The 71718-nt window shown below is 41.1% G+C and overlaps 4 protein-coding genes across 9 annotated transcripts; 2 read left to right on the top strand and 2 right to left on the bottom strand.

Annotated features, from left to right (window-relative positions):
• The first annotated feature begins 12704 nt into the window (after positions 1–12704).
• bbs4 (Bardet-Biedl syndrome 4) lies at positions 12705–30250 on the top strand. 2 transcript variants are annotated; one of them, XM_010884288.3, is made up of 16 exons: positions 12705–12893; positions 13588–13639; positions 15032–15111; positions 15238–15301; positions 16007–16118; positions 20117–20189; positions 20378–20431; positions 22353–22480; positions 24058–24112; positions 24210–24278; positions 24375–24527; positions 24689–24860; positions 25652–25721; positions 25892–26027; positions 28808–28877; positions 29352–30250. In XM_010884288.3, the coding sequence occupies exons 1-16, from the start codon at positions 12870–12872 to the stop codon at positions 29510–29512; spliced, it is 1473 nt and encodes a 490-aa protein (XP_010882590.1). In that variant the 5' UTR covers positions 12705–12869; the 3' UTR covers positions 29513–30250. The 2 variants fall into 2 exon arrangements, with proteins under 2 accessions (XP_010882590.1, XP_019895956.1); XM_020040397.2 differs by having other exon boundaries at positions 28808–28997.
• A 96-nt stretch (positions 30251–30346) lies between these two features.
• On the bottom strand, positions 30347–45843 carry adpgk (ADP-dependent glucokinase). Of its 2 annotated transcripts, none has more exons than XM_010884287.3 (8): positions 45736–45843; positions 44290–44515; positions 43957–44182; positions 37143–37205; positions 36718–36838; positions 36373–36569; positions 36186–36284; positions 30347–35942 (listed from the first exon to the last, which is right to left on the bottom strand). In XM_010884287.3, the coding sequence occupies exons 2-8, from the start codon at positions 44499–44501 to the stop codon at positions 35376–35378; spliced, it is 1485 nt and encodes a 494-aa protein (XP_010882589.1). In that variant the 5' UTR covers positions 44502–44515; positions 45736–45843; the 3' UTR covers positions 30347–35375. The 2 variants fall into 2 exon arrangements, with proteins under 2 accessions (XP_010882589.1, XP_019895958.1); XM_020040399.2 differs by having other exon boundaries at positions 30347–35939.
• A 3338-nt stretch (positions 45844–49181) lies between these two features.
• Positions 49182–61208, top strand: kcnj11l (potassium inwardly rectifying channel subfamily J member 11, like). 4 transcript variants are annotated; one of them, XM_010884285.3, is made up of 6 exons: positions 49182–49240; positions 51828–52019; positions 52266–52505; positions 52861–53130; positions 59681–59888; positions 60128–61208. In XM_010884285.3, the coding sequence occupies exons 2-6, from the start codon at positions 51858–51860 to the stop codon at positions 60577–60579; spliced, it is 1332 nt and encodes a 443-aa protein (XP_010882587.1). In that variant the 5' UTR covers positions 49182–49240; positions 51828–51857; the 3' UTR covers positions 60580–61208. The 4 variants fall into 4 exon arrangements, with proteins under 4 accessions (XP_010882587.1, XP_010882586.1, XP_010882588.1 ...); XM_010884284.3 differs by having other exon boundaries at positions 49198–49302; XM_010884286.3 differs by lacking the exon at positions 49182–49240 and adding an exon at positions 49413–49523.
• A 1651-nt stretch (positions 61209–62859) lies between these two features.
• On the bottom strand, positions 62860–65768 carry LOC105018668 (CD59 glycoprotein). The gene is given in 5 exon segments (XM_034288155.1): positions 62860–63693; positions 63888–63975; positions 63977–63993; positions 65440–65513; positions 65728–65768. Coding segments are annotated over 4 exon segments (360 nt in total). The 5' UTR covers positions 65495–65513; positions 65728–65768; the 3' UTR covers positions 62860–63493.
• Between the last annotated feature and the right edge of the window lie 5950 nt (positions 65769–71718).

The raw sequence follows: 71718 nt of genomic DNA, 5'->3' as shown, positions 1-71718 counted from the left end.
GTACTAAGACTGAAAGATGTTAACAAAACAATATCTCCGCTCACATCACCCACTAATTTGGGAAAACTGGAGAGTAGGCTGGCTTTTAAAGTGATTTGGTAGTTAAGATTCTCAAGGTAACATGATGAAACATGTCTCTGCCTTTAATAAAAATTACAGACCTCTACATGCTTTGTAAGTAGGAAAACCTGCAAAATCGGCAGTGTATCACTTATTTTGGGGTCAGGATTCTTTCTTAAAATCTAACATCAGCAACATTGTCAGACTGTGGCAGAACAGTTAAAACTCCCCAGTTCGAATCCTGCCTCGGTCTGAAATACTATTTATTAAATGGGGTCCTGACTGATCACTACCGATCCAATGGCACTGATGGTATGAGTATGGGTTATAAACCATGTCATGGCAAAGTATCAAATATGGGCTTCATAACAACATTGGTACCTAATCATCCCCAGCCTCCAATTGGCTGATTCATCCCCTCCCCTCCTATTGTGTCTATTCCCTCAGGTCATTGTTCTAAATGAGAATGTGTTCTCAGTCAACATACCTGGTAAAATAACAGCCTGAATAAAGCCCTGAACTACCCAATTTACAATTGAAGGGCTAGACCTTTTTAACACATCTTTTGTGATTGTTTTTCTTTCTTTGGCAATGTTAATCTAATTAGATCAGGTGTGTAAGATGCTGAGTATTTCAAATATATGGAATAACTGGGGGTTGCAGTGGGGTTTTGACAAACACTGCAAAAATCCACCCACCATGTAATCTGTAGTCCAGAATCCAAATCAGTAAATCTACAGTATTTTGTCTCTGGAACAGTACCCACACAGCAAAAGGACTCCGCGGTGGAACCGCTGCGGAGGTATTGCGGCTTTCGGAACGGACTCGCGAAGCGGACCCGTATCGGCGTCAGTTTGAGCTCAGTGACGGATCCGCAACGAAGGCGGATCGCGGACCCGCCGCGGCTCCGCGCTGCATCTGCTCCGCATCCGCGATTAAAACCTTATAGTTGCTGTTAAGACTGAACATTTTATTTCGTGCTGACTTTCTTTAAGTCATAGACACATGAGGGTGCAGAGGGAAACACACTAGATAGATTGAGGGAACGGAGGACCAGACCATTTTCAGGGCATGTCATCCTGAGTTAGTTTACTGCTTTCAGTACCTCTACAGTTCCAGCCAATCTCACACAATCTGAAAAACAACCCATCAGTTTGTCACCAAGCTTCGCTGATTTCCATAATAGCTAATACTGGCCTGTTTTATCCTCTCTATGAAACAGTAACTGTTTTCCAGTCTGGATGGATGCTGTCCTGTGGTTGGATACAGCTTTGACATATACAGACTCAGTCATTATTATGGAACTTATGTGTGTTTGACATGCATTTAATGTGTTTCCATATTTAATACAATTATTTGAATTATTTTTGTCAGTCATTATTCAATATTCATACTTAAATTGTCTCTGGATAATAAATAGTAATGTAAGATATTTCAGCAATTAGACAGGAAGGGGTGTAGTATATGATCAATATACGACAACTAAGGTCTGTTCTTAAGCACAATGTGACGCAGAACGCCTGAATATAGTTCTTTACATTGTATATTGGCCATACACCTGAAACGTGCTTTACTACTATTAAAAATCTGTTACTAACTTGTACCAGATCTTACAGCTAATCAACATGTAGTGTTTGGACTAGGGCTGTCACAATATCAGATTTTCACTACACGGTTATCGTGGGCAAAATAATTTACGGTAACAATATTATCGCGGTATCTAAAGAAAGTTTTAAAGAATAAAATGCTGTTAGTCAAAATCATCTTCAGCTATGATTGATATGCTTTTTTCTCTTTTTTGGCAATTCCACTCAAAATAAGAATGTATACAGTCTGTAACCGTAACTGTACAAATAAATTGGAAAATCCGAACTTTCTTTTCTCTCACGGATCCCACAAGTCACTCGCTCGCCACGCTTCCTAGATTTCATTGATATTAAGACATCGACCCCATCGCGAATAGTGTGAATGGGTAACTCAATTGAAACTGAATTAAGGGACGAACATTTCGCCTAGCCACAGTGGACATCCACCGTAACTAAACCTTACCGCTTTTTGAAAAACAATAAGATAAATATCTACCTCCTTCATATGTTACCGGAGGTAATTAGCTAGAAGTAATGTCAGCTACTGTAGGTTACCAAACTTTCAAGAGCGAGAGATCACCGTTGCAACGGTAGCCTCTACGGTAACCAGACCTATCTAGCAACTACTTCATAGCAAAGTGCCTGCATGTGGTCCTAAGGCCAGTCTAATTCGAATTACGCAGTTGCTTACCGTACTGCCACTGCAATGTTCTAAAGAGGTTGAGCTTTTCTTGGGGGGTGACAAAAGGCCATTTTCAAAACTATGATTTGGCCCCCCAATATATCACTGTAAACATACATACATACATCTTCTTCCGCTTATCCGGGGCCGGGTCGCAGGGGCAGCAGTCTAAGCAGGGATGCCCAGACTTCCCTCTCCCCAGACACTTCCTCTAGCTCTTCCGGGGGGACACCGAGGCGTTCCCAGGCCAGCCGGGAGACATAGTCCCTCCAGCGTGTCCTAGGTCTTCCCCGGGGTCTCCTCCCGGTGGGACGGGACCGGAACACCTTCCCAGGAAGGCGTTCCGGAGGCATCCGAAAAAGATGCCCAAGCCACCTCAGCTGACCCCTCTCGATGTGGAGGAGCAGCGGCTCTACTCTGAGCTCCTCCCGGGTGACCGAGTTTCTCACCCTATCTCTAAGGGATCGCCCGGCCACCCTGCGGAGAAAGCTCATTTCGGCCGCCTGTATCCGGGATCTTGTCCTTTCGGTCATGACCCAAAGCTCATGACCATAGGTGAGAGTAGGAACGTAGATTGACTGGTAAATCGAGAGCTTCGCCTTGCGGCTCAGCTCTTTCTTCACCACGACAGACCAGATCGACTGCATTACTGCAGAAGCTGCACCGATCCGTCTGTCAATCTCCCGTTCCATCCTTCCCTCACTCGTGAACAAGACCCCTAGATACTTAAACTCCTCCACTTGAGGCAGGCACTCTCCACCAACCTGAAGTGGGCAAGCCACCCTTTTCCGACTGAGGACCATGGCCTCGGATTTGGAGGTACTGATTTTCATCCCCACCGCTTCACACTCGGCTGCAAACCGTCCCAGCGCATGCTGAAGGTCCTGGTTAGAAGGGGCCAACACGACAACATCATCTGCAAAGAGCAGAGACGAAATTGTGTGGTCCCCAAACCTGACACCCTCCGGCCCCTGGCTGCGCCTAGAAATTCTGTCCATAAAAATTACGAACAGAACCGGTGACAAAGGGCAGCCCTGCCGGAGTCCAACATGCACTGGGAACAAGTCTGACTTACTGCCGGCAATGCGGACCAAGCTCCTGCTTCGGTTGTACAGGGACCTGACAGCCCTTAGCAAAGGACCCAGGACCCCATATTCCCCAAGCACCCTCCACAAGATGCCGCGAGGGACACAGTCGAATGCCTTCTCCAAATCCACAAAACACATGTGGATTGGTTGGGCAAACTCCCATGAACCCTCCAACACCCCGTAGAGGGTATAGAGCTGGTCCAGTGTTCCACGGCCCGGACGAAAACCACACTGTTCCTCCTGAATCCGAGGTTCTACTATCGGCCGTATTCTCCTCTCCAGAACCCTGGCATAGACTTTCCCGGGGAGGCTGAGAAGTGTGATCCCCCTATAGTTGGAACACACCCTCCGGTCCCCCTTCTTAAAAAGAGGGACCACCACCCCGGTCTGCCATCCCAGAGGCACTGTCCCCGACCGCCACGCAATGTTGCACAGGCGTGTCAACCAAGACAGCCCCACAACATCCAGAGACTTGAGGTACTCAGGGCGGATCTCATCCACCCCCGGTGCCTTGCCACCGAGGAGTTTCTTGACCACCTCAGTGACTTCAGCCCGGGTGATGGACGAGTCCACCTCTGAGCCCTCATCCTCTGCTTCCTCAATGGAAGAAGTGACAGCGGGATTGAGGAGATCCTCGAAGTACTCCTTCCACCGCCCGATGACATCCTCAGTTGAGGTCAACAGCTGCCCACCTCTACTGTAAACAGCGTTGGTAGGGCACTGTTTCCCTCTCCTGAGGCGCCGGATGGTATGCCAGAATCTCTTCGAGGCCAGCCGATAGTCCTTCTCCATGGCCTCACCGAACTCCTCCCAGGCCCGAGTTTTTGCCTCCACAACCACCCGGGCTGCAGCCTGCTTGGCCTGTCGGTACCCGTCAGCTGCGTCAGGAGTCCCACAAGCCAACCAGGCCTGATAGGACTCCTTCTTCAGCTTGACGGCATCCCTTACTTCCGGTGTCCACCACCGGGTTCGGGGATTGCCGCCTCGACAGGCACCGGAGACCTTACGGCCACAGCTCCGAGCGGCCGCTTCGACAATGGCGGTGGAGAACATGGTCCACTCGGACTCAATATCTCCAGCCTCCCTCGGGATCCAGTCGAAGCTCTGCCGGAGGTGGGAGTTAAAGATCTCTCTGACAGGAGACTCGGCCAGACGTTCCCAACAGACCCTTACAGTACGCTTGGGCCTGCCGAGTCTGTCCAGCTTCCTCCCCCGCCATCGGATCCAACTAACCACCAGGTGGTGATCATTTGACAGCTCCGCCCCTCTCTTCACCCGAGTGTCCAAGACATACGACCGCAGGTCAGATGAGACGACAACAAAGTCGATCATCGACCTGCGGCCTAGGGTGTCCTGGTGCCACGTGCACTGATGGACACCCTTATGCTTGAACATGGTGTTCGTAATGGACAAACTGTGACTAGCACAGAAGTCCAATAACTGAACACCACTCGGGTTCAGATCAGGGGGGCCGTTCCTCCCAATCACGCCCCTCCAGGTGTCACTGTCGTTGCCCACGTGGGCGTTGAAGTCCCCCAGTAGAACAATAGAGTCCCCAGTCGGAGCACTTTCCAGCACCCCTCCCAGAGACTCCAAGAAGGTCGGGTACTCTGCACTGCCGTTCGTCCCGTAGGCACAAACAACAGTGAGAGACCTATCCCCGACCCGTAGGCGCAGGGAAACGACCCTCTCGTTCACCGGGGTAAACTCCAACACATGGCGGCAGAGCTGGGGAGCTATAAGCAAACCCACACCAGCCCGCCGCCTCTCACCATGGGCAACTCCAGAGTGGTGAAGAGTCCATCCTCTCTCAAGGAGTGTGGTTCCAGAGCCCAAGCCGTGCGTAGAGGTGATCCCGACTACCTCTAATCGGAACCTCTCAACCTCACGCACTAACTCAGGCTCCTTCCCCGCCAGCGAGGTGACATTCCACGTCCCTAGAGCTAGTTTCCGTGTCCAGAGATCAGGTTGTCTAGGCCCCTGCCTTCGACTGCCGCCCGATCCTCTTCGCACCGGCCCCTTATGGTCCCTCCTGTGGGTGGTGAGCCCACGGGAGGGCGGCCCCACGTCGCCCGATCGGGCTGAGCCCGGCCGGGCCCCATGGGGGAAGGCCCGGCCACCAGGCGCTCGCATACGAGCCCCAACCCCGGGCCTGGCTCCAGGGTGGGGCCCCGGCTGCGCCATACCGGGCGACGTCACGGTACTCATAATTTCATTCATCATTAAGGGGGTTTTGAATTTTTTTTAAACAGTTTTAAACATAACTATTTAATTTCAATAATAGTAATAAGACACAATGAAAGCACTTGTGCTGATTATAGACACTTAATAGCAGGTTAAAGTTTTAAAAAGACACCCCCGCCCTTTTTAACCAATATTCCACTTGGTGGAAAGTCAAGTCACTGTTATTTATATAGTGCATTTAAAAACAGGAGTTGACCCAAAGTGCTTTACAGTTGAGGCAGACAGATTAACATCTGCCTCTAAACAGGTATACAAGCAGGCGCTAGAACAAACATTTTGGATGGGGGTTTTATTTCTGTGGGCTGGCATATTTGTCCTACTTATCAACATAGAATAGTAGCAACAGATAAAACTAGGCTACCCCATCCTTCCTGTAGTGGTCTCTTAATTTTTTCCAGAGCTGTATTTTGTGTGATGATCTGCCAACTAAGGTCCGAACGAGCAGACTTTGGTGCAAACTTTCAAGTGTCTACTAAAGACTAATCTCTTCAGCATGGTCTATGATTAGGTGTAGTCTGGCCCAGTGGTGTGAAGGTGACCGGAAAGGCTTGATACTGTCCACCCATGCTGTCTGGCCAGGTGGGCTCTCATCGCCACTGTGATGCCCTCCCTCCAATGCCATTTGGAGGTGGGGTCACTGGCTTGTTGTTGTCTCTCTGTTGTGCCCATTGTGCAATTGGATTGAACTCAATACTCAGCCCTCATTTCAGGATGGTTGCGGTTGGTTGATATCCCTTTGGTTGATGCTTGGCAATGTGGGGGTGGATTGATTTCCTGACTGTTGGACCCTGTCCGGGGCCTCATCCAGGTAGATCCACAGTGTCACTGGACCCCTGTCTCAGCCCCAAGGTCTTATGCTGCTCTATTATTGTGCCATAGGAATAGGATCTGTTCTCCTTCTCCAATGTAAATCCTTATAAATCTAAGAAATGCACTCTCTTAATTTTCCTTGTCTCCTGCCCTGTTTAAACTCATGAGGACGTGAGGTCTTGGACCACGCTGAGAGACTTGTTGCTGTCCCTGTCCAAAGTCCTCCTGGTTGTGTTGCAGATCATGACGATACCTGACAATTTCAGCTGCCACTCCCCCCACAGGTTGTCCCTGTCCTTGTTCATCTAGTCATGCTTCTGATCTGGACTAGATTTAATAGCCTTTGGATATGTTCACCCCGGCACAGCCAGAAGAGGACTGATCACCCCTCTGAGACTGGTTCCTCTCTAGGTTTCTTCCTGATATTTGGCCTTCTTAGGGAGTTTTTCCTAGCCATTGAAGTTCAACTCTATTTTTGTTTACTCACTTTGGAGCACAGTCAGTTTACATCACATAACTATAAGCAGGACAGTGTAAGTGCATCCTGGGAGAGAAGGCCGGGGCTTACGTTTGTTACCTGGAATGTGAAAGGGATTAATAATCCATGACGGTGACGAGTCTGCCTACAGACAGGAGATTGAACAGCCAGTCCTCTGGTGTGGCCAGAACAACCTGAAGCTTAACCGGCTCAAAACTGTGGAGATGACTTTGGACTTCAGGAGGAGCACCCCGACTCTGCCCCCCATCATCATTCTCAACAGCCCTGTGTCTGTAGTGGAATCCTTCAGTTTTCTGGGATCCACTATCTCCCAGGATCTAAAGTGGAAGCCCAACACAGACGCCATCATTAAAAAGGCCCAGCAGAGGATATACTTCCTGCGCCAGCTTAAGAAGCTTAACCTGTCCATGAAGCTATCGATCCACTTTTACACAGCCATCATCCAGTCTGGAAAATGCACATCCATCACTGTTTGGTTTGGATCTGCCACGAAACTGGAAAGGAACAGATTACAACTGACAGTCAGAACTTCAGAACTGTATATATATCATATCCACCTACCCCATGTACATTACACCTTTCACAAAAATGACTTATTTATTCATTCCAGCATCGTTTGCACTCCATTACACTAGATATATATAGATCACATCCACCGTCAATATGTTAATAATAATACCTGTACAAATTTATTTCCAGCACCCTTATACCCTGCTTATTGAACTGTTGTCTCATCAGTCTTGCTATGTTATTGTTTTGGTTTATTATGTGTATTTATGTTTACTGTACATTGCAGTCGGTGACTCTTGTTGAGTGTTTTTTTATGAGTAAGCACATCATGAGCCTGTATAATCCAGAGTCAAATTCCTTGTATGTGTAGACATACCTGGCGAATAAAGCTGATTCTGAAGATGAGTTATGGAAATATAACGTCATGGTAATAGTAGAAATGTAAAATAGTTCAAATCCTATTTCATTTGTAATTGTTTAGCATATTTAAAAAGCTTAGGACACACACATCACCATTAGTTGTGAGTCAAAACCGGAACTAAACACTGATCTGTCACAGAGCCAATCCAGAGGTAAAATTAAATATAGTAGATTTGGGTCTAAGCTGGGCCTGTGCTGGCCCAAGTCTGTTTTAGATCCAGATTCCAGACCCATATCGGCATTGGCCTGTTATGCATCTGGACCTCGGGCCGGGTCTGTTACACACATCCGGAACAGCTGTTGCAATACATGCGGCACAGATCTGGCGCGGATACTTTTTGTTATCTGTGTAGCTATGGGCTTAGGAAGCTCCTAGTCCTAGGCAAAGGTGCTGTGTGATCACGCTGTGGAGAGAAGCGAGAGGGGCAATGTTTTTGGACGAAAATCATCCGCGTGTCAAAGAAGATGTTTCACCAGAGTAAAAAGCAGCTTGAGAGAGGGCATTGCCTATTGTGAAGAAAGCGAGAGAAGAAGGCAAGAGGGCTTCTTTCCTCCCTGGGCCTTTTGCATATATTGAGGGTAAATGAGTGGATGTCATGGTCATTAGCTAAGCAAGTAGGGATATATTGTAATATGATATTGTACGTTTGCCCATTGACAAAGAAATGATCAATGAACAGTGAGAGACAGAATAACAACAACAAAATCCAGGAATACATTAATTAGCATTTTAATTTGTGAAATAAATATTTCATCTCCTCTCAATCAGAAACATTTCTGGCTCACAGGTGTCTTTTATACAGGTAATGAGCTGAGAATAGGCTGGAATGCAAGATCTCACCTCGTGGAGTTACAATGATCATGAGAACGGTGAGGAATCAGCCCAGAACTACACAGGAGGATCTTTTCAATGATCTCAAGGAAGCAGGGACTATAGTCACCAAGAAAACAATTGGTAATACATTACGCCGTGAAGGACTGAAATCCTGCAGCGCCCGCAAGGTCCCCCTGCTCAAGAAAGCACATGTACAGGCCCGTCTGAAGTTTGCCAATGAACAACTGAATGATTCAGAGGAGAACTGGGTGAAAGTGTTGTGGTCAGATGAGACCAAAATCGAGCTCTTTGGCATCAACTCAACTCGCCTTACATCGGTTTTTTATTATTAAACGCAGGGTTTGCCAGGGATGTAGAATCTCTGTCTTTCTCTTTTTGACTTTAGTGGAATTATTATCTTTAAGTATCTTAAAAAACCTGGACGTCAATGGTCTATCAATATTTAGAAGAGAGATTAAGATATCTCAATTGGCTGATGACACAACACTGCTCCTGAAGGACAAATACCACATTTCAAAAGCTCTTGACACCATAGGTTTCATTAATGCCTCTGGAAAGTTGAACCTTTATAATGTGACATCCTCTGTTTATATGATAATGTGGAATCTACAATTTGCAATATTCCTGTTAAGGAGACTGTCAAGTATCTGTCTATTCATATCTCTAAAAATCACATTGTCAGACAATAGATACATTTCTTGCTCAGATTGATTGCAACAAAGTTAATTCTCAATAACTGGTTACAACTAAACCTATCTACACTACGCAGAGTACTTCTTGAGGTCCAAGGTCAACGCAGCCGTCTACCATGAAGTTTTAGAGCACTTCATGCTTCCTGCTGCTGACCAACTTTATGGAGATGCAGATTTCATTTTACAACAGGACTTGGCACCTGCACACAGTGCCAAAACTACCAGTACCTGGTTTAAGGACCATGGTATCCCTGTTCTTAATTGGCCAGCAAACTCGCCTGACCTTAAACCTATAGAAAATCTTTTTTTGTATTGGTCTTAAGTAATATTCAAATGTTCTGAGATACTGAATTTGGGGTTTTCATTAGTTGTCAGTTATAATCATCACAATTAAAAGAAAAAACACTTGAAATATATCAGTCTGTGTGGAATTAATATATACATTATACAAGTTTCACTTTTTGAATGGAATTACTGAAATAAATGACCTTTTTGATGATATTCTAATTATATGACCAGCACCTGTAAATACTATATATAAAAGTGTAAATTCTCAAAAAAATACCCCAACATTGTTGCTTTCATATATGAATTTGTAAATGTTTTAAATTCCCTCAAATTAAATAATAACAAGAAAAAAATGTCTACTATAATGCAATTTTTGCAGGATAATGTATTGTGATCTGTCATCTATCTGTATGTTTTCTTTTATTTCATTATTTTATTGAAGTCAATATCAGTGATATCGACTGGCACCTTCTATTCAAAGCTTGAGGACCTAGCCAATGAGAGTTGAGCAAAGCTAAATCATTTCTACCAAGATACTTCCAAAGAAAAATTCTGATTGGATATTTTTTTCTCTTGGATATTAACCCTTCTTTATCCAACTCAAAATTATATTGGAGGATCATTACAATTCAGACAAAAAAAGAAAGAATTGCAAATCATAATATATAGAAATATATACAGATTTATATCTATGGTTAGGCCCTCTCTGAGGGCGTAGAGGGCCCTGATGGTTCCCCACTGCCAGACTAGTTTCATCCCAGGAAGAATCTCCTTTTCTAATCTCAGAAACCGTTTTAAATACACTATACTCCTCTAACACACCTGCTGAGGATTTGGCCATGAAATCTCTTGATACAGAGAAGGACTTTGACCGAGTTGAATGGCCCTATTTACTTGCCATTCTGGAGAAATTCAAGATGGGTGACAAATTTGTTAATTGGATTAAACTTCTCTACAAAACAAATTGTGCAATGATATGGTCTAATCACATATTATCCCCCAGATTCAGCCTCCAAAAAGGGACCAGGCAGGGCTGTTCACTGTCACTGTTCCTCTTTGCCCTGGCCATCAAACCCCTTGCACAAGCCATCTGATCTCATGGTGCGATACATGGGTAAAACACAAAAAGCACCTCTAACCTCATACTCCATTATGTAACAAATTTACATATTTGCCCTATTTGGAAGTAACTTCCCTCCTCTGATGGATAAACTAAAAACCAACATTTAGTACTGGAGGACTCTTCCTATGGCTCTTTTGGGAAGGATTGATACCATTAAGATTTTTGTATTACTCACCCATTTATTTGAGATCTTAGCTGATTAGGGTGTCACAACGACTTTGCCCCGATCAGTGCCAGGCTGGTCACCCCAGTGTCACCCCAGAAAACATCTCCCAAGAAGGGTTGAAGAATACAGAATAACATCCAGTCAGGTCCATTGTCATGAGGGGCAAAAGGGGCATTGCCTCCCAGTTTTGTTTCCCCAGAAACACTGCAAATGGTATATTAATTATATATCCCCCATCATTTATAAAAAGAATGCCCCCTCACTCATTTCATCCTGCAGCCAGGCCTGTTATTGGTTTGTTTATTTTTTACATATTGAAGAACTGATGAATGCCAATGGTTGATTCAATAAATGTCTAGGAGCTAAACACAGTGTATGTGACACTCAAAGATAGAGTATCAAGAATATGTACATTCAATAACTTTTTTACATTCTGAAAGGTGTAATGCCCTACCACTTCATTGTGTTGCATGACAATTTTCAAGAACAAAAGATTCGATAAATATTCTGGATGGACCACTTCCTCTTCAGATTGTGAAGTCTCTGCGGGACAAAATAGAATACTGTGAAGTGGCAAAAATGCTCAGGTTAAGATCAGGTTAAGGAATGAATAGTGCCCATCCTCTTAATTCCAGAGGTTAGCTGAAGTAAAACCTGAGGACCACACTGACTTGTTGTCAATAAAGCACAAATTAGTTGTTATTGTTGGCTCGTTAAAAATATTAATTTGTGTTGATGTCATTGACTTAATGTACTAGTGTCTTCCTCATCTACTTTTCCACATTTACATTTTACACTGATTAAGTCCATTATGTCAAAATAAAATCTACATATTTTTCAAAATGAATTATAAATGTAAAAAAGAAAACAATTCCCAAAAAAGTGACCTTAATGGGAGTTTGGCAAAAATAAACCGATTGTTGAAAAGAACTCTGCTAGAGTTTGCCAAAAGGTATATGGGAGACTGAGGATGTGGAAAAGAGATTCTAGGAGGTTATTGGCCTCAACGCTAAGCGCTATGATTGAAGCAAGCCCGGAATGTATTATGATCCTAGCGACGCCTCTGGTCTCTGCTCCTGTCATCTTCCTATTCTACCAGAATCTACCACAATGTACTTCCCTCTAGCCTGAACTGTTGGTAGTCTCAATTCCTTTCACTTTACCTTACAAATTGGGCCTCAACTGTCCTTGCACACCTTCACATACATTACTCCAGGCACAGAATGTGAGGATTGGTGATGGTGGTGCTTTTTCATCCCTACTAGTGACTTGAATCTGAGTGTCAGGAAGCTGTGTCAGTAATGGGAAAGGACAAAGGTCTCACCAGACTGCCAACATGTTGTCTGGCTGTTGACTCTGGTAACTGTGACTGCTTTCAGTTTTCTTGCTTTGGTAAAAGTGATCAGCACCAAGTGTATGTCAGAAAGACAATCCTTTTCAACTTTTTTGGAAAGGAAAGAAAAAGGTGCAGTGATCTCTATATTTTTACGGGAGCTGTTTATTGTTTATTCCACAAATCTCAAAATCCAGTGACGTTTTAAACAGAGACAGTACAGAGAGGAGACGTCTGACTCGGGAATTCTTCGGTCTTCTGCTCATTGGCCCGGTTCAGCCCAGCGTAAAAGGTGACGCAGAGCAAGACATCCAACTGGATAATAATACTTACTCCGACATCCTCTAGTCGAGCCGGAAGTAGAACTGTTGTAACTTGAAATGATTAGCCAGTGAGATGTCCTGCTCTGGGTCAACCTCGTTTGCCGGGCGGGAGCAATTAGCCGACTGCTGACTGCTTAGGGAATAAAAAAAGTAGGTGTCTATTTTCGCACTGCGCGGATTAAATGATAATAGGCGTGTATTGCAGTAAACATGGCTGACGACACTGCCTTACTGGTAAGAAACATTTTTGGAAATGCTTCACATTAATATTGCTTATTTGGATTTAGTAGCGGTTTATGCTGTATCTTTTTAGCGATGTTCCAGCATTACCTTGTTACAGCGTGGCCAAATCCTGTAGCCAGCAGGTGCGTGTGTGTCGAGAAAGAAGCGCTCCACCTCGAGATGCCTTCACTGCCTCCCCATGTTGCTTGGCTGCATAAAATAATAACTTTTCACCTAAACATGGTTGGCTTATTAATGAAGTTCCTTGTACTTATTTCATTTTTATACACTTTATTGTATTCTGGTTCAAATGTGCAAGGGTCAGCAGATTGAATTAATATGCATGCAGCTTTTTTGTATTAATTTGTTATTTATACACATAGCATCACTGATCTTGTTATCATTGAGGCACTATTTTGCTTCTTGGTTACAATTAGACAGCCACATAGAAATATGGCAGTATCAATACTGTAATTGCGTCCTCAATGTGAATTAACCCAAAGTGCCAGGACTACTCTATAATATTGGTCACAGAGCTTTATTATTTGTATATTCTTTAGCTTGAAAGGATAGTTCAGTAAATAAAATATGTTTTAGTATTTGGTTAATTAGTCCACTGTTGATATAATCACTGGAAATGGGGAACATTTTCACCTAGTTAGGTTTAGACCTTTTCCAATGCATAGTTTGTGCTTGTCTTTTCCAGGATGTTCAGCTGCCTCCTGCTACCGAAATCAGGAAAACTCGTCCCAAAAAAGGTTTGCAGTTCAAACCAGTATTGAAGATTACCACCTTTATTGACATCACTGACAAACATGTAAACTTACACCAAAACGAAAAATGTAAATTGTTGGAAATTAAAGTTCATCAATATCATCACTATTTTACATTTGCCATTGGTGCTTTATTTTCTGAAGTAGGTTTGAATTTAAGCTGTAGCTGCCGCTATGCGTTCACACATTATTCAGACTTTCCAGTTAGGATGGTTATTAATGCACTTAATACAAATATTATTAGTTACTACTTGTAAATCTAAATTTACTTGAAGAATTAGTATATTTATTGTTTGAGCATCCATGAGAAACATATGTTTTGGAGGTCTTTTTTTTATCCACAGGGTGTCATCATTGAGCAAGTTTCTAAATTGCTGTTGAGGATTAGACCAAAATAGATCAGCTTTAGCTAAACCAGATTTGCTAGCTGGCTGACAGGCAAGGTTTTGTGAGTTGGTCAATTAACTTTGCTTTCTCCTCTGCTGATTCGATCTTTCTACATGTTATAGTGACTATATGAACCACGCTACAATTCCCACAATCTGTGTTAACCCCTATTGGTTCTATTGCTAGGAAGTTGACCCTTCACCCCAGTTACCTGGGTTCACTTACATACTGACGGTTGACAAATAAAAGGGAAAACAACATAAAGTGTCTCGGTAAGGTGTTGGGCCACGAGCTGCCAGAGCAGCTTCAATGCACCTTGACATAGATTCTATGAATCTCTGGATTTCTTCTGGAAGGATACAACACCATTCTTCCAAAAGTTATTTCCTTATTTGGTGTTTTGATGATGTTGTGGAGAGCTCTGTGTAACACGTTGGTCCAAAATCTCCCATAGTGGTTCAGTTGGGTTGACATCTGGTGACTGCAAAGGCCATAGCATATGATCAAAGCGCATCATTTTCTTACTCTTCAAACCATTCAATGACCCCTTGTGCCCTTTGGATGTGGGCATTGTTGTTCTGGAAGAGACTGAATAATGAGCCGTCTTGTTTTTCTTGCCATCTTGATCCAAAATGTAGGTCAACTGGGCCTGCTTAGCAATTTTCTAAATACCATAGAGCATGATAAGATGTTAATTGCTTCATTTTATCAGGCAGTACACTTGTATGGAATCATATGCAATTGTTATGTTGTTCCACTCATTTATTCAGGTTATTCCTTTAATTTGTCAACCGTCTGAAAGTAATACAAATTATTTTCCAAAGTGAATGGATATATAGTTAATTGGAATAAGATCAGTAATAACTAAGCAGTACCTGTACATTTCTATAAGCTAGTCATATTCCGAAAAGTCAGCAGCATTTTCATTAATTTAAATTAATTTAATTGTTTTAAATCTTGGTGATTGTAATTTGCTTTTAACTAATGCAGCTCCTGAGCTACCTATTCAGGAGAGACGAAACTGGCTCATCCACCTTCACTACATCCGCAAAGACTATGAAACTTGTAAGGTAGGATTTTGTTTTGCTTCTGCTGAGAAAAAAATTGAGAAAAAGTAGAATCATATTATCATGGTAAAACTGTGTACAGCTAGATGAATTTGTCTATCATTTCATGTTAGTCTCTTTTTCACTCAGGCCATCATCAAAGAGCAACTGCAAGAGACCAGGGGGATGTGTGAATATGCTGTCTATGTACAAGGTATATTGATTGTCCTGGAGAACCAAACCAGTTCAGTTATTACAGCAGGGGTAGGCAACTTGTTCCAGCCGCTGTCCAATTTTTGGCTTTTGCGGATGGTTGGGGAACCCAATCGGTTAAGGTTAGAAAAGCAAAATACTGTGAACTCTCTAGCATTTGGGTCCAAGTCGGTGGCGTTTATACCTGTGCACCATCCCCACCATCAACTTCATTTAAAGCTTCATGTGTGTACTATTGCCCCTAGCGGCCATACCGAACTGATGTATGTGTAATGCTCATGTTTTCACTTGTATTTCTTCATGGCATACATGTGCCATATGAACAACTGGGGTGGGTCGGGAGCCCGAAACATAATTAGAATGATTATAGAAATGTATTGAACAGAAATAATTATGTTATACCATGATTACATAACACACATAATGTCTCTTATTTTATTTATGTAAATACATAGATATAAACACAATATGGGAACAGATTTCCTAAATCTAATTTACTTAGCAGAATCTCTGGTCATTTGACTGTCTTATCTTAACCCCGCTTTTTATACTTTCTTGGGTCCATATGAAATCCTTCGCAGACCAATTTCTGCCCATGGGCTAGCTACTGCCAAATGCTAGAATACCAGAACAGGTCTGGTGTAACTTGGTGACCACATTTTAGATTTTCATGTCTGTTTCTCTGCCTGTATTTCTCTTGGTTCAGCTCTGATCCTTCGCCTGGAAGGGAAGATCCAGCAGTCTATGGATCTATTCCAAAGCTGTGCAGTACTCAACCCTGGTAGCTCAGAGAACCTAAAACAAGTGGCCAGATCCCTGTGAGTTTCAAACCAAACCTTGAGTTTTTGATCAACCAGTTGACTGGTTGCTTAGACACACATCTACTCATTAGAATAGTGCCACGCATTCAGGTGAAATGCATACTGTGTCTTGCTTCTTGGCACTCAGTGCTCCGTAATCTTAAGAAGTTCACAGGTTTATACCTCTCTCCCTTTCCCCCTTCTTAGACATTATATGCTCAATGACTTGTCATAGAACATGACTGAATACCTTTCATTGTACACTGAACAAAATTATAAACGCAACACTTGTTTTTGCCCTCATTTATCATGAGCTGAACTCAAAGATCTAAGACTTTCTTTATGTACACAAATTTCTCTCAAATATTGTTCACAAATTTGTCTATATCTGTGTTAGTGAGCACTTCTCCTTTGCCGAGATAATCCATCCACCTCACAGGTGTGGCATATCAAGATGCTGATTAGACAGTATGATTATTGCAAAGGTGTGCCTTAGGCTGGCCACAATAAAAGTCCACTCTAGATAGAGAAAGTTTTAGATCTTTGAGTTCAATTCACGATAAATGGGGGCAAAAACAAAAGGGTTGTGTTTATAATTTTGTTCAGTGTACATTCATGATCATACGCGATGATTACATTTGTCTTCATTTGTCTTACATTTGTCTTCAGGATACATATAGATCTTAATATATAGGGCCTTTGAAAAGTATTCAGAGTCAGACCCCTTCATTTTCTCTACATTTTGTTAGGTTATTGACTTCATTTAGAAAAGTTGGGGTACTATGTGTAAAATGAAGGTAAAAACAGAATGCAAAGATGTATGTGCAAATCATTTAAACCCTATATTTAATAGAAAATAGTACAAAGACAACATATCACATTTTGAAAATGAAATATGTTATTGTTTCTTGAAAAATATATGGCTACTTTGAATTGGATGCCAGCAACACATTTAAAAAAAGCTGGGACAGGGGCAACAAAAGTTGTTTAATACAAAAAAATAACCTGGTGGAACAGGTGAGGAACATGATAGTGTATAAAAAGAGCATCCCAGAGAGGATGAGTCTTACTGAAGTAAAGATGGGGAGGTTTTCACGTACAATTTGGCAAATAGTTTCTCAACGTAAAATTGCTATCTCATCATTTATGGTAAATAATATATTTAAACGATTCAGATAATCTGGAGAAATCTCTTCATGCAAGGGACAAGGGTGAAAACCAATTTTGGATGGCCATGATCTTTGGGCCCTTTGGTGGCACTGCATTAAAAACAGACATGATTCTATAGTGGAAATGCTGGAACACTTCCAAAAACCATTGTCTCTGAACACAGTACGTTGCTGCATCCACAAATGCAAGTTAAAACTCTACCATGCAAAGAAGAAACCAGATATAAACAAGATCTAGAAATGCTGGTGCGATCTCTGGGCCCAAGCTCACGTTATCAGTGGCCAAACTAATTTAAGGTGGACTGAGGTGAAATGGAGCAACATGCTGCCATCCAGACAATGTATTTTTCAGAGAAGGCCTTGCTTATTTCAGCAAGACAATGCCAAATAACATTCTGCATGGATTACCAAGGCATGGATCTGTAGTAAAAGAGTCCGGGTGCTAAAATGGTCTGCCTGCAGTCCAGACATGTCACCCATTGAAAACGTTTGGCACATTATGAAACAAAGAATATGACAAAGGAGACCCTGAACTTGTTGTTGACTCTCTGTTGCGCACCTGTGCAATTGGGCTGTACGCTGCTAGCAATACTCGGCCCTCATTCAGGGGGGTTGCGGTTGGTGGGTGTCCCTTTGGTTGATGCCTGGCAATGTGGATGGGTTGATTTCCTGCCTGTTGGGCCCTGTCCGGTGCCTCCCCCGGGTAGGGCCATAGTGTCACCGGACCCCCCCGTCTCAGTTCCAAGGTGTTACGCTGCTATATTATTGTGCTGGGGGATATGAGGAATGCACTACTAACTTTTCTCAGTCTCCTCCAGTTTTAAATTTTAGGAGGAGATGAGGTCCTGGTCCACACCTGTGGATTACCTGGTTTGGGGGGCCCGTTGCTGTCCCTGTACTTGTCCACCTGGTCATATTTCTGACCTAGTCTAAAATCAAATAGACTCTGGATTTAGCCCAGAGAAATGTATTTATTATTCCAATTGGACTCTTAATATCTCACCCGGCACAGCCAGAAGAGGACTGGTCACCCCTCTGAGCCTGGATCATCTCCAGGTTTCTTCCTAAAATTTGACCTTAGGGAGTTTTTCCTAGCCACTGAAATTCAACACTATTGTTGTTTGCTCCTTGGGGTTTAGGGCCAGGTGTCTCTGTAAGGCACTTTGTGACAACTGTTGTTGTAAAAAGGGCTTTATAAATACATTTGATTGATTGATTGAATTTGAACTGTTGAGCAGCTGAAATTCTGTATCAAGTAAGAATGGGAAAACATTCCACTTTCAAAAAAATAGCAGTTGATCCCTAATTTTCCAAACTCTTACAGAGTTTTTAAAAGAAGAGTAGATGCTACACTGTAATAAACATGCCCCTGTCCCAGTTTTTTTTAAATGTGTTGCATCAAATTCAAAATGGGCATGTATTTTTCCAAAAACAATAACATTCCTCTGGTTCAACATTCGATGGGTTGTTTTTGTAATATTTTCAATAAAATATAGGTATTAAATGGTTTGCACATCATTGCATTCTGTTTTTATTTGCATTCCACGCAGCTTCCTGACTTAATAATGTATTTGTAAAAATTGGTGCAAGTTTATTGAAAATAAAAAACAGAAATATCTCATACATAAATATTCAGACCCTATATTCAGTACTTTGTAAAAGTGCCTTTGTAGAACGGCTTTTGGCATTGGTAACCTTGGAAATGCCTCTATCAACTTTAAATACCTGGATTTGGGCAGTTTCTCTCATTCATCTTTGTAGATCCTCTCAAGCACTGTGAAATTGGATGGGGAGCTTCAGTTAATTACAATTTTCAAGTCTCCTTTGGCTTTGTGCTTATAGTTGTTTCTCTGCTGAAAAAGGAATGTTCATCCCAGTCTGAGCTCATATGCGCTCTGGATTTTTGCTCTATTCGTCCTTTCCTCATCCTGATCAGTCTCCCTGTTCCTGCCACTGAAAAACATGCCCATAGCATGATGCTCCCGCAACCATGATTTACCTTAGGGGTGGTGTTAAGCGGTAACTTATTTTCACCAGATGTTGCACTTGGCATTCAGGCCTACTGGTTCAGTTCTGGTCTTATCAGACCAGATACTTTTTTTCTCATGACCTAAGAGTCCTTCTGGCGGCATGCCATATGCCTTGCCTCCATCAACACACTCTAGAATAAATGCATGATTGATGGATTGTTGCAGTGATGGTTGTCCTTCTGGCAGGTACTCCCCATCACTGCAGAGAAACTCTCAAGCTCTGTTTGAGTGGCCATTGGGATCTTGATCACCTCCCTGATCAAGGCTCTTCTTGTCCATTACTTATACAGGATGGACAGCTCTATGAAAAGTCTTGGTGTTTTCAAATTTCTTCCATTACAAAATGGTGGATCCCACTGTGCTCCTGGGAACTTCCCCAGATCTATCGACACAATTCTGTTTCAGAGGTCTGCAGAGGTTTCTTTGGATTTCAGGCTAGGTTTTTGCTCTGACATGCACTGTGAAGTGTGGGATCTTATTTAGATAGGTGCATTCCTTTCTAAATCATTTCAAATCAATTGAATTTGCCACAGGTGGACTCCCATCAAGGTCTAGAGACATCTCAATGATGATCAAAGGACACAGGATGCATCTGAGCTTAATTTTGCACTGTCATGGCAAGGAGTCTGAATACTTACTTTTTTCTGTATTTTTATTTTCAATAAGTTGGCACATTTTTTAAAACAGGGTTAGAAGGGTTCTGTATACATTCCTAAGACACTTTATCCATCTTATTCTATGGGGAAACGCGTGCTACAATCACTGGAACCCAACAATTGTTTGTCAATTCTGATATTTTGTCTATTTGTATTTGTAGATTTCTACTTGGTAAGCATAAGGCTGCCATAGAGGTTTACAATGAGGCTTCACAACTGAATCAGAAGGACTGGGTGGGTAGACCTTCGACAATAAATTAGTTAGTGTGACCAACTTAATACATCAACATTTGTATACAGTAAATAGACTTGTTTGTGAAGAGTATCAATGAGGAAGAAAGTCACATGATATGTTTTGAAAACATGTTTAATGGTAGTTGACTAACACATTTTAAATCTCTCTTTTTCTATATTTCTTCCAGGAGATCAGCCATAATCTGGGTGTTTGCTACATCTACACCAAAGATTTCACAAGTGTAAGTTAAACTCATGCTTAGGTTAGTCTTGGTCCCAGTTTCTTTAGCTAGCATTCCACTCACTGTACTTCATTGTCGGTTCTCAATATGCTAGCACAAAAGGGTCAGATTATAGTCAGAGTCTAAAAATGTTATTCATTAAATGAGTTAAATCTATAGTAGAAATATTCTCTGGATAGTTGACATGATGTGCTGCAGCGAGATAAATAAAAATCAGTTTTGTGAAAACAATGGTGGTAGAACTTGTGTAAAGACCGACCAAAGTATGTGGACACCCGAGCATCACACTTACATGAGCTTAATGGACATCCCGTTCCAAAACCATGGCCATTAATATGGATTTGGCCACCATTTTGCAGATACTTCTTCTTGGAAGGCTTTCCCCAAGATTTTAGTCATGGAGTCTCTCCATGGGAATTTGTGCCCATTCAACCTAAAGAGCATTTGTGAGGTCAGGCACTGATGTTGGACGAGAAGGTCTGGTTCACAGTTGCCATTCCAATTCATCCCAAAGGTGTTCAGTGGGTTTGAGCATTAAGATGACCGTTTGACTGAAACTAAGGGGCCTAGCCCAAACCCTGAAACACAAGAGAAAGCCCAAGAGCATTGTCCTTCCTCCACCAAACTTTACAGTAGGCACTATTCATTACCGTAGGTAGCGTTCTCTTGGCATCTGCCACACCCAGATTCTTCCGTGAGACTGCCAGTGATAGTGAAGCGTGATTCATCACTCCTGAGAACACTTTTCCACTGCTCCCGAGTACAGTGGCGGTATGAAATTGTGCATGTTGATGTGAGGCTTGCATACAGCTGCTTGGCCATGGAAACCCATTTTTGAAGCTCCCGACACACATTTCCTGTGCTGATGCTGCTTCCAGAGGAAGTTTGGAACTCTGCAGTGAATGATGCAACAGATGACCGGGCGATTTTTATGCACTGCGCTATTCAGCACTCGGTGGCCCCGCTCTGTGAGTTTACGTGGTCTACCATTTTGTGGCTGGGCTGTTGTTGTTCCTAGACACTTCCACTTAACAATTATAGCACTTACAGTTGCCTGGGGTAGACATTTCCTAAACTGACTTGAGGCAAAGGTGACATCCTATGACAGAGTCACTGACCTCATCAGAATGACCCATTGTACCTCCAATGTTCATGGATATGTACTGGATGTTATGCACCTGTGAGCATAAAACACATGAAATCAATTAGTAGGGGAGTCTTCATACTTTTGGCAATATAGTGTCTCACGTCTCCAGTTACTAACATATTTTATCATTATACATAAAAAAAATACATACATTGTTCATTTAGGAACTGTCCAGATGAAGACAATAAGTATTATTAGAAGCTTTAAAAAAAAAAAGAGAAATTGCAAGTGCAAAACAGTATGGGTGCTTCATTTATTCCTACAAGAGAAAAACAAGAAGACTGAGATTAACATAATTTTCTAAGAATTGGTAGCTTGCTATCTAGCTATTGTTACCCACAAAGGATTTACTGTTAATGTTGGCCATCTTGTTACGTGACCAAATCTATTTAATATTGCTTTTTATCATCTGATTTGGATTAGCCATTTTGTCTCTCTTGCCATTGCCAACCAGGTTCAGTTTATGGAAAGGTGAAGCAAGAGATAATATAGTAGGCTAAGCTTCTCAAATGTAATTCTGTGTGTTCTCCACACTCATCCTTACAAGAATGTACTCAACACACACTGTCTGAAGGTGTTTTCATGAGTATGTTAAGAGTGTTGGAAATTAAGTGCCAAAACATGGTGTATAAAGAGTGGAATAATGCAAGCTAAAACAACTGGTCCCCAGGCTTTGTTTTTAGTCCCTCTTGAAAATAGAATTGTTTCAATACTGCAAACAACAACATTGTACATTAATGCAAACAAATGCTGTGTGCTTGTGTGCAATGATAGGCAAAAGAACAGTTGAACATTGCCCTGGGGTTGAGCAAGCATGACCTGACCTACATGATGCTTGGAAAGATATACCTACTGGAAGGGGACAATGACAAAGCAATCGAAGTTTACAGGAGCGCTGTTGAGTGAGTAATATGGGCCATTTGAATCTTAGATACATTTTGTCATGGGTGGTTTCCCTAACAGTCCTTTTGGATTAAAGCACCATGTTATACCAGCTGAGCCTCATACAGCATAAGTAAAATGCACTTGCCATGCCTTGGTTCTATATTTTAACCATTAACACACACTGCTCAAAAATATTAAGGGAACACGAAATCATCACAGTATAACACCAAGTCAGTTGAACTTCAGAGATATCAATCTGTCCAGTTAGGAAGCATAGCGGTTGTGAATCAGTGTCACCTGTTTTGGTGCAAATGAAAGTGACAACAGGTGCACTAGAGAGGCAACAGCAAGACAACCCCCAAAAAGGGAATGGTTTTGCAGGTGGTGGCCACAGACAATTGCTCTCTCCTTATCCTTCCTGACAGATTTTACTCTAGATTAGCATTTTGCTAGTGTCATTGTCACTACTGGTTGCATGAGGGGGTACCTGCAGCCTATTCAGGTTGCACAGGAAGTCCAGCTCCTCCAGGATGGCACATCAATACGTGTCGTCGCAAGAAGGTTTGCTGTGTCTTCCAGTACAGTCTCAAGAGCATGGAGGAGATACCAGGAGACGGGCCGTTGCACGAGGATAGATGGACAGGGCCGAAGAAGGGCATCAACCCAGCATCAGGACTAGGATCTGCTCCTTTGTGCGATGAGGAACTTGAGCACTGCCAGAGCCCTACAAAACAGACTCCATGAGGGTGGCATGAGGGCCCGATGTCCTCTAGTGGGACCAGTGCACATAGCCCAGGACTGTGCGGCTCAATTGGTATTCGACAGAGAACACCAGAATTGGCAGGTCCACCACTGGCGCCTTGATCTCTTAACAGATGAGAGCAGATTCACACTGAGCACATGTGACAGACGTGGAAGAGTCTGGAGACGCTGTGGTGAACGTTATGCTGCCTGCAACATCATCCAGCACGACCAGTTAGGCAGTGAGTCAGTGGTGGTCTGGGGAGGTATATCCTTGGAGGGTTGCAAAGACCTCCACATGCTAGCGGTACCCTGACTGCTGATAGGTACTGGGATGAAATCCTGAGAAGGACAATGCCAGAGTGTGTAGGCAGTTCCTGGATGACGATGGCATTGATGCCATTGACTGGTCCTCACGTTTCCCAGACCTGAATCCAATAGAGAACCTCTGGGATGTTATGTATTGGTGCAGCCGACACCGCCAAGTAGCGCCACAGACTGGCCAGGAGCTTTGCAAGTTGGAACTGCCTGTGATTTCAATTGTTTACTTTGATTTTCGGTGTGAGCATGAATCCAGCCCTCAATCGGTTGGTGATTTTTGTTTCCATTGACCGTTATTACGTAATTTTGTTCTCAACAAAATTCACAATGTACAGTAAATATTTAGATTTCTTTAAGACCCGATGTGTGATTTACGTGTTCCTTACATTTTTTGGAACAGTGTATAATAACAAAATTGACCAAATGACTCATTTTAAATAAACATTTAATGTTTAAAATGTTGATACATTAATAATTATTATGCAACAGTGCCCAAATTAGTTGAACAAATAAAGAAATCTATTAATTTCAGGTTTTCTCCTGAAAACACGGATCTTCTTACCACACTTGGCTTGCTCTACATGCAGGTATGTTTAGGCCTTTGAGTCAGATCACGTTCGAATCGTGACTGGACAAGTCCCAGTTTAGTGATTCTGAAGCTAAACCAGACTATTCCCTCTCCAGCAAGGCAAATATCAGAGAGCGTTTGAGCACCTTGGGAATGCCTTAACGTATGACCCCAACAACTTTAAGGTAAGGGATTCCCTCTCTACAGTTCTCTATCCTGTGAGACGCTGTATTCAACTTAACACTGATGCTGTCTGTGTGTGTGTGTTTGACCTTCATCAGGCCATCCTGGCGGCAGGCAGCATGATGCAGACTCATGGGGACTTTGACGTGGCCATGAATAAGTACCGTGTGGCAGCGTATGCCGTTCCAGAGAGCTCCCCCCTCTGGAACAACATTGGCATGTGTTTTTTTGGAAACAAGAAGTATGTGGCGGTGAGCACCTGCTGTTCAACATTAGAGACAATGGGAAATGTGTAGGTGGTTTATTTGGCTGAAAAAAGCGATGGGCGTAGATTTGAAATTACGGGCAGGTGGTCCATTAGAGGGTACCAAGGCTTTCTCTAGCCCATTGGTCTTTCTCTCCACTTCTTCAGGCCATCAGCTGTCTGAAGAGGGCCAATTACCTGTCTCCATTTGACTGGAAGATCCTGTACAACCTGGGCCTGGTGCACCTTACCATGCAACAGTACGCCTCAGCCTTCCACTTTCTCAGTGCTGCTGTCAACCTGCAGCCAAAGACTGCAGAGCTGTACATGCTGCTGGCAGGTACAGGAAAATAACTGCTGCCGTACAACAGCACCAATGAGAAATGTACCCTTTTTTTTTTTATTGTGTACGACACTTTGCCCCTTAATACAACAGTTTCTTTGCCCCTTAATCTTCCCCATTTTTTGTCCTAGAATTTTTACAAAGGCACTTTTTAGTTTTGCTTGTATTTAATAATGTGTAACAGGGAAAGCACAGGGTACAGACACAGAGGGTGTGTTCAGGGCCCTGGTTGATGTTTTATTAACTAAAGGGGAAGTGCAAGGGGAGGAGGTGAAGTAGAAACCTTTTTGGAGAGGTGGCATCGACTATGCCCCCTGGTGGGGTTTTGGATCGAATGTGTGCTGGCGGTCGTATTTTCGGCAGCTTCTGCTCCCTCTGTGTCCTGGCTGTCTTCCTCCACTTCCATTTTGCAACCTTCTGTGGCTCATCTTCTGTCTTGCTGCTTTTGGCCTCAACCCCGAGCTGCACCCTGGGAGCCCTCAAATGCCTCCCCAGACAAGGTCCCAATTGGAGACAGTTGTGTAGGGGCGAGGCTGGCCCAGCTGGTAGCTTCCAGAAGCTGTTTCTGTTGGGGGCAGTAGTCTGACCCTGATTTGTGGTGCGCGGGTGTGTGTACGCCACAGTTGTTTATTGGTCTCAATTTAATTATGTACAGTATCTTGTCTAATAATCCCAGATAGTAGTTTGTGGATTTTCTTATGCCCTTTGTGCAACTTAATAAGTGGACATGTACCACTTATTGTGTGAAGCAACGTATGAATTCTAGACAATTTGACCTTTTTTTTTAGTTGCCCTAACTCACATGGATGACTGGGAGAATGCCAAGCGGTCATATGAGGAAGCAGTTTCTTTGGATGAGTAAGTATTTCACAACTTTTTTTTCTAGTTCTAGTTCTCCTGTCGAATTAAGTCTGTTTTAAGAACAATAATTACTAATCTTTAAACTGTCAGTTGGTCTTCACAAAATGTTGTCTTTATTACAAAACTACTACTCCATATGTTTACTGTTTTTGCCCCATCTATCACAGATGCAACCCCTTGATCAATCTGAATTTTGCTGTCCTACTATTCAATCAAGAAGACAAGGAAGGAGCCACAGCTCAGTACCTGGAGATGGAGAGGAAGGTGATGGAGAGCAACCATAATGCAGAATTTGATCCAGAGGTATGATGTGTGTACGTGTGTCTACTGGCATTTCCATTCTCCAAACACATATAGTGACCGACTGCAAATCAGAAGAAGTGAGGCAATATTTTGCAGTCTTCACCAGTCTTCGCCAAAAGGCTATTCTAGGCTTAGTTTTGAGGTTTGAGTTTTAGGGTGCGATTAAAATCTATTTATTCCTGGAAGTTGTTGGAAGAGTTAAGCTCTGTTGCTTATAATCAGATCTGTATAGGTTTGAACCTCCTCTCTTAGGGCCATTTGATCTGGGGAACAATCAGATGATTTTCCTACACTGATCAACTATAACATTATGACTACCTGCCTAATATTGTGTAGGTGACCCTACTGCTGCCAAAACAGACCTGTTGAGGCATGGACTCCACTAGACCTCTGAAGGTGTGCTGTGGTATCTGGCACCAAGACGTTAGCAGCAGATCTTTTAGGTCCTGTAAACTGTGAGGTGGGGCCTCCATGGATCGAACCTGTTTGTCCAGCATATCCCACAGATGCTCGATTGGATTGGGATCTGGGCTGTGAGATCTCGTTGTTGTGTTCCTCAAACCATTCCTGAACTATTTTTGCTTTGTGGCAGGGCGCATTATCCTGCTGAAAAATGCCAATGCCATCAGGGAATACCGTAGCCATGAAAGGGTGCACATGGTCTGCAACAATACCTAGGTAGGTGCATAGCATAGCATAGCATCATCTTCCGCTTATCCGGGGCCGGGTCACGGGGGCAGCAGTCTAAGCAGGGATGCCCAGACTTCCCTCTCCCCAGACACTTCCTCCAGCTATTCCGGGGGGACACCGAGGCGTTCCCAGGCCAGCCGGGAGACATAGTCCCTCCAGCGTGTCCTAGGTCTTCCCCGGGGTCTCTTCCCGGTGGGACCGAGCTTCCCAGGAAGGCGTTCCGGAGGCATCCGAAACAGATGCCCAAGCCACCTCAGCTGACCCCTCTCGATGTGGAGGAGCAGCGGCTCTACTCTGAGCTCCTCCCGGGTGACCGAGCTTCTCACCCTCTCTCTAAGGGATCGCCCAGCCACCTTGCGGAGAAAGCTCATTTCGGCCGCCTGTATCCGGGATCTTGTCCTTTCGGTCATGACCCAAAGCTCATGACCATAGGTGAGAGTAGGAACGTAGATTGACCGGAGTACTTCGAGGATCTCCACCTAGGTAGGTGGTACGTATCAAAGTAATATCCACATGAATGGCAAGACCCAAGTTTTCCCAGCAGAACATTACCCAAAGCATCACATAGTGTATCCTGGTGCCATGTGTTCTCCAGGAAAGAGACATACACGCACCCGGCCATCCACGTGATGTAAAAGAAAACGTGATTCATCAGACAAGGCCACCTTCTTCCATTGCTGTGTGGTCAAGTTCTGATGCTCACATGCACATTGTAGGCACTTTTGGCAGTGGACAGGGGTCAGCATGGGCACCCTGATTGGTCTGCGGCTACGCAGCCCCATACACAACAACCTGTGATGCACTATATGTTCTGGCACCTGCAGTACAAGCATTAACTTTTTCAGCAATTTGAGCTACAGTAGCTCGTCTGTTGGATCGGAACAAACGCGCCAGCCTTAAGTCCTCACATGCATCAATGAGCTTTGGCCGCCATTGACCCTGTCACCGGTTCACCGCTTTTCCTTCCTTGAACCTATTTTGATAGGTACTGACCACAGCAGACTGGGAACACCCAACAAGGGCTGCAGTTTTGGAGATGCTCTGACCCAGTCATCTAGCCATCACAATTTGGCCCTTGTTAAAGTCACTCAGATCCTTACGCTTGCCCATTTTTCCTGCTTCTAACTCATCCATTTTCATTGACAACGCAACTTCTCACTTGTGGGGTCCCTCAAGGCTCTATTTTAGGCCCCAAATACCTTTCTCACTATATATGTTGCCCTTGGGGTCCATTTTTAATAAAAACAATATCTCCTTTCATTTCATGTACACATTTATATCCCGATAAATACAACATCTAAAGACGCTGTACAGCCCGTTTTAGACTGCCTAAAGGACATCAAAATCTGGTTGGTGCTAAACTTTATTACTTAAAATGAAAGGAAGACAAAGATTCTTGTGTGGACCAGGTAACTTGCTGGGTGATCCTCTTTATACCCTACCCTAGCAGCTTATAGTAGACTGTTTGTTAAGAATCTCTTTTTCTTTGATAGCTCCATCAAATTTGATAAGCAAATTAGTCTAGTAGTGAAATCTATCTTCTTTCAGCTAAGACTTTTGGCAAAGGTTAAGGTCTATCTTTCTGAGAGGGATTTTGAGTTAGTTATCCATGCATTTATTACGTCTCGGCTGGAATACTATAATTCCTTGTACTTGGGGGTAGATCAGAAAATCGGCTCCAGGTAGTACAAAATGCCACCGCTAGACCTTTAACCGGTATAAGAAAATGGGAGCACATAACACAAATGTTGGCCTACCTCCATTGGCTTCCTGTTCGTTTCAGGATTGACTTTAAGGTTTTAATGCTTGTCTATAAGGTTTTAAATGGATAGGCCCCTTTATATCAGTCTGAACTTTTACATCGGCATTCTCCAGTCAGTTGACCATCACTCATACAGACTCAGGAGCCACTGAGTTATTGTGCTAACACGTACTACAGTGTGACTTATCGTCATGATTCTAAACTTGTGTAAGATAAATTAAGAAGGGGAAAATCCATCTTATAGTCCTATTCTCCATCTCCCTCTTCTAATACTTAAGCAGTGTTGCTTTTCACCTCAAGCTAGCTCCCAGTTTTTTTGTTGTTTCAGCTCATTGAGATGGCACAGAAGTTGGCATCTCATCTCCAGGTGGGAGAGACCTCAGTCTGGACCAAGCCAGGTAAGGACTCCAAAGGTGGCCAGCGCTCCAAGACCACATGGCTACAGCCCCTGGGCACCAACCAGGCCCTTGGGCAGGCCATGTCTTCTGCTGCCAGCAAAAGCATCCGGCTAGGTGCAGGTGTGTGTGGTAGGGAATGAGGAAGGCTCACTGGCATAATGTTGAAAACAAGTTTGACCAAGTCGTTGCCTATTGAGTGTGTGGTTCACCTGTTCATTGATAATCAGTCTTTGGATTCCAGCTGTCAGAGCATGATTTTCTAAATAAAGGGTATTAGAGGAAGCTGGTCTAGATTAACTATATTCAGACGTAACTTTTTTGCACCTGTTATTAAACTCAATATAACAGTTGTCTAGACTATCACTGCCAGAAAAATAGTCAAAGTATGAAGTATTTCATTTGTAGTATGTAATATAATTACTCTGTAAATAATTAGTTAATATCAGTGTCAAATTCTGCTTTGAACTCCCTAAGGCTCAAAGGCTCAACCTAGGGCCGCCTCCACCTCCATGACTCCAGATGAAGAGCCTGACATGGAGAACAGCCCCTCCCATCCCCAAGAGCCACCAGAGGACCCGGAGTCAGAGGAGCCCAAAGAAAAGAAGAGGAGCAGGTCTAAACCTGTGGCTGAGTAGTGTCCTTACACCGTTACCTAAAGTGAAGGGATGTTTGGTGCTTTAGAAGATGTACTGGTGTTTTTTAGGGACTTTTTGTGAAGGCAGTGTTTACAGGTCTGTGGAAATTACATTCAGAGTACGTGGCATATGTTGTCTCAATCAGAGATTGTTAAAATGTAAGTTGCGCTACAACTGTTATCTTGAGCAGGCTATATTAGGGATATCTGCTTATTTAAAGGTTTGCACAGAAAATATTTATACATTAATTAAATGTTAAATACAAGCCACAGTTGTTCTTATCTGGCCTAGTGATTTGGAAAGGTATCATCTGTCATTAACTACACAAGTATTCACTGCAGTTGTCTTTTCACAGTTTCCATGTGCGATTGTTTGTTTGACATCTGTTATATTGAGGATTAATTACACACCAGTAGCATTGGCTGAAATATACACAGTCTAAAAAGGGTTATGCTTCAGTCAAGTTTACTGGTCCTTTAAAAAAAATGTACACAGTAATAACACTCAAGTCAATATGCAGTAGTTAGGGGTACAATTTCAGTGCTCGAATTGACAAGGTATCTGAATGTTAAGAAATATATACTCAGAATTGAGTTTTTCTTAAAATTAAAAAATTTATTAGAGAGAGTAAAATTAGGAATTTAGTTATTGGTCAATTTGTAACAATTATTGTTTTAATTGAGGTTCATTTCAACATTGTCACAAAGAAAATGCTAAATAAAATATTTTTTTACTATTTGTAATTGATTTCTCCAGTTTTTCTAACAATGCAAATGTTGAATAACAGGAATCATAAAATCAGTGACAAAACAATGTACATGAAGACAGAAAACATCTGATTAAATTGAATACTTTAATATAAAAACATCTTAACTAAAGTTCAGTTGATTAGTCCTAGTCTTAATGTCAAGTGACAAAAGGCCATCCATTTACACGTTGCATAATATAGACACTAATGTGCAAAGACGTTCAATTCACAAAATTCAAAACAATTTGGAAGTCATAACTAAAAAAATTTATGACATTTTTTAAAAATAAATATTGTTCATTGCTGTAGGTATATGTATGTTCAAAGTGCACAATAATGGATATATTACAGTACATCAACATGTATTTCCATAAAACAGGTCATGTCTGATTAACAGTATGGACCCAACCATACATTAATAGACAATCTTGAAGACCAATTCCTGATTTTTGCACTCAGATTCTAAGCATATCATTGACACAGATTAAAGCAACAACTGACCTCTAAAATTCAGATTATTTCCCACTTCTCTAGTGGAAAAAAGGATTTCCTTACTATGCTAATTAATTGTTTTATATGGGAGTATTTTGGTGGGGACTGACTAATCACAGAGCAGTCAAAAGTCACATTTGATCGTCAAAATAATATTATGTACAGTATTTAAGAAAATGTCCACAGTTAATATATATTTGTAAAGTGTTGCACTGCTGGCATTTATGGCAACAGTATTTCTAGTTGTTAAAGGGGAAGTTCCCCTGATTTTTTAATCTGGCCTAATTTTCTGTGAACTTATATCCCCCCAGGAAAGGTTGTGTAGTGAAAGATGTTTTTACATCACTGGCCACTGGTGACAGATGACTGTAAATAATTATGAAAAGGTGGCTAAGCATGTTGCAGCAATAAAGTACCTGCCTTGCAGTCATCTGTTAGGGGGGCGAGGGGGACAACTACAAGCAAAGGGCGAAAAGGCCTTGCATTTAGATTTAAAAAGAATAACAAATAAACAGCCTCTTACAATTGGGAGTGTTTTACCCAAACTATTATGTCTTTAACCTTGAGTGAGACATGGGTGTTAATCTGAAATGACATCACATTGATATCTGATATTAAAGTGCTGAAAACAACATCTACAAATGTATTAAACTTCAGACACCAATCAGGTGTCTTTTAGTAAAACAATTATCTTTGGAACATTTATGTAAATACATCTATGCACAAATCAGAACAGCTTGATTATTGTTGTTCTTGGTAGTAGCTATGAGCAGGAAGTCTTCCTGCTTAGTATGATGTCGTTTTCAGAAACCTGCTTTACTGGTAGCTATGAATTAAATGGTCTGGTTGTCGATGGCAGCTACACCCAAATGGCATAATAACTCCCTCAGAGTTGCAACATTCTCAATGGTTCATCACACAAATGGCATGGCAAACTAATCAGCACCTACAATAGAAAGTAAATCTACAGTCAGTCTGGATAATGGAGTCTGCTAAATGACTAAAATGTAACGAAAGAAAATAGAGTAAAATAAAACTATTCAGGAAATACTTTCACCAGCCTCAGAAGAATGCCCATTATTTCTTACTAAATGTATATTTACCTTCACGTTTAAAATCCATAGTTGACATAGAAGACTTGCACAACCCCATGATCCTGAAATAGTAACTTGGACAAGCAGTTCACTTGTGTCATAAAAGCAGTTTTGTAACATCCCCATTCAAGTGTCAGTTTTCGAGAAACAACGTGGAAATATGTTGGCCATGGCAAACTAGTAACATTAGTAATGTTTGAACACCAATGTTCACCAATCTTCTGTTGCTTTGACCAGTGCCTAGGTCCCACGGCAGCATGGGTTGGAATCCATCCCACTACTCCTGCAGCAAAAATGATCTACATCCACTCCAAGAGCTTAACAATTCTAAAATATTTTTATATTTCCTCTACCTAATTAGCCAAGGTAACATTTGATGTGAAAAAACAATAAAACTGCTAAATGGTAAAAACATGGCTTAAACAAAAGTGTAGAAATACAGGACTTCCTTAGTGGTTTTGTACCAGTAAAGATATACATGTTGAATCACCAATGAAGCATACATGGGAAAAACATACCAGCTCTTAAAATGGTTAAACATGCGCACCAACTAGAAGTATTTGACTTATTTTGGACTTTGCATACCACATTTGCTGGGAATGCTATGTCCTACCGCAAAAAACAATTGCGAGGTTGGTGTCCTGATTCTGGACAGCAGCAGGGTGGCCTACAAAGCAGGACAACATCTTTGTAAAATTGTCAGTCACATAATTTAGTCAAAGACTAGCAGAAGGCAGAGGACACTGGCCAAGTAATATTTTTCACCTGTCAAGGATCATATCGCTTTGTAAGAGTTTAAATAAGGGACTTCACTGGCTTGTAGTACAATGTGTGCAGGCACTGGCGTGCAAAGATATTTTGAGCAGGGGGTGTTGATAATGGTTGATCGTGTGGTGTAATTAAGTTATCAAATGCACTGTGACGTGTGCCCGTCGGCCACAATGACACACGTTAATCTAGAGCACTGTGGGACAACACATGCCCGTTGGCCGAAATGGCACGCGCCACACCAACCGACGAACACACTGCTAGTCTCGTCAGGGGGTGCTGCAGCACACCTACTTCCTGCTGCTTTGGGTGCAGATGCCATTTCCTACAGATGTCTAACAAAACTACCCTAAAGTTTAATAAATTAGCAACAAAAGTATGGAGTATTTCAATTCCCAGACTATGGCTGTAGTCAATCATTGGATATCATGAAATTGGGGGAAAAAAAATAGACTTCGGAGAATAAAAATAGATAAATACATTTTGTTTAAATCCTACACTGGATATCAAGTCTATAAACCCTTATACAAAATGCAGCTTTTGTTTGTGTAAAAGATGAAATCAAGATTAATTGTGTAAGGCTTTTCACCTCTAATAACATATTGTAACCAACAAAATTTACTTGGGAACATCTGCTTAAAACATTTACTGTCTTCTGGTAATCTATGCTTCTAGAACATAATGCACCTTTGTTTCTGATTAGCCCTAAAAAAAATATTTAAAATTCTGTACTGTTTATTTGAAGGTTTCTTTCTTGCATAATGTAGATAGCCATGGGCCACAAGCAGTGCCAGCTCTAGCCTTTTGGGGGGCCTAAGCAAAATTTCCTATCAGTCGGGGGGTCCCAAGCAGTCAGGGACCCATAGCAACCGCTTATGTTGCTTATGCCTGGAGCTTGCCCTGGCCACAAGGACCAAACTAAAGATCTACAGAAGGAGTATTCAACACTTACCCAATGAGGTCTTGAGCCTGCTGTCCTGTTCAACCTCAACAATAATTGCACCAACCTGGTGTCAAACAAGTCCTTGATTGGAGAGTTGCAATGACAAAATGGAGTGGAACTGGCTTTGAAATCCAGAGTTGATCAGATCTACAAGATCTGACTTTTAAAAAGGTATAGATCAGGGGATGGAAATAAGACATTACATATTATAGAACACTGTAGACCATCACGAATAAGTTGAGGCTAAATGGCACCATCAACACATTGCAAGGACATAAAGTGATGAAATTGCAAGGAGAAAGCTTATCATGGAACCTACCAAAGAGGGCAACAGCAACCTTAAAAAAGCCACAGGACTTTCTGGCAGGAAGTGGGCACTCCCTGCATGTTACAAACATTGTGCATATTTTCAACAAGTCTGCTTCTCTTCAGAGGGGACAGTGGCTTTGGTTAGGGTAGAAGGGACAATGCAAACCTACAATTATCAAGACATCTCACTGTGAATGCTGAAGTTAAAGAATAGAACCTTTAAAAACAATAATAATCCAAAGCATCCAGACAAATCAAAGAATTGCTTGAAAAAAAGAACAGCTCAGTCAGCCAGATCTGACCTAAAAAAGGCTGTGCACAGGAGATCAACACACAATTTAAAAGAGTGGGATAAAACTGTAAAATCCATAGAGACATATCCAAATTGACTTACTGCTATAATCCATGAAAAAGGTGCTTCCACCCGAAAAAATTTTTTTACTTAAATATTGTTGGTTACAAGATCGTATTTAAGGGTAAAAAAGGGCTGATATGTCAGCCTTCAAATCAACTGAAGCTGCAGTTTCAGTTTGTCTACTTTTGATAACCACTACATCCGGCTATATGATGGGAATTTGCTGACAACAGGCATGTTCTAGAATAGATGGTCTCGTCAGATGTGCTGAAGAACTACTACTGGTAGAGCAGCTTATCATCGGAGCTCCATCTGCTGTGCAAGTACAGCAGCCTATCCCCGAGCTTGGACGGTTATTTTACAGTTCCTATCATCTGACTGAAATGGAGACCTAGAATGCAATATTTAAAAAAGACAAGCTTTCAGCATTAAGTACTAAACTATTACTAATTTAAATATTACGTTATATTTAAATTGGGTCAACCTAAAGTTTTCCATCTGTTTTCATTGATTAATTCTATTTATTTTTACGCCCAAATGAATAATAAATCTGCAAATCCTTCACACAAATTGTTGATTGTTTGACTGCCATGCCCTGCACATGAGATGGGGTTGTGTTGTAAATTAGGTGACCTAACTTTGACATTCTACTGCTATAATGAAATAATGAAAATGAGGAAATGTACTTAAGACAGAAACAGCCCTGTGACTTCCAGTAGACACTGAAGGAGGCCAACGTCATCTGTGCTCACTTACCCTTCAGAATCTGAATAAGCACACAGGCTGGCTCCGCTAAGCTGCACACAGGTTCAGACTCCGTCTGAACAAAGGTTCAGACTCCGTCATATCACTGAATTCTTATGTACATGATTTCCTACCCCACCACAACCCAAGCCGATAAACAGCTTCTGCATTGTCTTTCTACACAAACGTGTCCAACTTATATTCACAAGGCAAATTAAATCCAAGGTTACCACCTTGGATTTTCCAGAAATGGCTTAAAAACTGTGCCCAGTGCATGATACTTAATAACAAAGGATCAGAATTTTAACCCAAGAAAAGGCTAAAGAACAGGTCAAGACATCACTGGTTGGAGGACTGAGGGACGGGGTTACAGGGAACGTCACCAAAAACTAGTGACATGGAATAGGAGCTCATAGAATTGGCTGCTGTGGCCTGATCTCAGAGTATATGAGCCCTTCTGCTGAGATGGCGTCTCCTAGCCCCACTGTCCTGAGCGGCTGTTTGCAGACCAGCACAGGTGCGAGGTGAAAGGTCACATTGTGGCGTTTCCACATGGTGACAGGCTCGGCCGGGTTCAGGGACAACTTCTCCCTTGGTTCGCTGTGGGAGCTGTGGAACTCAAGCGGAGCCCTGAGAACCACCTTGCTGGCGTCAATGGTTTGGAGGCCGCAGGCCTGGATGCTGGCCACGCGTGCCCCGGCCGCCACGGCGGCCACCTGGTTGGCCCAGTGGCCGTCCACAGTGGCCAGGACATGGTAAGCCAACGTGTGAAAGTGGATCCGAGTCAGGTCGGCCTCCGACTGGGGGTCGCTGCGTCCATGCTGCTCGAGGACCCACAGGAGAATGTCGCTGACGCGACCTACATCTGGTATCCCCCCCCAGGAAAGCAGCTCGGCGTGTGGACCGGCACCGGCCTGGGACAGGAACAGCAGCTCCTGCTCATTCAGCCCGATGGAGGCGACGATAGGCATGACCTGCTAACAGAACAACGAAAAGAAGGAATGACAGGATTCACAATGTTGCTGTTAAACCTACGCCTTGTGTCCTCGGCTGGCCCAGCAGGCATAATGGCTCACAAGTACCTCGGCAGCATGGGTTTGAAAGCCAGGCCCCTGCTGTTTCCACAAAAACACTTTCCACACCTTCTTGTCGAATAAAGCATATAGATGCCTGGTTGGGAAACAAAAAAAAACAATACATCTTTAAACCCATACATTTACCTCTTGCATGATGCTGTTCATGTAATCTTTGTCAGTCATGCTGGCCAGTTCCAGGTGGACGGGGACTGCACTGCGGACGTCAGAGATAGCTGCCACCGCCTGAAATGGTTTGAAGCAAAACATCCACGAATTGTATTTGCGAACAGTGGCAATACTGCCAAGAAACCCAAGTGACTTTTTCACTGACCTCTTTTAGCCTACGCTCCCACATTGGTTTCCCCTGGCCCTCCATCATGTGGAGACCGGACAGGACCACCAGGTCCGGCTCAAACTCATCCAGGCTGGCCACAAATGTCTCCAGCGCGCTCATCTCCCCATTGGACACATCGTGGGAGAAGATGAAGCGGTTGGCTTGGGGAGCCCTCGTCGTACCCCACTGCTCGCCTGAGACAGACAAAATGTGTTTTCTAAGAATTTACTGAAGGACACCCGATGGTGAAGTGCAGTAAAAACAGGAATGTGTTTCTCTATCACTATTAAATGCATCTGAAATGTATATTCATTTGTAATTCAGACTGCCCTTGGTCCTTACCTGCTTTGTATTCCAAAATCAGGTGGTATTCATCGGTTTCCTGCAGGGACTCAGGGGGAACAATTATTTGCTCATCCAGCATCTCATGTAGTTTTGGGCCAACAGGACCACATAGCAAAACCTGTTAAAGGAAATAACTGAAATTCACTTCACAAAAATATGGGTGTATGGGATGTTTTACAACTTGAGCAAAGATGGTTCTTACTAAACAAACAGGATGGATCTATCTGGGCCAAACCATAACTCAGATCTTCACAGGGAAACATTGAATGCAATGCAATCTAATGTGGAGTTTGGTGAGAATGTGCCAATGCAATCTAATGTGGAGTTTGGTGAGAATGTGCCAATGCAATCTAATGTGGAGTTTGGTGAGAATGTGCCAATGCATTCTAATGTGGAGTTTGGTGAGAATGTGCCAAACATACCATCAGTTGAGGATAGGTGGCAAGTTTCTGTCCAATGAGTGCAGCATTTCCTCCAACGTAGAGCTAGGTTACCGAGAGGAAATTACAAGGAGAAAGAGCTGAGGTTTATCTATTAGAAAAATAACCATGAGCGCAAACTGAAAAAAATGCAGTGTGACTGTTAATTACCGTGGATCTTGTGAAATTAAAATTGACATAGACACAATCCTCTCTGGATGGAACCTTCTTTCAAAATTAACTGCTTGGTGTTCAGGGCAGACATGAATTAGAGTGATGCCAAAAATGTGACTGAGTGACTGACTGACAGACTGACAGACACAATTTGTTTTAGTTTTTTTACTTCTCACAAATATTTACCAACCACGGTCACTTTACAATAACTGATTTTGTATTTCAGTGTTTCAAAATATATGATCAAATAGACCTAAATGTCAGTGTACAATTTGTAATTCAATAAGAGAGAATTGGTAAGGGGTTTGAATACTTTTCAAAGACACTGTATATATTAGATATAGAAACACTATATTTGAGTTAAACCTTATGCTGAATTCAAACATGTCACAGTGATGAGCTATGTGAAGGTGAAAACGTTTGCCGCCAAAACAGCCCTGACCTGTTGAGGCATGGACTCCACTAGACCTCTGAAGGTGTGCTGTGGTATCTGATACCAAGACATTGGCAGCAGATCCTGTAAGTTGCAAGGTGGGGCCTCCATTGATCGGACTTGTTTGTCCAGCACATCCTACAGATGCTTGATTGGATTGAGATCTGTGAAATTTGGAGGCTAAGTCAACACTTTGAACTTGTTGTTCTGTTCCTCAAACCATTCCTGAACCATTTTTACTTTGTGGCAGAGCGTGTTATCCTGCTGAAAGAGGCCAATGCCATCAGGGAATACCGTTGCCATGAAAGGGTGCACATGGTCTGCAACAATACCTAGGTATTTTCACCGGTTCACCGCTTTTCCTTCCTTGGACCACGGCAGACTAGGAACACCCCACAAGGGCTGCGGTTTTTGGAGCTCTGACCCAGTCATCTAGCCATCACAATTTGGCCCATGTCAAAGTCAATCAGATCCTTACGCTTGCCCATTTTTCCTGCTTCTAACAAATCAATTTTCATCGATTATGGCAACTCTCACTTGTGGGGTCCCTCAAGGCTCCATTTTAGGCCCCAATCCCTTTCTTGCTATATATGTTGCCCTTGGGGTCCATTTTTAAGAAACACGATATCTCCTTTCATTTCATGTACACATTTATATCCCGATAAATACAACATCTAAAGACACTGTACAGCCCGTTTTAGACTGCCTAAAGGACATCAAAATCTGGTTGGCGCTAAACTTTATTACTTTAAATAAATGTAAGAAAAATATTCTTATGTGTGGACCAGGTAACTTGCTGGGTGATCCTCTTGATACCCTACCCTAGCAGCTTAGAGTAGAACGTTTGTTAAGAATCTCTTTGTTATCTTTGATAGCTCCATCAAATTCAATAAGCATATTAGTCTAGTAGTGAAATCTAGCTTCTTTCAGCTAAGACTTTTGGCAAAGGTTAAGATCTATCTTTATGAGAGGGATTTTGAGTTAGTTATCCATTCATTTATTACGTCTTGGCTGGATTACTGTAATTCCTTGTACTGGGGGGTAGATCAGAAAATCGGCTCCAGGTAGTTCAAAATGCCACCGCTAGACCTTTAACTGGTATAAGAAAATGGGAGCACATAACACAAATGTTGGCCTCTCTCCATTGGCTTCCTGTTCGTTTCAGGATTGACTTTAAGGTTTTAATGCTTGTCTATAAGGTTTTAAATGGATAGGCCCCTTTATATCGGTCTGAACTTTTACATCGGCATTCTCCATCCCGAGCACTGAGGTCAGCTAACCAGTTACTTTTAGATGTGCCAAAAGCCAGGCTAAAAACAAGAGGGAATCGAGCATTCGCTGTGGGTGGTCCCATCCTCTGGAATAGCCTACCACTGCATATTCAAAACACCCAGACTATATACACTTCTAAGTCACTGCTAAAGACACACCTTTTTACTCTGGATTTTAATTCTAGCTGAGTTGGCATCAAATGTCTGTGCTGCTATTTTGTCTGTTTCTTGTTGTGTGTACCTACGTACATTTTTTACCTGTACATTTCATATATTTAGATTTTACTCTGTACAGCAATTTGGTCAACAACAGTTGTTTTAAATGTGCTTTAAAAATAAAGTTGACATTGACATCTTTAAGGACAGAATGTTCACTTGCTGCCACTTGCAGGTGCCATGATAACAAGATTATCAGTGTTATTCACTTCACCTGTTAGTGGTCATAATGTTATGGCTGATCGGTGTATGTACTGCTAATTGGCAATCAACATAATGTGACCTCTGCAGCTGTGTTTGTAATTGTGATTTAGATACTCCAAAGTAACAGCCCTTTTCCATTTGGTGTTTCTGTTATTTAGGCCACCCCCTGTATTCTTGATCAAGCCTTTTCCTGTACCCGGCTTGTTTTCAAACCTCTTCCCATATATGTTTCACAGCTCTGTAGTAACCATAAACAAGCTCATTTGATTCACTAATTCCAGGGGTAGACGATGTAGCAGGGTAAAACTGTTTACCCTATTTTTCTAGTTGGATGCATATAAATCCTCCATGACACAGTCCCCAAGAACAGTGTTGCCTAAACCTGACCTAGCTACAGTCCTGATGAAGATTTCACAGCTTCTACAGGTTTGCTGGCTCTGGAATAGATACAACTCATGAAACTGCTAGGGTCTCTGAGGAGCAGTTTGAGAAGCACTGCTCTACCTAGTGATGGCCATACGATGCTTCATTACCGTTCTTCTAGCAGCAGGATATTATCCTAGCAGCGCTAACTCACATTTTCTTCTTTTTTTTTTTTTTTTTAAAAGCCATCATTGAACTATATGAAGCAATATAGTTAATCTAGTCTGTACATTTTAGGTTTAATGTCTGTTCCAATATTGTACTTTTTTTACTATTTTTTACAGACTAAATCGTTAACTACAGTGGGGAGAACAAGTATTTGATACACTGTCGATTTTGCAGGTTTTCCTACTTACAAAGCATGTAGAGGTCTGTAATTTATATCATAGGTACACTTCAACTGTGGGAGATGGACTCTAAAACTAAAATCCAGAAAATCACATTGTATGATTTTTAAATAATTAGTTTGCATTTTATTGCATGACATAAGAATTTGATCACCTACTCACCAGTAAGAATTCTGGCTCTCACAGACCTGTAAATTTTTCTTTAAGAAGCCCTCCTGTTCTCCACTCATTACCTGTATTAACTGCACCTGCTTGAACTTGTTACCTGTAGAAAAGACACCTGTCCACACACTCAATCAAACAGACTCCAACCTCTCCACAATGGCCAAGACCAGAGAGCTGTGTAAGGACATCAGGGATAAAATTGTAGACCTGCACAAGGCAGGGATGGGCTACAGGACAATAGGCAAGCAGCTTGGTGAGAAGGTAACAACTGTTGGCGCAATTATTAGAAAATGGAAGAAGTTCAAGATGATGGTCAATCTCCCTCGGTCTGGGGCTCCATGCAAGATCTCACCGCGTGGGGAATCAATGATCATGAGGAAGGTGAGGGATCAGCCCAGAACTACACGGCAGGACCTGGTCAATGACCTGAAGAGAGCTGGGACCACAGTCTCAAAGAAAACCATTAGTAACACACTACGCCATCATGAATTAAAATCCTGCAGAGCATGCAAGGTCTCCCTGCTCAAGCCAGCGCATCTCCAGGCCCGTCTGAAGTTTGCCAATGACCATCTGGATGATCCAGAGGAGGAATGGGAGGAGGTCAGTGGTCTGATGAGACAAAAATAGAGCTTTTTGCAGAGATGGGGACAAGTCACACATGGTCAAGTCCAAGCAAGTCTCAAGTCTTAACCATCAAGTCTCGAGGCAAGTCTCAAGTCACAGTACAGATAAATCAAGCAAGTCAAGTCAAGTCGATTCCTTATAATTTTCAAGTCAAGTCACGTCACAGTACTAAAGAGATGAACACACACACACACTGTCCTCTGTTTCTAACGTGCGCTCTGTGCGAAGCTCGATTTCAAAATCTAATATTTTTCTCCTCCGCGGTACAACTTTTTGGGGGGGAAGGGATCTTCGAAGCGGAGGGATCTTGAATCAGCCTGAAGGGGTTGTATTCGCTATTAAAACCGCCTCGCTATACCAAATAAATCAATAATTTGACACAAAATATTGATTTCAAAAGGAATTTATTGATTTAAAAACGATTGTATTGCTTCCTCTAAAGAAAATAGTCTGTTCCGTCTCTGGTTAGAATCCTGCTGCGTCCATAGCAACGCGCTGTTTTTCATGGCAACGGTCTGTTATCAAGAAATAACACGCATTCTGCACTGGAATTCAGCCAATCCATGTAATAAGGGCTAATAATAACAACCTTATAAACTAATTATTGTGACTGAAAAACTGCCTAATTATTCTTGTCTGTATGAGTAAAAAAAAATGTTTAGGTGCTAGTAATCACATCGGCGCCTCCATGTTAGCCTTTCATGCAGTAAAGTTAACTGTTATGGTGTGAGCACAATGCTTTTTAGTTTCCACACGCAGTCCACAAACACTTGAAATTGCGCACATTTAATACAGACATTATAGCCTATGTGTAATAATATACATGCCCGCTCATTTTAAGATGCCCATCAACATTAAAATTCAGGCTATGCCACTGTTATAGTCAAATGCCCTTACATCTATTTACCAGACCTATTCAGTAATGATAATGGTCACATTTCTAACAAGAAAAAAAATAAAACATAATATGCAACCAAGGCCAAATTATGACAAACAAAAGATTAATTAATTACATTAGTAACTTAATCGTTATAGATCTTAGTGAAACTGAATATAAATAGATTACTTTTGTACCTTTCCTTGTGGTTCTTAAAATGACAAATTAAATTTGACGTTGTTGCAAATTTTGCATCTGGCAAAAAAAATTTATTCACACGGTCCAGTTCAAAGTCCTTGTATCCAGACGATACTATTTGTGGAGCTAGACTAACGATACTGTCTGCCATGTTTGGCGCGGTTTGAATTGTGCAGCGTTAAAGGCACATACGCTGATTAGTGGTGCTGATGTCACAACATATAAAATAGTTGTATTGCTGTTTGTTTATTATAAGTTCAAGTCATTGTCGAGTCTTCCACTTCAAGTCAAGTCTCAAGTAACTTGTTCTCAAGTCAAAATCAAGTCAAGTCATTTTCATACTTTAATCAAGCAAGTCACAAGTCCTGAAAATTGTGACTCGAGTTCCCCACCTCTGGCTTTTTGGTCTAAACTCCACTCGCCGTGTTTGGCGGAAAGGATGAGTACAACCCCAAGAACACCATCCAAACCGTGAAGCATGGAGGTGGAAACATCATTCTTTGGGGGTGCTTTTCTGTAAAGGGGACAGGACGACTGCACCCTACTGAGGGCAGGATGGATGGGGCCATGTATCGCGAGATCTTGGCCAACAACCTCCTTCCCTCAGGAAGAGCATTGAAGTTGGGTTGTGGCTGGGTCTTCAAGCATGACAACGACCCGAAACACACAGCCGGGGCAACTAAGGAGTGGCTCCGTAAGAAGCATCTCAAGGTCCTGGAGTGGCCTAGCCAGTCTCCAGACCTGAAACCAATAGAAAATCTTTGGAGGGAGCTGAAAGTCCGTATTGCCCAGCGACATCCCGAAACCTGAAGGATCTGGAGAAGGTCTGTATGAAGGAGTGGGCCAAAATCCCTGCTGCAGTGTGTATTTAGTCAGCCACCAATTGTGCAAGTTCTCCCACTTAAAAAGATGCGTGTTGTGGCTTCACAAATGCTTTGCATTCAGGTTCAGGTTAAGTAAGAATTTGCCAAAAAATAAGCCAAAATTAGCCATTACTAAGGCAAATGAGAGAAATATTAATATTATCCCAACTATATTTTAGTTGGAAAATCAGGTAGCAATAGTAAGATTTTAGTGGCCGAGAGGTTGGGTGGTGGGGCTAAGGTTTGCACCCATGGGAGAGAAAGCTAAGCTCCTCCAATGAGGCAAAAGAATGGTCCATCAGTGCATGACACCAACTATCAAACATGGAAGAGGAGGTGTGATGGGCATGGGCTCTTTTGCTGGATCCAGAGTCGGCGACTTGCAATGAGTGGGTGGAACCCTGAACCAAAACGGCTAATACAGCATTTTGCAGCATCATGCAGTACCCTCTGATGTACACCTAAATGGTCAGGAGTTCATCCTACAGGAAGATAACCCAAAACATTCCCAAAACATTCCTCCTGGCTATGTCAGAACTACCATAGAAGAATAGAACAAATCATGGAATGGCCAGTACAGCCTCCAGAATGTCTCCACACATCTAACTGATTTGGGATGAACTGGGCAGAGGGGTGAAAGCCAAGCAACCTACAAGCGCAAAGCAACCTACAAGTGAAAACAAATTTGTAGGAACTCCTGCAAGTGTTGGGACGAACTTCCTGAACAATATTTGATATTGATTGTAGGAAAGAAGGTAACTTTGATGAGACAAAAATGTACAAAAATAAATGTTGTTAAACAATTTTTTTGTCTCCAATTGTTTTTGTTCTATGCTTTAATATTAGTACAATAAGTCATTAAACCGTGTGAATTTCCATAAATTCCTGGAAAAATGTAGGTGCTTTTTTTACCAGTAGTGTAAACATTTCTGCATTGATATCTTGAATAATCAAGCATTTTATGATTAGAACAAAATCAGTCATTAAAATAATCAATATCTGCAGCCCTAGTCTTAAATTACCTGAGCACCAGGGTACTCGGCAGCGGCCCGTGCAATCCTTTGGAAGACTTCCTTGTCGGCGAAGAAACGCTCTGCAGCGGAACCCCTTCCCATGTAGTGGATGAAAGCCTCTTTCAGGTCCTCCTTGGAGTGTAACACCTCATGGTCACGGCCCATGCCAGGGTCCTGAGCCAAAGCCTGCAGAAGTCCAATCCCCGACACTACAACGTCTACACACGCATTCACCCTAAATGGAGGAAGACAGAACATCAGAACACACAGTACCATGTGTTTTGGTTGTACGAATATTGAAAACAAAAATCACTGTCTTTTTATCATCTCTCTAAAACTCACCCTACTGCCACTCTGCCCCATTGACGAGCCGGGGCGGTTATTATGGCGTCCCAGGCAGTGGAGATAACCTGCTCCAAGGATGGTTCACTCTGAATGGGTGGATTAGGCAGGGATATGTACTGGAGAACTTGTTCTGGCAAATCAGGGTTGGTGTGGTAGAAGTATCCAACAGCCAAGGCCAACAGAGCAGCGCCTGCTGCCTTTCGCCACATGTTTTTGCAGGCTTCTGAAACATGAATGCAAACACATACATGCTGATACCTGCTAAATGTACAGATACTGTATGTCTTTCTGTTAGTCACTTAATACCCTGCAGTGCAGTTTTAATGTGTGCAAAAATAAAGCTGTCTAAAAATGTCACACAGAGGTTTTGCAATAGATACGCATGACTGGCTGACTGGAAAAGTAACTAGGCTGCTAAAGGGAGAAGTAACATAGCTACAGCTCAACGTGTGGCAAAGTAGCTTAGTGTTCAAGAGCCTTGGCCTAGTAATTGAAAAGTTGCTTCTAATCCCGGAGTTGAAAAGGTGAAAAATCTGGTTGGTCAGTCCCTGGGAAAGACAGTTAACCCCAATTGATCCCAGGAGTTGCAGTAAATAATAATGTATTCTTAAGCAAAAGCACCTGGTGAAATAACATTAGTCTGAATCCTGGTATTAGCTAGCTGGGTAGTAGGTTTAGTAGGGCAGGGCTTCTAAAACCTCTCCTCTGACGGAGACCGGCAGCCGTTGGAACTATTCCAGCGTTAACACAGTTAAATAATTCAACTTGTCACTCCCAATATTACTGTATCTGAATCAGATGAACTAGTTCTACAACATAGTGAAACGCCTGTCGCCGGTCCCCGAGGAGAGATGAGAACAGTTGTGTGTAGCATAGCAAGCTAGTTGAACAGGGTGATGTTTATCATTGCATTAACAACATCGACACATAGCCAATTAACTTTAACTAGCTAGCTAGTAAATCATGGCTATTATGGTGGGAGAGATCCGTGTGCTACGACGAATGGTAACAGTAGCTAGCATGCTACTATATATGTAGTTGTTGGTTATCATGAAGATTTGTTTCAAATGTTAGCTTGATAGCTAACTATCTACAGCTCTATTCCGCACCCAAGTCAGTGCATGGTAGCTAAATAGTTTACTACCTTTTTTTTTTTTTTAAAGAAGAACACGGTCGTTATTTAGGTGAATACTGGCAACCAGTCAAACTTACGTTAGTTAGCATAGCCAGGTAGCTACTGTAAGTGTAACGCAATCTAGCTAACTAGAAAGTAGCAAGCGTTTTAGCTACAGTAGTACAGTACAATACTCTACAGTACAGTAGCTAATTTAGCCATCTTTCCTCATAACTTTTCAGACGGCCCCAATCAAAAAACATAGTTGATATGTATTTGGATAGTTGATAACAACCAGGCTTGGCCAGACAAAAAAAAACGTTACGAACCAGTTAGGTTGTTTTTGTGGCTTTCTGTGTAGATATATAACAGGCAGTGTCCTGGTACTCAGTGTTCAGACCCGGCGCCACGTCTGAACACAAGGGCGGAGCAGTAAGGATGGGCGTATCTTCTACCCCAGTGAAAGGGACTGCGAGCAAATAATATTGAAATATGTGGGTGTGACTTCATGTGAAACTGCAACCGTACTGTTATAACGTTTTTTTTAATGTTTTTTACAGTGTATCCATAAAATATAATATACAGTACTGTTAAAACTGTAAGAGAAGTGGCCAGCACGGTCCAACATACCTATGGTACAATGGGGAAAGCGCCTATCTTCATGATTGATGCGGTTGTCGTCACCTCTTGCATCATAGCATAATTGGTGTGTTGGAATGATTCTTAGTAATAGTAGGCCTACTGCATTTTTCACAACAGGCTACAGTAATATTTATTCGAAGATCGCATTAAGCGAAGGCAATGCACCCAACAAATGAATTATTATTTTTACTAGGGACCATTCTGTCTTTACAGAAGAGGTTAAGAAAAAGTCGATTTATAACTCTCATATTGATTGACACACTAGGTGGTGAGGCCCCGAGAGAGTTCATGAAGAGCGAATATGAACTCCAAAGATTTTAGGTGTGTTAAAAACGAAAACAAAACAAGCTTTTCGATGTGCCTAATGAGTAAGATACATCCTAAAGACAGTCACGTACATTTGCATGCCAAATCAGGAGAAAACTAACAGAGCAAGCAGGGTGATGTTCTATGCCAAATTCCCAAGCAACTCTGAAAGTATAGTAATTGCTGTGTTTTTCTGTGGTAGGCAATTGCTATGTTTTTCTAGCCTACAACAGAAAAACACAGCAATTACTGTACTTTCAGCAATTACTTTACTATACACCCATACCTCCAAAAAAGACAGCAATTACTCTATACAGGTGCTGGTCATATAATTAGAATATCATAAAAAAGTTGATTTATTTCAGTAATTCCATTCAAAAAGTGAAACTTGTATATTATATTCATTCATTACACACAGACTGATATATTTCAAATGTTTATTTATTTTAATTGTGATGATTATAACTAACAACTAATGAAAAACCCAAATTCAGTATCTCTGAAAATTTGAATATTACTTAAGACCAATACCAAAAAGGGATTTTTAGAAATGTTGGCCAACTGAAAAGTATGAACATGAAAAGTATGAGCATGTACAGCACTCAATACTTAGTTGGGGCTCCTTTTGCCTGAATTACTGCAGCAATGCGGCGTGGCATGGAGTCGATCAGTCTGTGGCACTGCTCAGGTGTTATGAGGGCCCAGGTTGCTCTGATAGTGGCCTTCAGCTCTTCTGCATTGTTGGGTCTGGCATATCGCATCTTCCTCTTCACAATACCCCATAGATTTTCTATAGGGTTAAGGTCAGGCGAGTTTGCTGGCCAATTAAGAACAGGGATACCATGGTCCTTAAACCAGGTACTGGTAGCTTTGGCACTGTGTGCAGGTGCCAAGTCCTGTTGGAAAATGAAATCTGCATCTCCATAAAGTTGGTCAGCAGCAGGAAGCATGAAGTGCTCTAAAACTTCATGGTAGATGGCTGCGTTGACCTTGGACCTCAGAAAACACAGTGGACCAACACCAGCAGATGACATGGCACCCCAAACCATCACTGACTGTGGAAACTTTACACTGGACTTCAAGCAACGTGGATTCTGTGCCTCTCCTCTCTTCCTCCAGACTCTGGGACCTTGATTTCCAAAGGAAATGCAAAATGTACTTTCATCAGAGAACATAACTCAGCAGCAGTCAAGTCCTTTTTGTCTTTAGCCCAGGCGAGGCGCTTCTGATGCTGTGTCTTGTTCAAGAGTGGCTTGACACAAGGAATGTGACAGCTGAAACCCATGTCTTGCATATGTCTGTGCGTGGTGGTTCTTTAAGCACTGACTCCAGCTGCAGTCCACTCTTTGTGAATCTCCCCCACATTTTTGAATGGGTTTTGTTTCACAATCCTCTCCAGGGTGCAGTTATCCCTATTGCTTGTATACTTTTTTCTATCACATCTTTTCTGTCCCTCGCCTCTCTATTAATGTGCTTGGACACAGAGCTCTGTGAACAGCCAGTCTCTTTAGCTATGACCTTTTGTGTCTTGCCCTCCTTGTGCAAGGTGTCAATGGTCGTCTTTTGGACAGCTGTCAAGTCCCCATGATTGTGTTGCCTACAGAACTAGACTGAGAGACCATTTAAAGGCCTTTGCAGGTGTTTTGGGTTAATTAGCTGATTAGAGTGTGGCACCAGGTGTCTTCAATATTGAACCTTTTCACAATATAAACATTTTCTGAGATACTGAATTATCATCAAAATTTAAATAAATAAACCATTGAAATATATCAGTCTGTGTGGAATGAATGTATACATTATACAAGTTTCACTTTTTGTATGGAATTACTGAAATGAATCAACTTTTTGATGATATTCTAATTTTATGACCAGCACCTGTATATGCAAGCGGTAGCTTAATTGGCTATCGCGATCGTTAGACCAGCTAGTTTGAGGTCACTTTTAGAGTACTGAAACCACCGACAAGGTCTTTGCTACCATCTTGTGGACATTTTGTAGACTGACAGACATTAGTCAGTGTTTTATGCTGATTGCCGTATTTAGACTTGGGCAAACCCGTTAAATAACGCATTAAAACTGCGTAAGTGATCAATTAACTATCCCACTAGATAATTTAATGCTTAATATTGTTTAATCAATATATTCCTACAGAGGAGCCTTCAAAGGAGTCTACAGCTTTTACCCAAACCTAATCCTGTGAAAATTAGATAAAAACACTGAAGGAGTGAATGGGCCGCTGGTCCATACATCACTACTCTGGGTGAATCTGTCGTATTTGAGTAAGCTAATATATCAACATAATCGATTAACCCCCGGGTGCTTGTTTTCCAGCTGAGAACAGGGCAAACATTTGAACGTTTTTATGCACCAGGTCCACATTATGTTGCACAAGGCAGCAAAAAAATCTATCGAATAATTCATATTTTGTGTGTTTACAACCTGTGTTTTTGAGTAGCCCCCTGGCTTCTGAGGGTTCTCCGAGGCCGCCCCCGAGAACATAGCAGGATTGCTGCTGAGACTGCTTTATTGTGACCCCATTACTCCACACATTCATACCATGCTTGTATTAATGAACTCTCGAAAAGTAGAAGCTTTGGAATACTTTATTTAGAATATAGTAATTTGATTTGTTTCATCCAAACCTCGTTAATGAATACAAAATAAAATGGGCTAATAAGTGCATACAGCTATACTGTTTATTCTCTTGTATTGTTCCGCTGAAGTACATTTTACACCAATGGAGTAGGAAGCTAGTAAACATATTTTCCATAATTTTAAAATATTTTATTCAATTGACCCCAACCTGCTAAATGCATTCAGGTCAGTGGTCCACTCAGTTGTATTTCACATTCTGCAACAGCGCCACTGTAAGCGCCGGGGACAAAGGTAGCTCAAAATCATTGTTATTTCTCTCAATTTATTTTCTAGACGATTCATTGCAACTCTAGGTAAGACGTGTTTTTTAATCATAATTTGAAACTATAAGTGTGAACTTAATTTCAGAAGGTACAAATGCTACATTCGCATCACCATTATCACAGCTGTGTTTACATGCTCGCGAGGCAGATGCCATAAACTCAGGCGCTTGCACCTGCTGTGCTGGTACCAGCACACAGTGCACTCGACTGGATTATGTGATGATGTTATACAATTTAGCTTGACGAGAAAGGTATTTGAATTCTGTGAAATGTATACATTTTATCTTAACTTACTACACATCTAGTTGTAAAAATAGATTGATTGGTGCACTTGTCACAATGGTTGCAGTGCTTAGGCTAGTTAGTTAGCTTGCTAGTGTTAGCATAGTAGTGGACGTGCTGCTTCATTAAGATATTATGGCGAATCTGTCAATTCATAAATTTGCTTCTTTCCAATTCTTACCTTATCATATACTGTAACTTTGATATTGTCAGTAGATTATTAAAATTGTATACCTTAGACAATGATTAAATTGGCATCAGAATACTGCATTAAGGGCACCATGGCATTATTAACCAAGAAGCATGAAGGGTTGTGGTTTATGATACATATACTTATTATATATGCCTTAGATATCTTATGCACGATGCGTTACTGAGTGCCTGGACATATTGTGCTTAGCCATGGTATACTGGCAATATACCACAAACCCACGAATCCCTTATTGCTACTATAAACATATTACCAACGTAATTAAAGCAGGAAAAAGTGATGTGATGTCATACCCATGGAATACAGTCTCATACAATATATATACATATACATATATTCTTAGCTATAGATATATCTCATACCATATACATAAAAATATATTAGTTGTCTTACTGTGCTATATATCATACAGTGTGGCAAAAAAGTATTTAGTCAGCCACCAATTGTGCAAGTTCTCCCACTTAAAAAGATGAGAGGCCTGTAAATGTCATCATAGGACTATGAGAGACAAAATGAGAGAAAGAAAATCCAGAAAAATCACATTGTAGGATTTTCTATTAATTTATTGGTAAATTATGGTGGAAAATAAGTATTTGGTCAATAACAAAAGTTAATTTCAATTCTTTGTTATATACCCTTTGTTGGCAATGACAGAGGTCAAAAGTTTTCTGTAAGTCTTCACAAGGTTTTCACACACTGTTGCTGGTATTTTGGCCCATTCCTCCATGCAGATCTCCTCTAGAGCAGTGATGTTTTGGGGCTGTCGCTGGGCAACACAGACTTTCAACTCCCTCCAAAGATTTTCTATGGGGTTGAGATCTGGTGACTGGCTAGGCCACTCCAGGACCTTGAAATGCTTCTTACGAAGACACTCCTTCGTTGGTGGTGTGTTTGGGATCATTGTCATGCTGAAAGACCCAGCCACGTTTCATCTTCAATGCTCTTGCTGATGGAAGGAGGTTTTCACTCAAAATCTCACGATACATGGCCCTATTCATTCTTTCCTTTACACAGATCAGTCGTCCTGGTCCCTTTGCAGAAGAACAGCCCCAAAGCACGATGTTTCCACCCCCATGCTTCACAGTAGGTATGGTGTTCTTTGGATGCAACTCAGCATTCTTTCTCCTCCAAACACGACAAGTTGAGTTTTTACCAAAAAGTTCTATTTTGGTTTAATCTGACCATATGACATTCTCCCAATCCTCTTCTGGACCATCCAAATGCTCTCTAGCAAACCTCAGACGGGCCTGGACATGTACTGGCTTAATCAGAGGGACACGTCTGGCACTGCAGGATTTGAGTCCCTGGTGGCGTAGTGTGTTACTGATGGTAGCCTTTGTTACTTTGGTCCCAGCTCTCTGCAGGTCATTCACTAGGTCCCCCTGTGTAGTTCTGGGATTTTTGCTCACCGTTCTTGTGATCATTTTGACCCCACGTGGTGAGATCTTGCGTGGAGCCCCGGATCGAGGGAGATTATCAGTGGTCTTGTATGTCTTCCATTTTCTTAGAATTGCTCCCACAGTTGATTTCTTCACACCAAGCTGCTTACCTATTGCAGATTCAGTCTTCCCAGCCTGGCGCAGGTCTACAATTTTGTTTCTGGTGTCCTTTGACAGCTCTTTGGCCTTGGCCATAGTGGAGTTTGGAGTGTGACTGTTTGAGGTTGTGGACAGGTGTCTTTTATACCAATAACAAGTTCAAACAGGTGCCATTAATACAGGTAAAGAGTGGAGGACAGAGGAGCCTCTTAAAGAAGAAGTTACAGGTCTGTGAGAGGAATTTACCAATGAATTCATAAAAAATCCTACGATGTGAATTTGTGGATTTCTTTTTCTCATTTTGTCTCTCGTAGTTTAAGTGTACCTATGATGAAAATTACAAGCCTCTCTCATCTTTTTAAGTGGGAGAACTTGCACAATTGGTGGCTGACTAAATACTTTTTTGCCCCACTGTATATATAGCACAGTAATACTACTAATATACTTTCATGTTTCCTGTAGGCCACATGCCAAAAGACAGTATATGTATGATCAATGGACATATGTTTTTTTGCTCTTTCCAGTGAAATACTAAAGTTTGCCTCACCAGCAATATGCTGGCCAGGAAAGGCCCACTACTGCCGGATGGGTTTTTTCTAACTCGGTTAGCAGAGGATGCCAACCAGCCCAATCAGTTCAAAACGAAGATACAACGTGCCAGGTTTATAACCAAGAATGGATCTTGTAATGTGGCCCACAAGAACATTCGCGAGCAGGTCAGGAAACATTGCAAAATGTATACACATATAGGTAATTTAACAGATGCTGTCATTCAGAGTGACATACACTTCATACTGTTTTATACTGTGGATATGGGTCCTAGATATCAGTAATGAACTATGAGTAGGCAACTTCAGCCCTGGAGGGCCAAAACACTGTAGAATGCAGGCAAATACTTAAAAATAATTTAGATACATGAAACGGTAGTATGGATATTTCTTTTAACCTCTTGACTACTATAGGGCAGATTTCTTCAGGATGTCTTCACGACTATGGTGGACCTGAAATGGCATTACTCCCTCCTCATCTTCACCTCGGCATTCCTCTGCTCGTGGATGCTCTTTGCCATGATGTGGTGGCTGATGGCGTTTGCCCACGGTGACTTGGAACCCCGCGACCCAAATGGCGAGCCTGGGCCTGTGCCCTGTGTCACTGCTATAAACTCCTTCACCTCTGCTTTCCTCTTCTCCATTGAAGTGCAGGTGAGGTTCCACTGACAGTTTTTTTTTTAATTATATCCATTTTTATATCTATTTTTTAAATACAGTTTTGTTCAAACTATGCTTATTGTGAGCTTAAAGAAAGATAGTATAATAGTATAATTTCTAGGCTGTAAATAGTACATCCTAGAAGACTTCAGAGTGTACATTTAAGCATTCATTTCAAGATAGCTAGGTGGGACAACCACACACCCCAGCAGCAGTAAGTATGCTTTGCTCATTGAAGTTGCTATCGGCAAGGTTAGTTTTAAAAGATTAAAATAATAAAAATGACAACAATTAGTTAATGAAGGCAGTGGACTATTTACATTGTTTTATCTGTCCCTTTGTCCTGCAGGTGACCATAGGTTTCGGGGGGCGAATGGTAACTGAGGAGTGTCCACTGGCCATCATGGTGCTGATCGTCCAGAACATTCTTGGCCTGATTGTCAACGCTGTCATGCTTGGTTGTGTCTTCATGAAGACAGCTCAGGCCAACAGGCGAGCAGAGACACTCATCTTCTCCCGGAATGCAGTGATCGCACCACGTCAAGGCCGTCCCACATTCATGTTCCGCTTGGGTGACCTTCGGAAGAGCATGATCATCTCGGCCACGATTCAACTTCAGGTAATGCTTAGGCACGACATTGTTTCTTTATATCGAGGCATTTACATGACGCTACATTCTATGGCAGGCATGTTTGCTTCTTTTTGGGCAATATAGACCAATGACAATTCACAGAAACAAGTTTACAGATAAGTTAACTCTTATCACATAATAAGCTCTTTAATCATAAAACACACTTTTCAATGCGGTATCACAGCATTTTTTAGGTTACTCATGGATATTACAGTATTTTTCATAAATGATTAGAAATAATGGGGTTATATATATAATTAATGTGCTGTATAATAGGGCTGTCAAAGTTAACGCGTGCGATTAATTTAAAATACTTAACTCTGTTATTTATTTTTTTGCCGTTAATCCATTTTTTTGGAGCCTCGGCACCATCCAGTAAGAGGTTGTCTTTAGCGGAAGCTGACAGGATTGCGCTACTATCTCGCGTTTATTGTTTAACAGTAACTTTATTGGCGGTGGACATCATAGACATAATAAAGAGTAGACGCCGCTTCGACCGCTACTGGCGCTGACGAGCCGTGGGACCGCCATCTTGGACCGGTCCGCCACTCCACTCAATGTAATCTGTTTTGGCAGGTGAAACGAGCTGTCAGCGCATTTAATTAATCATACCTCAGTGAATAATTTACTGATTTTCCTCGTGCTCCCTTTCTGCAGTTCAAGAGAGGTGAGTTTGGTAATGTGGTGCAGCCTTATTTTGAGAAACACAGACACAACCAATGACAACAAGTCAGAATGATGGTTGTCGATGCCAAACTGAGTCTCCTCAATGTGTTCCCCAAGCAGAAAAACATCCTCCGTTCCAATCTCCTCCCGGACGATGTCTGTGACTGTCGACACCTTAGGAACTGGCATTGGTGAAGCTTGGCGGATCACCCTCTCTGCAGCACTCAGCACCTTATTAAAATAATAATTTTAAAAAATACATATATTTATATAGTGCTTTACACAGGTGAGACACCACACTGAACCATCAGCCGGCGGAAGATGGCCTGGAAGTGCCGATAGATTGTTATTCCAGCCTCCTTATATGGAAAACAGGCACACAATACATACATTACTCACAAGACAAAGATATTTATTAGGTATATTTTCAAAATTGTAATTAAAAGAACACCAACCCTACCTGACGCTCTGATTGAATTAAATAGGAGCTCCAAGTGATCTTGGCTGAACCTGTAGGTGAGCACATACCGCTGAACTAAATAATAAGCTTGTTTGAAAACCATCCTATTATTAGATGTTCTGTTGCCTTTATTTTAAGTGGGGTGGGTATGAGACATGAGAGGTAACTTACTTTTGTTAGGGTGAATTACACGTGAATAATACACAGTGTTGGGCAAGTTACTTGGAAATTGCAGTGAGCTAAGCTATTAGTTACTCTGTCATGAATAAAGCTTCACTACACAAAAGCTACCACCCAGTCAAATGTAGCAAGCTAAGTAACACAAACACAGCAGTAGGCTAGTTCAATACATAGGAAGCTACTTTAAGTTGTGCTAATTTCACATGAAAAGAAAAGTAGCTTGTGTGGCCAAGCTACTTGTTAAATAAAGGAGTTACTACTACTGAAAAGTTACTTGATTCTGGAAATAGTGAAGCTACCACCAAAATACTAAGTTACTTTTTAAGCTAGTACTGCCCAACAATGATAATACCGTCTTTTATTTATATAAATATATAATTAGCTGGCCAATGTTATACCAGTAATATTTGCTTTATTTCTACAATAGCATTCTTGAGTCAGTTGTAATCTAAGTCAGTGTTATAGAATATGACTTATCAAGTCTCAGTTCGCTGGGTGAACATAGCCTATTTAGCTGGATACGATTTCAGTACAGTAATATCAAAGATCCTTGCTCCTTCTCAACTCTCTGGTAATATTCTATTCACAAAATACAACCAATAATACGGTAATGTTAAATCTTACTTAGCCCTGCTTTCGATGGTCCGCCGATATGAGCAGGAGTATGCTCCACAGTGCTCTGGCATTGTTGCTTCTGCTGCAACGCAAATAGGAGTATGACCGGTCAAAGATGGCGGCCGTATTTCTCGCGCCCCAGCAGCCAATGCGGCGTCTACTCTTTATTATGTCTATGGTGGACATGACCTGAGCGCTTCGCAGGCATTTTTTTCAATATTTGGCATTCATGTCGTGAGTCGTGTTTACTCTGCACTAGTTTAACAACAACAGCCTAAAACACGCTAGTAGTCTACACATCCGTTCGTGCAATGGATGTGAGGAAATGGGAATATCACTCCTTGCGTCCCGCACCCTAGTGTCACTACAAAAACTCATCAAACGAGAATGCTAGCCGTGGCTCCCCTAGCTCTGTTGCATCAATCCACCTGCTAACACTTTGCTTGTCGCATGGTAAGTTGTCATTATTTAATGTTTTTGCTAATATAAGTTAAGCATTACTGTTTCCACCAAAGCATATTTTCATAGTGGAATTAACAAATAACTGTGCTCTGCATGAATTACAGATGTACCCTGATTTAATGTTGGTATATAACATCTCTAGCCACCATGACTACCTTATGCCATTGCCTATTCAAGTTGCCTACCTCATGCATTTGGTTGAATTTGGGCAAAATTTAATAAAGATTATTTATGAAGTATTTGTTTGTGGCTAACATCTTTCAGGAAATCTAATGTTTACAGGCACCCACCTGAACCCCATTATAACCCCATTTCAGCCTAAACATCAAAGGACAACACCTTGAACAGCTTAGGTGTAATTCAATGGGTTGAAGGCCTGCACACCATGTAGCTGTCCAGATAAGAGGGGCAGATATGTGTTTTATACAGTAGCCTAATATACCAGATATTTTCCTTGGTGTGTTAATCAAGAAAACAATATGAGATGGCAAGATTCTACATAGATTTATATGGGCTACATTTAGATGCAGCCAGTTATTGTGGTAAGTTATGGGCTGACATTGTATGTACATTAAACTAAATTAAGGGCATTGACAAATTGCATTTATTTAATTCCAAGTCAAGCACTGTCCATAGTTTGCAATAAAACAAAGTATTTCTTTACCATAAGGCACTGCTTTTTAAACAGAAAAGTGTGTAAGGACAAAATTTGAACACATTCTAAAATTGCAATTAATCACGATTAACTGCGGAAGATTATGTGATTAATTATTTAAATCGTTTGACAGCACTAATAATAATACAACTTAAGTAAAGGAGAGATTCAACCCCATTTCCAAAAAAGTTTGGACGCTGTGTAAAATGTAAATAAAAACAGAATGCAATGTTGTGCAAATCATTTAAACCCAATATTCAATTGAAATTAGTACAATGACAACATATCAGATTTTGAAACTAAGAAATGTTATTGCTTTTTGAAAAATATTTGCTCACCTTGAATTTGATGCAAGCAACACGTTTCAAAAAAAGTTGGGACAGAGGCAACAAGACTGGAAATGTTGTGTAATGCAAAAAATGTATACCGGTGGAATATCACACAACGAATTAAGTCAATTGGCAAAAGGTCAATAACATGTTTGGTGATTACCACTAGGAGCGCCAAAGTGAATTGGCATTTGTCTTTGTAATTTAAATAAAACTGCCATTCTGATAGCTACACCCTCCTCCTTCCATGACTTGACCGAAATAGGCATATATTATATTGTTCCGTTGTCAAAATTCGAAACTCACAAAAGGAAAATTATTTAGAGACTATTTACCTGTTTTATATTACCCCGTTTTCAGACCTAAATCACCAATAGCCCACAGCATTTAGCATTGGTACCCAATAGTACCCAGGCGCTAATCACCCCTCACTGAATGCATGACGTCAATGGATGAATGCGCGATACTCCCATATAAATGATCAGAGCCTTGGTTGAATTTGAATGAACTTGGAAATGCATTACAAGATTTCCATGACTATTCAAAAACTTAATTAGGCTATCATTGAAACATAATACAAACCAAATAGGCTACTTATTACACATTACTGTTTTTCAATAGGAGATTCAGCTTATTGTGCAGGCTAATTCATCAAATGTAAATCTAAAATTGTAAATCTAGAAATGTATTATGCTAAATAATTATTCACAAAACAAAATACCAATGATATTGTTTACCATTCACCATTTACCAATTCAACAAACATATTCCTAGTGACTGTTTTATTTTAGGAAAGAGACATTAAATTGCACACACATCCTATCGTCTCTCTTTGAATTTTTTCTGCTAATTTTACTGAAGATTAATATTTTACAAATGCATTAGGCTAAATAATATTTCACAAAAAGAAATACCAATGATATGGTTTACCACTAGAGCTATGCATTGGCGTTAAAATCAACTCGATAGCCCCATTACAACCCCCGGGAGAGACCTGCAAACACCTGCCGTTCATGTAGCCTATTCATATTGGACCTTGTCTTTTTCTAGTAACTCCTCTTATTAATGTCATCTACAGACAAATATTATGTGCTAGTAATCTAGGAGACTAGAGAAATCAAGCAACCCTGCTTTAGGCCCATGTACGGCTATTCATGCGGAAATCCTCTGATTGTCGCAAACTGGTCTAATGTCTGGTATTTTACTTAATCCATCACCAAAATGAGAACAACATTAAAACTGAATTCGAATGGATTTATTTTAGAATAATTGAAGTGAAGCTTAATAAACGAATGAACATACTGTAGCCTGTGTTCTTAGAAATAATCATTTTATTATCGTATGATAAGATCGTATAATTTTTTCAAATTCATTAACCATTTAAAACAAAAAAATTCTGTAATTCATTATTATTTAGACTATTCTACTGTATATAGTTTGATGAAGACCCAGTAGATGAACTGAAGCACTGGCTGGAAGGTGATGCTGCGGAGGAGAATGTGTATGCTAATAGGGACGATTCATATGCTAATGATGAAAAACGTTGTTGACTCTGGCTGTTAATGTTCGTTTAAAAGGCTTGACGGTCCTAGTGTTAAAAGATCATTCCAGAGAGGATGGGTCTGTCAGAAGTGAGGATGGGGAGGGGTTCACCACTCTGTGAAAGAGTTTGGGGATCTCATAATCTAAGGTACATAATATCATCAAAAGATTCAGCGAATCCGGAGAAATATCTGTACGCAAGGATGAAAAACGAATATTGGATGGCCGTGATCTTTGGGTCCTAAAACAGACACTGCATTAAAAACAGACACAATTCTGTTTTGGAAATCACTGCATGGGCTCAGAAACACTTCCGAAAACCATTGTCTCTGAACACAGTACATCATTGCATCCACAAAGGCAAGTTAAAACTCTGCCATGCAAAGAAGAAACCATACATAAATAAGATCTAGAAATGCTGGTGCTTTCTCTGGGCCCAAGCTCATTTAAGATGGACTCGAAGTGGTGAAGTGGTAAACTGTGCTGTGGTCTGAAAAATCAAAATGTACAATTATTTTTGGGAATCATGGACGCCGTGTCCTCCGGGATAAAGAGGAGAGGGACCATCCGGCTTGTTTATCAGCACACAGTTCAAAAAACAATATCCGTAATGGTATGGGGGTGCATTAATGCACATGGCATTGGTGACTTGCACATCTGTGGAGGCACCATTAATGCTGAACAATATGTACAGGTTTTAGAGCAACATATGCTGCCATCCAGACAATGTATTTTTCAGGGAAGGCCTTGCTTATTTCCGCAAGACAATGTCAAACCACATTCTGCATGTATTACAACAGCATGGCTCCATAGAAAAACGGTCCGAGTGCTAAACGGGCCTGCCTGCAGTCCAGACCTGTCACCCATTGAAAACATTTGACGCATTATGAAACGAAAAATACGACAAAGGAGAACCCGAACTGTTGAGAAGCTGAAATCCTATATCAAGTAAGAATGGGAAAACATTTCACTTTCAAAACTGCAGCAATTGATCTCCTCAGTTCCCAAATGCTTCCAGAGGATTGTTAAAAGAAGAGGTGATGCAACACAGTGGTAAACATGCCCCTGTCCCAACTTTTTTGAAACGTGGTGTTGGCAGCAAATTCAAAATGGGCATGTATTTTTACAAAAACATTTCTCAGTTTCAACATTTAATGTGTTGTCTTTAGATTATTTTCGATTAAATATAGGGATAAATGATTTGTGCATCACTGCATTCTGTTTTTATTTGCATGTTACGCAACATCCCAACCAGGTTGTATGATATGTCATTATCTCCAGTAATGCATACATTATATTTCGAAAATATTTCCTCTTTGGGCGCAGTGTTTTCATTATCTGATATTGTAATCTTCAATTAGTCCCCAAGCAAGCATGAGTTTTGTGATGAAAGTAGGTAAAAAATAATATAACAAGTTATTCACATATTACAATGTTACTTTGCAAGGAAAATAACAAAATGCTTTACTTATGTTGCATGCAATGTGCAATATAGAATAAATTACAAATATAAACGCTAAGGCTAGGTGAGGTAGCTGATAATAGTTTCAGCAGATGACAGAGGGCATTTGAGCTTAAGTGAGTGAGGAGATCCGTAACATGGCCCCTCCCCGTTTCTGGTGTCGGCAGGTGATCCGCCGGACTGTCACCACTGAGGGGGAAGTGATCCCTGTCTGCCAGCTGGACATCCAGGTGGAGAATCCCCTCAGGAGTAACGGGATATTCCTGGTATCCCCTCTCATCATTAGTCACACTATAGAGCGTGGCAGCCCGCTCTACGAGGTCTCTGCACAATCTCTGGCCAACGAGGACATGGAGATCATCGTTATTCTGGAAGGTAGGATGGGAGGAGTTGGCATGAGGTTAATATAATATGTATATAATACCTGTAATGTTTTCCACACCCAGATGTTTTCTGACCACATACCACGTTTTGCACTTGAAATGATATATTCTGTTATTATGTTACGTATTATCACAAATGCGTTGTTTGTTATGTATCAGAAACATCATGTGTAATAATGGAATGCAAATCATTAGTGGTTTTAGATTTGTCATTTGTCTGTTTGCTGACAGGTGTGGTGGAGACCACTGGGATCACCATGCAGGCACGTACCTCTTACATCCCTGATGAGATCTTATGGGGCCGGCGATTTGTTTCTATAATGACAGAAGAGGACGGACGTTACTCCGTGGACTACTCAAAGTTCGGGAACACAGTCCCTGTGCGGATGCCTTCGCTCAGCGCCAAGGAGCTGGACCAGATACGAGGAGTGCAGGAGGGGGACGTGTCCGAAGGCCAACTACAGGGCTGGGGATTGGTCAGGGCCGGCAGGGGAGGATTTCGGAGAGGGGGGCGGACTTGTGATAGCAGCTCTGCCTCTCGGCCCTGGTATGCTGCACAGACAGAAAAGGAGGAGCATGTGAAAGCAAAGGAGAAGAACGGGCAGAAGAAAATAGTTCAGCTGGAAGAGATCGGCAGAAAGATTGAGAAGGACGGTTTGGAAGACTACAGTGACAAAGAATAGTCAAAAACGATGCTTGAGAATAAGGTACATGTATTGATGTGATATTGTAGTTTAACGTTAAATTATGACTTTGGTTGTGATTTATTTTCTGTAGATGGTTGTGTTGACTCAGTCAACAGTATTGTCATTTATGGTATTGCCATTCCTTTTTACCTTTTTAACATATGGTAAATTGTAAAGAAGCACAAGTTATATACTCAAGTAGTTAATGATATTTACAGTGGAGGGTTCCCAGAATACCTTCTTGAACCGACTGGATCTTACATAATCACACAGGATATTGTAAAGACATATGTATACATTTATTTGTGTTTATGATAAATATTTGATACTGTATGAATGTGAAATGCTATTCCAGATGGTACACAACAATTTCGGGTAGTTTTGTGCACTTAATTGTCTGAACAAACCAATCTCAGTGCTCTGGTGCATACAAGCTGCCATTTCAGAATACTTTTGGGAATTATTTAAGCAAGAAATACATTGTTTAAATGGTTAAATAATTCACATTTGCATCATGGTTTACTTTCTAGTGGTTTTTCAATTGCAAAATTTGTTGACAATGTATAAAATGTGTTTTGTATTTTTGCTAGATTCAGTGGATACAAAAAGTCTACACACCCCTGTGAAAATGCTAGGGTTTTGTGATGTAAAAGAATGAGACAAAGATAAATCATGTCAGAACTTTTTCCACTTTTAATGTGACCTATAATGTGAACAATTCAATTGAAAAACAAACTGAAATCTTCGAGGGGTATTTTTTTAAATAAAAACCTTACAATAACCTGGTTGCACAAGTGTGCACACCCCCTTATAACTGGGAATGTGGCTGTCTTCAGAATTAACCAATCACATTCAAACTCATGTTAAATAGAAGTAATTACACACCTGCCATCATTTAAAGGGACTGATTAATCACAAATAATGTTCAGCTGTTCTAGTAGGATTTTCCTGACATTTTCTTAGTTACATTTCAGAAGAAAAGCCAAAGTCCGCAGAGAGCTTCCAAAGCATCAGAGGGATCTAATTGTTGAAAGAGATCAGTCAGGAGAAGGGTACAAAAGTATTTCCAAAGCATTAGATATACCTTGGAACACAGTGAAGACAGTCTCATCAAGTGGAGAAAATATGGCACAACAGAGACATTACCAAGAACTGGACGTCCCTCCAAAATTGATGAAAAGACCAGAAGAAAAATGGTCAGTGAGGCTTCCAAGAGGCTTACAGCAACATCAGAGGAACTGCAGGAATTTCTGGCAAGTACTGTCTGTGTGCTACATGTGACAACAATCTCCCGTATTCTTCTTATGAATGGGCTATGGAGTAGGGTGGCAAGACAGAAACCTTTTCTTACAAAGAAAAACATCCAAGCTCGGCTAAAGTTTGCAAAAACAAACATCAAGTCCCCCAAAAGCATGTGGGAAAATGTGTTATGGTCTGATGAAACCAAGGTTGAACTTTCTGGCCATAATTCCAAAAGGTATGTTTGGCACAAAAGCAACACTGCACATCACCCAAAGAACGCCATACCCACAGTAAAGCATGGTGGTTGCAGCATCATGCTTTGGGGCTGTTTTTCTTCAGCTGGAACCAGGGCCTTAGTCAGTATGGAGGGAATTATGAACAGTTCCAAATACCAGGCAATTTTGGCACAAAACCTTCAGGTGTCCGTAAGAAAGATGAAGTTCACCTTTCAGCATGACAACTACCCAAAGCACATCCAAATCCACAATAGCATGACTTCATAAGAAGAAAATTAACATTTTGGAATGGTGCAGCCGGAGCCCAGACCTGAATCCAATTGAACATCTGGGGGGGTATCTGAAGAGGGCTGTGCACAGGAGATGTCCTCGCAATTTGAGATTTGGAGCGCTTTTGCAAAGAAGAGTGGGCAAATATTGCCACGTCAAGATGTACCATGCTAATAGACTCCTACCCAAAAAGACTGAGTGCTGTAATAAAATCAAAAGGAGCTTCAACAAAGTATGAGTTTAATGGTGTGCACACTTATGCAACCAGGTTATTGTGAGTTTTTTATTTTTCCCCCTCAAAGATTTCAGTTTGTTTTTCAATTATATTGTTCACGTTATAGGTCACATTAAAGGTGGAAAAAGTTCTGACATGATTTAACTTTTGTCTCATTCTTTTACATCTTCAGAACAGGGGTGTGTAGACTTTTTATATCCACTGTAGTTGGAAAGCATTGGAAAGATTCAGCCCATTTAGGGTGATTACAGGCTACTTTGACCAACCTTGTAATTACAGACTTACAAAGATGTGTGAAGAGTCAACTTAATATACTGCCATTTTATTGGTTGAGGTTAGTCTTACAAGCATCCAGCTGAATGACAATTTACAACTAACATGGTTTGTAATGTTAAATCACAACATTGTAAAATATTTCTTAAAGTATATATTACACTTGAAAGACACAATTTGGTTGAGTCGGTGGATTTGTGGACATCTACAATAGGATATCCCATCTGTGCAGCCTATACGACTGTTCTGCCTTCCCAGTAAAGTTTATTAACCCATCATGGTCAAATGTGTCTGTGGTTATGTACATGTAAAGTGGGAGAAAACCCTCAGTCTGACTACATTATCTCTACACATGGGTAATGCGACAATGTTTTGGGTTATTCATTATGAATGAGGTTGTCTTTGCCTGATGCTTCTGAATCTGAAACTAATGGCCTCCAACATTGTTCACCAAAAACAAGGGTCTGTTGACACACTTCCTGATTTGTGTTTTCCTGTAGGTTAGTGAACGGCATTCTGATGCTAAGTATCACATCGCTCTTTTGCAGTTTAAACAAATGTAACTCTTGACAGTAACGACATCAAATCAGATCACTGACCACATGCAATCTCCATCTCTAACTGCGCTGCAATAGCTATGCCTGGCAGTCAGTGCTCAAAGGGAAGACCACCAGAAGATCAAAAGTGACCCCAACAAAGCTAAAGCTGGCTCTCTTGTGGCAATTGTGGTACTACTGTTACACAGGTTACTGCTGCAACATCGGTATGTAAACCCGATGACTGAAGGGAACATCTGGGACAGACGAGAATTGTCGCAGTCTGTGTATCTGATACACCGCCGAATCGTCTTCCCACCTACATAAAATAAAGCACAGTTGATTAATATCAATCAAATACTATAGTTTGAAAACAGGAATAGAACATTTCTGCATAAAAATTTAAGACTGATTGGTACAACATTTACTCATCCAAAAGCCTGTGACAAATATATTTACATTACATTTTATAGTCCTATAAGACACCTTCATTCAATGGTGACTTAAAACAACACCTTTCTCACTCAGAGATAACATGAGTCTTCATCAAAGTGCAATCTTGAACATTTTCACAGCGCCCTGTGTAATCAGAACACTTAAAAGCACCGAAGTCCAGAGCCTGAAAAGAGAGACGTTTTAATGTGTAAGTCATTTGAAGTTGATATATTTTCAAACATGAATGATTCTGAGGGAAGAAAAAACATTTGCAATAATACTAGAGAACTAACTTAGAAACAGCAATTCATTGTTTATGATAGGAAAAAACGCTCTCCATTTTATGTATATCCCATTTTGTATTTTGGCCTTGTTGCATTGCAGTAGCTGGACAGGCTAGTTGAACAAACATGACTTGTTTTCATTCTTGTTAAACAATCTTGAGCTGAGGAGTGTTCAACATTAGTGAGATCTGTTAGCAGCGACATTGAGGGACAGCCAATAGGTAAAATGCATTCCTGTAGGATCTTTAAGGTTGTCCTGCACAAGTACACTGCTTCATGTGTTCTTCCGATTCAGGCTGTTAATAAAAAGATCTCACTAATGTTGAAACACAAACATCAACTCTTTCCTCAATTTATCACTCCTCAACGCTAGAAAGAAAACTGGTTTATTATGCTCAGCTTCCATAAACTTGACAGAGTTAAAGATAGGGACATGCAACCAGAAAAGCATTGTTCCACTAAGTTGCTTTGGCCCTTTAGACACCCAAGTGTTGAAATTAAAAAGCTGTCAAAATGAAAAAGCATGAGCAGAAATTCACCTCATTCCAAAATAATGTAGGGGGATCTTCAATATTGCTGCACTGAGTCAAGGCCATAATCGTGAATTGGACAACATTTGAGGGGGGGGGCATTTTTAATAATATTTTTTTTTGCATTTGCACTCTTGTGAAAACGTGGTTTGAATAAGGTTATTGTTGATTAGGTTATTTTATGCATCGCCAATCCCTCGTCTGACTTTAAACTCACATCTGTTTGTGGCAGAATTATTTTTTTTGTCTGATCTAACCATAGAACTCTGTTCTTATCAAAGTTTCTAATCAAAGAGACCCTAAGAATCAACAAATTACTGAACCACAGAGAATACTTTGGAAAATACCCTTGTATTCTCTTCCTGGCACATTAATTACAGAGCCAGTTGATTTAAAATGGTTAGTTATTGTGCTAATAGTGGAGATGGGTAATTTCAGGCATGTAGCAATATATTTTACAGCCACTGCTTAATTTATCAAGTTCAACATTTGACCCCCCTCATTTTGCGTGTCTAACCGTGCCAGAAATTGTAACACGTTTTTTTAGACCAATATTTCACTGTTTTAGTAAAAGTTATTATATGTATTATATGTTAAATAAAATACTTCAATTACAAACCATATCAGTTTTAAGTAATACTTTATAGTCATTAATGCCTAACCTTTTCAAGGGTGTCAATCATTTCAGGCCCAATTTATTCTCAAAAACATATTAGATTACATTCCACAAAGTAAAGATATTTTCACTAAAGAGCAAATTGCAATAGATACAATAGTGCAGAAATTTTAAGCACACTGCTGCCAATGCACACTTACCCAAATCAAGTATCGCAAAACAGACCACCAAGCACAATCCAAGTGAGTGCTTCATTCTGGCTTCCTGGTTACCCCTAAATATAAGATGCATTCTTTAGGAATAACACGAAAAATCTGTAGATAAGCTCCATCAACAACATTAATCATCAAACTGTATCATTCATGTTGTCAGTCATCATGTTGTCTTAACCATTCCCAGATAGCCTACTCCTTAAGACTTAAAATATAAAAGGGAATAAAGACAAATGTTCAAAATGTTGTTAATCAGGACATAATCAAAACTCACACCTACTCGATAGATTAGCGTAATGCCTCCTCCAAGTTCTGCATGAAATGACCAGCAGCAGTCAGGCTGAACTATCTAATACGAAGACGTCTTTGTCTAGTACAAAGACACTCTGTCAAATGTTCAGCTCCACCCCCCGTCCCCGCAGAAACAACCAATTGTTTCCTACTGGTTCATGCATTCTTTCTATAGATATGGCATTGGCAAATTTGGAAAATATTTCGACAAAACATGCACCCACACAGCATGCATAAAGAACTGCAATTGTATGTGTATTCATTAAATCAAATTCAAGGCTTTGTTTTCCCATTATTTTTCTTTTGAGACATGATTTAGGCCAATGGATATAAACATACAGAAGATACACATGGCTCTGTTCTGATATACAAGGGCCCAATAGCATTTAATATATAGTGTTATATATCTATGTGTACGCCAAATTTACACATATGAAACGGTATCCAAGGTCAATGTGTTGTGTCTCAGCTAGACTAGCTGTCAAATTACAATAAAATGACTGCTTATTCATGTGTTGTTTCCCCAGAAAATCATCTCTTTTGCCTTAGAATGGTCCAATGGTCTGGATTTTTTTACAGACTATCAGTGTCAAATAAAGCATAAATATATACTTACAGGAAAACTATCTTCTGGGACAAGAGAGTTCACCTCTGTGTGAAGTTAAACCTGAACCTCTGTGTACATGATTTAGAAGATATAGCCTACTAGCAACAGAAAATATTTCATATATTCTTTTCTGGGAAATTGAACAGGAGAATATCCTCTGGAAAGTGTACTACTCAACATGTTTTCATAATGGTAAAAGTTTGCATAGATGCACTGCCTGCCTTGAATTGGATGGTGAACCACCAGTCACTGGGGATGACACACTGATTATTCAGACATCTTTTCAGCTCATCCAGCTGGTGGTGACAAAGGCATAGTGTGGGGCAGTGTCCATCTGCGTTTTGTATACAGATATATACAAGTCCAGTTCATGGCCTTTCTATGGGCTTTTTGTATAAACATTTCTATGTGATGATATTTATAGATTTCAGTTTGTGCATCTGGCAATACTGCATTGAAATACTTTTTTGAATCAAGGGAACTAAAGTAATTACATGTGATTTATGTATTAGTAACATGAATTGGTAGTCTAAAAAGAAATTGCTGATTCAAGAAAGGCATATTATCTGCAAATTTCTTTGGCAAAGTGGACATCATTACAAGATAATTGGTCCATATACCCACCCCTGAGAAGCTCATTAAAAGTTGATCTGGTAAATAATTCAACAAAATTACTTTGGGAAAAATAAATGACTCCATGAGCTTACTTTAGTTACTGGTTGCATTGCCACTTGCATATCAATGAAACTGCAGATCCAGAACTATCCAGACAAAACTTTGCTTAGAGTACAAGACAACACATTTTATTAAACTATTATTTTTTCCACTTTGAATAGTATTCTACCAACCTTGCACAGATCTTACAGCAAATATAAAGTGCATTGTATTTTCATCAGAATTGCTCAAGCTAAGTAAATCTCCTACATCATTGGTGAACAGCAATAGTCCAATTTTATCTCAAATTGTCAAGGCCGTTTATACTATGGACTGAGATTGAACAGCAACATTTAACACCTCTAATTAGCCATTCTGGTGTCTAAAACTCACCAAACAATAAGCAGTGTAGAGAAATACCAGTGAATGGGCACATGCAGTTGTCCTGAAACATCTAGGCGTATCAGGGGGGAACCTTCACACCATCTCTGGGTCACAGCACCCACTGTTAGATATGAATCAGTCATCAGGTGGAGAAGTAGATCCCTTCAATTGGTCACACACATGCAGGGCTAGAAGGCTAGAGGGAGGGTTCTATTTGTACCTTCTAGGACTGTATTATAGCCAATACCTCTGTGTTGTTTTCATGACAGCTGGAACCAGTCTCTCTCAAAACCACTCACCTTGCTCTTACTCTTAGATTTCCTCTTTCTGAGGACAGACTCCTTCGTGCACAGTCTGCTGACCTTTTCACCCACACACATACCTCACAGTAAAAAACTTAATATATAAACTGGCCAAGAAACACAGATCGATGTCAGAATGGATGAGCAACATCATAGTTTCCACACAGTAATATACAGTAAAGGCAAATCTTGCACTCGGCACAATTTCTTCCCAACTTAGTGAATGTCCCTGAATAGCTTTACTACAGCTTTCACATATATCATACTGACAATCTATGGCATGACTTAAAAAATGGCATTTAGGTGCGGAGCCATGATCCTGTGGTAACACTCCCAGTTTAATGAACCCGAGTTCATCCCCATGTCTCCTCTTTATTGGTCTCCTTATGATTCCGACTTTCAATGAAAGCCTTAGGAAGAAATTAGGGTGTGTTCACTCTCCTTGTTAAAAAAAGAAAGCTGCTTCTAGATTTGTCATTTGATCTGGTGGTCCTAGATTGATCTGGCTGTGTGTCATGGAGCATTGTCCTGCTGCAAAAAAACAATTCTCAGAGTTGGGGGACATTGTCAGAGCAGAAGGAAGCAGGTGTTATTCCAAGATAGCCTTGTACTTGGCTTGATTCATGTGTCCTTCACAAAGACAGGACTCCGTCTAACCATTAGATGACCAGGTGTTGGGCAAAGCTGAAAATTTGACTAATCAGAGAAGATGACCTTACTCCATTCCTCTACAGTCCAATCCTTATGGTCTTTTGCAAACGTCAGCCTGGCTCTTCTCTGTTTCTCATTGATGAAGGGCTTTTTTCTAGCTTTGCATGACTTCAGCCCTGCCCCTAGGAGCCTGTTTTGAACCATCCTCGCCATGCACTTCACCCAAGCTGCTGTTTGCCATTCTTTTTGTAGGTCACTTGATGTCATCCCATGGTTGTTGAGTGACATTTAAATGAGTTAACTGTCATCTCAGTCAGTGGAAAGTCGTTTTCGCCCTCTGCCAGTCTGTAGCTTTGTTGTCCCCAATGTCTGTTGCTTGACCTTTGAAATTTTTAGGATGGAAGCAACTTGACGCTTACTGTATCCCTCTGCCAATAAAGCCAGAACCGAACCCTTCTTTTCCTCACTCAGATATTTTTTTTCAACTCATTTGTCATGCTGAATAGTTATTTTTAATAGTTTTCAATAGTTCATTTTTTATTCAAATTACCTTTGAGGTATTACTTGGACTGTTTTTCCCATCCAGCTGGTCCTATTGCAAGACGATAATTTTCTACTTTTCCTCGTTAAATTAAATTTGGTACCTCATTAAGTAAATCAGTACCTCATTGAGTAAAATAAGGTGCGCCTGTGTTGGAATTTAACAGACACTGGAATGGAATGGCTGCCATACATGTAGAGATGCTGATTTAAGAAAAATAAGGAGTGGTCACATTTTTTTTCCAGCACTGTATTTTTTAAGGAACAATAAAAATGTTCTGTTTCAACATCTGATGTGTTGCCTTTGTAGATTTTCTGTTGAATATAGGGTTTAAATTATTTGCACATCTTTGCATTCTGCATGCATTCTTTTATTTCCATTTTACACAGCCTCCCAAAATTTTGGGAAATGGGGTTGTAGGTAAAGCTGTTTTAAGAAAAAACATTCTCAACTATTTCACTCAAAAACTCATGTCACTATTGGCAAATCAGAGTCATTAGGAACTGTTAAAGCTGGTCATCCATGACTTCATGTTTTACTAGAATTAGAAGTCACTTCCAAGTCAACTAGCTGTCCTACCCCCCCTAAAAAAGCCTCCACTCTCATCAATTCATACACCTGAGCAGCTGAGTTTGCTAAACATCATTGGAACTTCGAAACAGAGTTCTTAGGTCAGATATCTTGTCTCGATAAGAACAGAAGCATTTTCGGACATGCCATCTACAAAACAAAATACTATAGACACTGCAATTCTAACCACAAAACAGCTTAGCTTTTATTTTAATCATGACTCACTTTGTTACCTAAATAAAAATTATATGTTACTATTAATGTTATTATTGAATGTGGCAATAGCAAAAAGTCTAGTCTCTTTGGCAAAGGAGTGGCAAGGTTTTGAAAGTTTGTAAGAGACTGGGACTCACACCCTTCAACACTCTTAAGGCTGGGTTCACACAGAAAACCAATGTTCCCCAATAAGAGGTATTTTGGACAATCAAATCAGATCTAATCATTACAGATCTTTGTCAAAAAACAATAATTGAATAATAAAATATACAGTACAGGCCAAAAGTTTGGACACACTCTCATTCAATGCGTTTTCTTTATTTTCATGACTATTTACATTGTAGATTCTCATTGAAGGCATTAAAACTATGAATGAACACATGGAATTATGTACTTACAAAAAGTGAGGAAATAACTGAAAACATCTTATATTTTAGATTCCTCAAAGTAGGCACCCTTTGCTTTTTTGATAGCGCTGCAACCCTTGGTGTTCTCTCAATGAGCTTCATGAGGTAGTCACCTGAAATGGTTTTCACTCCACAGGTGTGCCTTGTCAGGGGTTAATTAGTGGATTTTTTCCCCTTATTAATGGGGTTGGGACCATTAGTTGTGTTGTGCAGAAGTCAGGTTGATACACAGCCGACAGCCCTATTGGACAACTGTTAGAATTCTATTATGGCAAGAACCATTCAGACTAAGTAAAGACGAACGAGTCGCCATCATTACTTTAACAATTAAGGTCAGTCAGTCCAGAAAATTGCGAGAACTTTTAATGTGTCCCAAGTGCAGTCGTAAAAAACCATCAAGCGATACAATGATGAGGACCGCCCAGGAAAGGAAGACAAGAGTCACCTCTGCTGCTGAGAAGAAGTTAATCCGAGTCACCAGCCTCAGAAATCGCAGGTTAACAGCAGCTCAATGTAGAGACCAGTGAATGGCCACACAGAGTTCTAGCAGCAGACACATCTCTAGAACAACTGTTAAGAGAGACTGCACGAATCAGGCCTTCATGTTCAGTAGCTGCTAGGAAACCACTGCTAAGGAGAGGCAACAAGCAGAAGAGATTTGTTTGGTCAAGCAAACACAAGGAATGGACATTAGACCAGTGGAAATTGTGCTTTGGTCTGATGAGTCAACATTTTAGATCTTTGGTTCCAACCGCCGTGTCTTTGTGCGACGCAAAAAAGGTGAACAAATGTATTCTACATGCCTGGTTCCCACCGTGAAGCATGGAGGAGGAGGAGTGATGGTGTGGGGGTGCTTTGCTGGTGACACTGTTGAGGATTTATTCAGAATTGAAGGTATACTGAACCAGCATGGCTACCACAGCATCCTGCAGCAACATGCCATCCCATCCGGTTTGCGTTTAGTTGGACCATCATTCATTTTTCAACAGGACAATGACCCCAAACACACCTCCAGACTGTGTAAGGGCTATTTGACCAAGAAGGAGAGTGATGGAGTATTGCGCCAGATGACCTGGCCTCCACAGTCACCGGACCTGAACCCAATCGAGATGGTTTGGGGTGAGCTGGACCGCAGAGTGAAGGCAAAAGGGCCAACATGTGCTAAGCATCTCTGGGAACTTCTTCAAGACTGTGGGAAAACCATTTCAGGTGACTACCTCTTGAAGCTCATCAAGAGAATGCCAAGAGTGTGAAAAGCAGTAATCAGAGCAAAGGGTGGCTACTTTGAAGAAACTAGAATATAAGACATGTTTTCAGTTATTTCACACTTTTTTGTTAAGTACATAATTCCACATGTGTTCATTCATAGTTCCTTCAGTGAGAATCTACAATGTAAATAGTCATGAAAATAAAGGAAATGCATTGAATGAGAAGATGTGTCCAAACTTTTGGCCTGTACTGTATATATACACATACACTCACCTAAAGGATTGTTAGGAACACCTGTTCAATTTCTCATTAACGCAATTAACTAATCAACCAATCACATGACAGTTGCTTCAATGCATTTAGGGGTGTGGTCCTGGTCAATACAATCTCCTGAACTCCAAACTGAATGTCAGAATGAGAAAGAAAGGTGATTTA

This window comes from Esox lucius, chromosome 19 (genome assembly GCF_011004845.1).
Source record: "Esox lucius isolate fEsoLuc1 chromosome 19, fEsoLuc1.pri, whole genome shotgun sequence".
Classification (NCBI taxonomy): domain Eukaryota; kingdom Metazoa; phylum Chordata; class Actinopteri; order Esociformes; family Esocidae; genus Esox; species Esox lucius.
The sequence above is the reverse complement of the archived record's forward strand: the minus strand, read 5'-3'. Positions and strand labels throughout refer to the sequence as shown.

Bases quoted from the DNA above. Each gene is read 5' to 3' on its own strand.
- bbs4 (XM_020040397.2), top strand. From the start codon at position 12,870: ATGGCTGACGACACTGCCTTACTG. The intron at 20,432-22,352 runs GTAAGTTAAACT...GTGCAATGATAG, and splicing joins ACACCAAAGATTTCACAAGT to GCAAAAGAACAGTTGAACAT. The intron at 28,998-29,351 runs GTGTGTGTGGTA...GAACTCCCTAAG, and splicing joins AAGCATCCGGCTAGGTGCAG to GCTCAAAGGCTCAACCTAGG.
- adpgk (XM_010884287.3), bottom strand. From the start codon at position 44,501: ATGTGGCGAAAGGCAGCAGGCGCTGCTCTGTTGGCCTTGGCTGTTGGA. The intron at 44,183-44,289 runs GTGAGTTTTAGA...TCCTCCATTTAG, and splicing joins TGGGGCAGAGTGGCAGTAGG to GGTGAATGCGTGTGTAGACG. The intron at 35,943-36,185 runs GTAAATGTATGG...TTGTTCTGTTAG, and splicing joins TGAACAGCATCATGCAAGAG to CAGGTCATGCCTATCGTCGC.
- kcnj11l (XM_010884285.3), top strand. From the start codon at position 51,858: ATGCTGGCCAGGAAAGGCCCACTACTGCCGGATGGGTTTTTTCTAACT. The intron at 52,506-52,860 runs GTGAGGTTCCAC...TTTGTCCTGCAG, and splicing joins TCTTCTCCATTGAAGTGCAG to GTGACCATAGGTTTCGGGGG. The intron at 59,889-60,127 runs GTAGGATGGGAG...GTTTGCTGACAG, and splicing joins GATCATCGTTATTCTGGAAG to GTGTGGTGGAGACCACTGGG.